Raw genomic sequence first — 70,306 nt, forward strand, 5'->3', positions numbered from 1 at the left:
TGTAAATCCTACACTAGTCTAATATTATTTTTCACCATTTACCACGTACTATAGTGAAAAATATCCAAGAGAAATAATTGTTAAAGAATCCTTACTAAACAAAAGCTTGATGTCTTGTAAAATAAGAGTTGATTTTTTACCAATTAACTCTTCTTGTTTGATATAGAATTCTTGTAAAATAAGTAAGTCAAAGGCTGCCACAAGAGTTTCAAATGGCATTAAGAACTCTTTGTAGTGAATATAATCCTTAACTCTTTAAGGAAACAATATTTTTTCTATTTTCGCACTTTGTTTATAGATTCTAAGCCTAATTTCAAACATGTTGTTCTCTCTTGTCCAGATGAAGTAGCAGTCCTACCATATATAGTTGAAAAGATATAGATGTCTAGTTTACAACCCAATTTGAATCACATCCAAAATCCTTTTGTAGATTCAGATATGACCTAAAAAGTAGATAAAAATCTATATTGGTATATTTGAACCTTTTTAACCCAAGTCTTTTGACTTAACCTATTGAACTCCTCTTGGATCCAATTTGTTTAAAGCCTTCTAATAGATCCAATGGACATTCCTAATAGATTCTTTGATGTCGTAGCTAGTCTCTTCAAAAGGATTCGACCTCAAATCATACATATATCAAACAAGAAAAAAGATATAAAAAAAAAAAAACTTTGAATATAGCACTAGCATTATACTTACTTTATAAATCCATTTTGTAGGAATTAACTCCTTCAATGATTCTAAATGAACCATCTCCTCTAAGCATCAACATTGATTTCATATGTCCAGGAAACCTTTCTTTGCGCATATGCACCAAAACTCAATCTCTTGGTTCAAAAACAACCCTTTTTATCTTTTGTTTGCTAGGAATGCATACTCCTCATTGTTTTTCTCAACAAAGCTACCTATTAATGCACACAATATATCCTTTATCACTATCATTAAATTACTATGTGCAATAGTAAGACTAAATAACATGACTAACCATTCAAACAATCCATATTTAGCTTTAAAATTATTTTCCTCTTCATCTCATTCTTTCATCTTAATTTTATAATAATCAATTTTCAAATCAATCTTACTAAACATATAAGATCCATGCAACTCATTAAAAATATCATCAAGTACAAAGATAGGATGTTTATACTTTTTCATACTATTGTTGATTATCTTTTATCAATGGCAAACCACTATGGATCTCATAAGGAAATGCATAGCAAGATTTGGAAAACAACTTCTATCCTTTTATCAAAAAGTCTTATCAAACTCTGATCGTTCTCAAATTTTAACCCAAGATAAAAAAAAATATTTTTGAAAACTTTTGGTAAAGTTTCAACTTGATCCAAATATCTGATAAAAAAATTATGTTTATTGGCGTTAAGCTATGTAATATGACACATTAAGCTCAAATCCAAATTTAATTGTTCCATATCATCCTCAAAATACTGTAATAAAAATATAGCAACACTAGGAATAAAAGAATCAAGATTGTTAGTATTAAAATATATCTTCTTAAACACAAGTAAAATCATAGGCATGTCAGAAAAATAAGTATTCTTGATCTCGTTATATTTTATTTTGTATAGAAACTCAAGTATTTACCTATATTTTCCTTCACTCGTTTTCTCATCCTTATTTTCTTCTCTCCACTCTTAACTTCAATTGTCTTTTTTTTTCTTCCTAAGCAAAATCTAAATCTTTTCTCTCATCTTTTATTTTTTCTTTGTTCACTCTAAATTCATGACCTCACTATGGTTTATTTGTCTCCTCAACTTTGCTTTCTTTTTTAAGCTTTAGTTGGTCTTATTTAAGCCTTCAAAGCTTTTTTTTTACCTACTTTTGCCTTCATCGACACTGTATGAAAATAGTTGCCGATAATAATTTTAGATAAGAACATTTTACTAACCACTTTCATACATATTTTCAAATAAGATCTATAATGCTTAACAATGTTTAGATTCAATTTCTTAACAAGTATAATACTACTAACATTAGAACAACTTTCACTATCAATAATCATACTACACACCTTATTACTAATGTGACATCTAGTATGGAAAATGTTCTCTCTTTATTGCTTCTTTACCAATTTCATAGCAACTTTCTAATTATCAACTTTTGAAAACTTTTTTTTTTCTTTAGAATTATCACCCACACTCTTATCATTCATTGTAGCCCTAATGGTAGGCATTTTAACTTCCTTTTCTTTATGACTAGGAACTCCTTGTCTACCAATCATCTCATCAAACTTACTCATTAACACTTTTATCATAGCTTCCATTTTAGCATGCCTTTCCTTTATAGTTCTCGTCTTTTTTTGTTCAACATTTTTTAAAGACATTGTTTATACCTGAAATAAAGGTTAATAGCAAATAAAAATAATAATTTTTTCCTCACACAAACCTCACATGTTTACTCTCACAATAAAATCTACTTCTCTTGTGTTTCATGCAATTTTATTAAGCTTTTCACTCTAATAGACTCGCTACGCCTTTTACCACTCTATTGCTATACTTTGATTATTAAAAGTAACTTAACAACTTATCAAACAATTAATCAAATTACACAATGATTTATTTTATGTTTAAAAACTCCAAAATCAAGAATTATTCAAACTTTCAAAACAAAACTTGAGAACAAACTTACAAGCAACAATGTAAACTTATGCAAATATAATGTTGAAAACGAAGACACCAAATAAAAGCAACAATTATTATGAAGAAATAATGAAAAACTACAAAATTAAAGAAATTAAAGAAAATGATGCAAGAAAACAAGAAACTAAAGAAATTGATGCAATATAATCAAGAAACTACATAAATTTGCAAGAAATCAATCAAGAACACCAAGAATTTCCAAGACAAGTTTTGGCTAAACGCTAGTTCTTGCAAAATCCAAAATTTCCAAATTATTTCTTTAAGAATCCTTTCAAGGTTTGTGATTTTGATTCTTTTTTTTATTTAATAGGTGCTGAATTTCTCAAGTTCAAAGATGAACGCAATTTGTTATTTGTATGCGATTTTGTTTCAGCAACTTCAAGATTTTTTTTCTCTTTCCCTATTAAAAATTGATTCTCTTCTTCCTTCTTCCTTTTTTTTTTAAAAAAAAAACCAAAACACCACAAAGATTAATCAAGATTCTTTTTTTTTTTTTTGTAATAGCCAAATCCATAGAGAGATAGAATCCAAGGAAAACAAGAAACAAAACCTGGATATAGCAAGATCTAAAGAAAACCCTTAAAATTACTTATAATAATAAAAATTAAAGATATATAACCTGAAATTAGTCATGCTATGTTACCAATCTGATGCAGAATTGTCTCTTAGATTGATAATTTAAGGTCTGAAGAAAGCTTTAACTTGACCCAACAAAAACCTTACCTTAAAGAACCAAAGTTATATGCAACTAGTCACCCCCACCCTATACTTATAACGAGATGCGAATAAGAAATATAAATTACAACGAAGTTGATCAATCCTTTGAAGAGTTTGTAAGTTAAATTAAAAACTTAGTATGAGAATCACTTAACCACAAAAAGAAAAAAAGGCACACAATATACGACAAACTTAGATAAAAATTCAACAACTAAATAAAAATCCTTACATAAGAGTATTTATATGTAATCCTAAAACTAATGGGTCAGACATACATCTAATTTAAATAAAGCCTAAACTAGTTAAAATAAGGTTTAAAATAATAAAAATAAATAAAACAATAGTCAAAAATTATTTCCACCCGTTGTCGCATATGATAGTGAAAAATACCTAAGAGAAATAATTGTTGAAGAATCCTTATTGAACAAAAGGCTGATGCCTTCTAAAATAAGCATTAATTTTTGTTATATGAAATCCTTATAAAATAAGTGAGTTAAAGCCTGCCACATAAATACCCAATAATATTAAGGACTCGTTGTAGTTAATGGAATCCATAATTTTTAATGAAAAAATATATTTTCTGTTTTTGCACTTTACTGGCATATTCTATATCCAACTTCAAACATGTTGTTTTTTTATATATAGATGAATTAGTGAGCCTACAATATATCGTTTGAAAGGTATAAATATCTAGTTTTCAATTTAAATTGAATCGCATCGAAAACCCTTTTGTAGCGTTGGATATGCTCCAAAAAATAAACAAATATCCAATAGATTTAAGTCTTTATGTTGAATTCACTTCATTTTAGGCTTTAAAATAAACTCAATGAAGCCTTCTAATGGATACTTTGACTTTTGTAGCCATTATCTCATTAGTAGAGAAGTATTAGCTAAGACTTTGAACTCATCAATAAGTTGTGGCCATTGATTTGCTTTTGTCTTGATCCAAGTTGGTATTCGTAGACAAGTATTAATTGTTCTCATCTCAAGAACACATAATACAGTTATATCCTATAAATCTTTTGTGCAAAATCTAACAAAACCATTATTTTATTTCCCATAAAACTTTTCTCTCTCAATGTTCAGTGCCATATTAAGGCACCTCTTTGGTGCGCATGTAGCCCTTCTCTTGCTAGTTATCCTATCCACCCACCATTCTTGCAGTGCTAGAAAGAACATCAATGACTGTGCTCCTTCTTCTTGTGGCAATATCCGTAATATTAGCTACCCTTTTTGATTAAAAACCGATCCCAATGGCTGTGGCAACCAAAATTTTGAACTTGATTGTGAAAACAATGTTCGTCCAACTTTAATCTTGAACAAGGTAAAGTATTATGTTCAGGCAATCAGTTACAGTAACTTCACAATTCAACTTGTGGATGCAGCTATTCAGAAAGATGATTGCTTCTCCTTTCCTCATCAGCTTGTGGATTATCGTCCATATAAGTTTTTTAGCTCAGTCGTCGACTTTCCTAAGTTGATTTTTATTAACTTGTGAAAATCAAATACCGAGTCCTCCAGATTATATTTTGGATACCAGTTCTTGCATAAATGGCAATTCGACTGCATATAATTCTACCTTTTCTAGCAGTGTTTCTTCTCCCAGATCCATCAACATGGAAGGTCATTCCTATGTCATGGTTGGTGCCGACTTGCTGGAAGTGCCGGACTTATGCCTTATAAATTTGATTTATTTTTTGCCTCGATCTCTTCTGCCAGAAAACAAAGCCAGTATGTCGTATCTAGATGTCCATGATATTTTGATGAATGGGTTCGAGCTTTCATGGTTCTCATTCTGCTGTGATTCTGTCAAAGAGCACCGCTGCAGTTATCTTGATGAAGCCACCGCGGACAAGAACAGTTGTGGATATTCATTCTACTGTACGTGTTTTCTTTCTCTCTCTCGGCCAATTAATGTATTTGCTTTATTTTTGTATTGCTTAATAGAAATCTTCTACAAGACAATAAAGAAAGAAAAATTAGTCTCGGAACACAATTTCAAGTTTTCAGCCAATTAATCTCTTAAATCAATTATTTTAATTTGACTTTTGTTTTTATTTCTTTTTAATAAAACAGCCAACATCATGGATGATCCGATCAGAGTTGTAACAGGTAAAAAACTCCTTCGTATCGCTGTTATTTTTTACATATATTATTCATTTTTTAATTAATATTCTATTTAATTAGCTCCAAAGGTAACAAACAGCATACATGGTTGAAAACAGAGTTTTCATAGTCATATACTTTGTCAAGCTCTCTCTCTCTCTCTCTCTCTCTCTCTCTCTCATATATTATAAATATAGACACAGACATTTAGTTAAAAAAAAGAAATATTTTATTATTATTATTAGAAAGGTTGCAAATTACTCCCGTAGTTGGGCTAACTTTTAAACACCCCTTCCCCAATTATATATTAAATATATCTTTTTTTTTATTTCTCTCTCAAATTTAAACCTCTCTCCTACAGCATTATAACTAATTTTAAAAAACATTTCCCATGATCTGTATCATTATTTAAGTTATTATATTTAGTTATTATATTTCTATATTCCCAATAAAGCACATGGCAATTATTTAGTTATTATATTTCTATATTCCCCGGTAAACAGTACAATTATCAAGATCATTTTTTTAAAAAATTTAATAACAATAAGAATAACAATCGTTTGTGTTTCTTGCAGAATTTCTGGCTGATGAGGTACTCACAAAACTTGGTAAGAGCTTTTCTATTACCTATTAAGTATGTCAAATGAGAATTAGGGAAGGTATGAGATAATAAATAAAATAAATAATCATGTCTATCGATATGATTTTCAGGTCCTCAAGGGGTGTAGCGTGGTGACAAAGAGCTTGAGATCTGCTGTTACAGCAGATCTCGAGTTCGAGTCAGGATGTGCATCTCTTGTAAGAGCCTGGGATAGTCGGGGTTTTACTCACTCACCTGGGCCCACAAAATGCGCTTTCCGGGAGGTGAAGTTTCCTCAAATCCAAAAAAAAGATATGATTTTCGGGCATGTGTACCTACTTCATACCCTTCTAATTAATGCCCATTAATTAAAAAGAAAAAGTGGCACAGTAGCCTAATTTCATAAAAGAAAAATTTACACCCCGACTCCATTTGTTTTTTCTAAAACAATGCGGTGCAAAAAACTTCTAATTCTAGAACTTATTTATAAAATAATATTAAAATTAATATATAATTACGATAATTGTTTCTTTTACTTGAAACTCTCTAATTTGAATATTCTCAAAATAAAATAAGATATTGGGCATATTATGTTTCTTTCATGCGTTGATTTATTTAACGTCATTATAAGATTTTTAACACTGTCACTGCTGTTTTTTTAGGGCGAAAAACCTGGTTTTTACAAGGTGAGGACTATTGATGTCTCATTGATTGTGGCTTAATTGGATTGGAGTCCTTGCAATGTATACCATGGCTTGTATTTTATTCATCATCAAGATTTTGCACGCTGACAATAGTTTTCTCTTTTTCTTTTTGAATATAGATATCTGGCTGACATTTGATCACAACAACAAGGGTGAGTTAATTTGCTTCTTTTTTTATTATTAATATTCAACTAATAAAATAATCTGAAAAATGGTTTCATAAATTTACCTTAAGCATTTCATCGGTCATGAATAGTGGTATATGAAATGGAAACATTGACCATTTGACATTGTTTTTTCCAATGCATAAGCTTTGAGCATTTTGTACATATCTTTCCTAAAATCCATTGATATTAAATGTACTTGTTTTCTTTGGTAACAGGAAAACGGTATTTGGAATTCAGCTTGGTCACAAGTAAGGATCAATTTTTTATATACCTTTAACCAAAATTAAAATGTTGCATTCAGCTCTATTAATCTAAATCTTAATCTAGAGATCCTGTTTAACCAGAACCTTGATTTTTATCTTTAACTCAGTCAACCTGAAATCTCAATCTAATGTTTTCTTTTAACTAGAACTAATAGCTTGGTTAACATAAAATTTCAATCTGGCGATCACTTTTAATCATATCCAAAATCTGAAAAACAGCTCGGTTAATTAGAGATCCCAATCTGACGATCCCCTTTGACCATAACAAAAAATGTTAGCTTCAGCTTGGTTAACTTGAAATCGCAATCTAGATATCCCCTTTAACCAGAATGATGGTCTTTGTCTTTACCTTGGTCAAACTAAAACCCCAATCTAGTGATTCCTTTTAATCAGAACTAAAATATTGTCATAGCTTGGTTAACCTAAAATCTCAATCTAGAGACTCTCTTTAACAAAAACATTAGTCTTTGTTTTTAGCTCGATCAACCTAAAATCCTAATCTAGAAATTTTCTTTAACCAGAACAAATAGTTTGGTCGGCTAAAGATCCCAATCTGACAATCCCCTTTAACCAGAACAAAAGGTGTTACCTTTAGCTCGATTAACTTGAAATCTCAATTTAGAGACCCTCTTTAACCATAACCTTAGTCTTTATCTTTAACTTTGTCAACCTAAAATTTCAATCTGACAATTGCTTTTAACCAGAACCAATAGCTCGGTCAACCTGAGATCCTAATCTAATAATCCCTTTAACTAGAACCAAAATTTAAAAAAAAAAAAAAGCTCAGCTAACCTGAAATTTCAATCTGAAGATTCTCTTTAACCAGAACTAAAATAACTCAGTTAACCTGAGATTCCAATTTCACATAACCAAAATTTATGAAATAGCATGACTAACCTGAAATACTCATATGGCAATTTTGACAAGAACAAAAACACCTCGGTCAACTTAAGATCCGAATCTGGTGATCCTTTTAACCATACCCAAATTTTGAGAAACAGTTATACTAACCTAAAATCTCAATCTAGTGAGAAAAAAATATCAAAACATTATTTTTATCCTTTAAAAAAAAAATTGGGTTAACCTGGTTCAAAAGTTATCCCGGGTTGACTCTTCCACCTCGTGACCCGGGCTTTCTTTCAGGTCAGGTTTTAAAACTATAATAATAATCACTTTTATCGTTACATGTCTCAGTTTGATAATTTTGGAATTAACAATTTTTTACAAGAATATTTTATGGATAAAAAACAATAAATATTTTCTCTAGAGACATATTCCTTGTGTATCTTTTATTTTGAAAGTACAAAAATTCACTTAAAAATTGTTATGGGGACATATTTTTTCATGTCATTGTCTTTGTCTCTTTAGCCAAATATGTTTAAGTCCTTAATGTCTCCATTTTTTATATCCTAAGACAATAACTAAAAGCTATCTAAAAGATTGAAAGATCACAAGCAATTTTTCTTGGGCAATTGCTCTAGGATTATTTTAAAAAAAAAAAACAATTCCTTCTGTTAGGGGGAATTAGAAGGAGGATGGATGGGAGGGAAACGGTTAGGATAGAGGGATTGAATGTATACATCCTTTAGAAAGTAGGATAAGGATATTGGGAAGGATTCAATATTAGTTTAAAACCTTTGATCAATTTAGATGGATTATGCCTCTCCTTCGACTCCTTTAGATGGATGAGAGGGAAAGAATGAGGATAATGTTTTCGGTTTGGATGAATTGATTCTCATTCTTTTGCTCTTCCATTAGTCAAATTAATAATTAGGTTAATGATAAGTCATTCATCATTTCTCTTCTTCGTCCTTCTACTTTGTCTAATCCATTATTCCTGTAAAGCACAATCTTAGGTTATGTTTGTGAAGAAAAATGATAAGGAAAGGATGGATTTAGTGACGTTATTAAGAATTGGAGAGTTCTCTCTCATTCATATTTCTCTTTTTCAAGCCTTCAACTCTTAACAAGCAGGATGTTAAGTTGATATATATTTCAATATTTCTTTCTCTAAAGAGTGGACATAACTGTTTGTTGATTTTAGTCTTATTTAATATTTGTTTATGTTTTAAAGGTTTTTTTTCCTTGTGGCCATGTTGTTTTTATTTGGCAGAAAATGGTCATTACATGACGGGCACCATCTCTTCAAATTTACTAAGCATCCTCACAGTTCTACTCATTACGTTACTTCTCCTCATTGGCAAGTATTTTACGTTTCTTTTCTGGACTAATTGTGAAGTATTAAATCTATGCTCATCTTTTGCTTATTTCCATCAGTTTATTTCTTAAAAATAAGTCCTTAAAATTTAAATAGTTCTTATCGATTCCTAACTATTGCATTGTTTTAAATGCAAATCAAAGTTTTAATTATTTTTTACCTCAAATTATTATTTATTAACATTGTTATATATAGTCTTTTCAGTTATAAATCATGATTTCAATGAAATGGAAAGAAAAGCTTTTAATCATACAAATTGGCCGAGTATTTTTAAAATGCTGTATGGTTCATTTTATTATCTCTATCATAGAATTGCTTTAATACTATTATGTTAGCATTTTCAAGAAGTATTTATTAGAGCGTTGAAAAAGTGTTGATATGGAAATCTAACAACAAACAATGTATCTGTTTTTAACATTGATTGGTTTTGTGATGTCTTCACACAGGGATATATCGTGCACTTTTATTCCTTTCTGGGTTTTCGTGTCTCATAATTTTACTGATCTACAAATGGAGAAGAAGACATTTATCAATGTATGACAACATTGAAAAATTCTTGCAAAGCTATGAGAATGATCTCATGCCGATAAGGTACTCTTATTCAGAGATTAAGAAGATAACAACCGGATTTAGAGACAAGTTGGGTGAAGGAGGTTTTGGCTTAGTATATAAAGGAAAGCTTCGTAGTGGTCGTTTTGCAGCAGTTAAATTATTAGGCAAGTCAAAAGCCAATGGACAAGATTTTATCAACGAAGTTGCCACAATCGGAAGAATCCACCATGTCAATGTCGTGCAACTCATAGGCTTCACAGTTGAGGGATCGAAGCGTGCTCTTATATATGAGTTCATGCCTAATGGATCTCTTGAAAAGTATATTTTTTCTAAGCAAGGTAGTGTCCCACTAAGCAATGAGAGAATATATGAGATATCTCTTGGGGTGGCTCGTGGCATTGAATATCTACATCAAGGTTGTGATATGCAGATTTTGCATTTTGATATCAAGCCCCACAACATTTTGCTTGACGAAAAATTTGTTCCAAAAATATCAGATTTTGGACTAGCAAAATTGTACCCAACATCTAATAACACTGTGCCCCTCACTGCCGCTAGAGGAACGATAGGATACATGGCTCCTGAACTATTTTATAAAAATATTGGAGGTGTCTCGTACAAAGCAGATGTCTATAGTTTTGGAATGTTATTGATGGACATGGTAGGAAGAAGGAAGAACCTGAATGAATTGGCAAATCATTCAAGCCAAATTTACTTTCCTTCATGGGTTTATGACCAAGTTAGTGCAGGCAAGGACATAGAAATACAAGAAAATGCGACAGAATATGGGAAGAAAACTACAAAGAAGATAATTATTGTGGCATTGTGGTGTATACAACTGAAACCTAGTGATCGTCCCTCAATGCATAAAGTTGTAGAGATGCTTGAGGCAGATGTTGAATCCTTACAAATGCCTCCTAGGCCTTTTCTCACCCTACAACATATACCAGAAGATAATGATAAGGATAATCCAGCAAAGTTATCAGATCCACCAAATGATTGTATTGACTCTTCATATCAATTTGGTCGTTAATGATGAAAATACAACTATGTATTTATTAATATTGATAATAGGTTCACTTAGGTATTAAACTTTATTGATTGTATCGATTTATTAGATATTGTTATCCATTTAGCTCCAACTATTGGACTTGCTTGCAAGTTTAGTTATAAAATCTTGAATATTCTTTATTAGAGCTTCCACCTTCATCTAATGTAATTTTAGCTAGTTCCTTCCACTTCTCTGAATTCCTTCTAATCCCATTCCCCATCTCTCTTTTCATGACTTTCCTTGTGCACCTTTCTATCTCTTTTTTAGTCGCAATCTCCTTTTCACTTACCTTTACTCTAACTCCTACATGCCAAGCATCAATGATATACTTGGCATTTGTCGATTGATCAGTCCATTGTCGCACTGTCATCATTGGCATTCATCTATAGTTTTTTTTTAAAATCTTTTGGATAGATAAACTTACTTTTTAAGATGAAAATATTTTTTTCAAATAATATTTATGATATATATAACCTTGCATAATTTGTTTTTCTTTTATTTTATCCAAACAATTTAATGTGTGTGTCTTTTTCTATTATAGTTTAATTAAATAAAAAAATATTTGAATAAATAAAATTTAACAAACAGAATAGGATAAATGTCTTGTATAAACACACACGCACTAGTAATGGGTTGAGGCTAAGCTGCGGATTCAAATGTTTTATGTATAAGGTGATACAAGTATAGTTTAAAGAAATAAGAGAAATTAATAACTTATGTTATATCATTGAATGTGATTAATATGTTGGTTTTATTTTAATTAGATAATAACAAACAAATAATGTTTTTTAAAAAATTCACAATACTTATGGAAAAAATCTATAGAGGAACAAAATTGAATAAAAAAAAGGCAAAAAGATTGGCCCAAGTCAATCCGAGATAGTGCAATAGACATGTAACCTATGTAATAAGAGGTAAGCAAACTCAGGTTAACCTGCAAAACTCGTAGTTTAAGTCATGAAACCGAGATAACTTGACAGGCAAAAAAGAAAACCACAAAGGCAATGTAAAAGAAAACAAAAAAAACCATTTGTTGAATAATAAAACCAAAAAAGAAAATAAGTGAAAAAGATTAAATATAAAAAATAATACATTATAAATTGAAATTGAAGGACTAAATTGAAAAGAAACATAACTTCTACATTAAATCAAGGCCAAAAATTAAAAAAAAATAAAAGAAACAAGACCAAAGTAATAGTATTAAAAAAAAACTAATCTGCAATTTATAAAGAAAAAGAGAGAAAGAAAAAAAAATAAAACAAATCACTCAACCACCACCGAACTGGGAGGAAAGGAACCTCACGGTATATCCAATAACATAATGAAATGACATGTTTGACTTTCGAGAGACTCCATAAGTGCACTCTCTTGCTTAAAAAAATAAAAAAAGCTATTGCCTTTTGTTTTGGCATTTGCCGTGAGCCTCTTGGCACTGTTTATTTTTATATTTTAAAAGTATTTTTAAAAATTTTAAATTTTTTTTTTGTTTTAAATTAATATTGTTTAGGTGTTTTTAGATATTTTAATGCGCGGATTTCAAAAATAATTTTTAAAAAGTAAAAAATTATTATTTTAATATATTTCTAAGTAAAAAAAACCAATTATATTTCTAAACAGGCTAGATGATATCACCCTGTGAAGGCAGATATCATGTGCACGTTGTCTAAAGATGATGATCTTGGTGCTTTTCTGGTGTTATGTTGCCCAGCGTAATGACTCTCATGCTGTCTTTAATGCCTTTGAGAATGGCCGCCCCACCTTGTCCTTCTGTCCTCTCTCTAATATATATATATATATATATATATATATATATATATATATATATATATATATATATATATATATATTCTTTAACAACTTTGTTTGATTTTGTATATAAATTAGTTAAAAAATATTAACATAAAAACATATGTGGAGGAGGTGTGTTGGACTGTGGTTTTCTGTGGCAGGAAGCAATTCAAAACTTGTTTTTCACCGACTTTGATGTGAACTTTTTTGCTCCTGTGATGCAAATCACCGACCACTACAGTGTACGTAATAGTAGTCTATTTGTTTCTAATTTTTGTTAAATCCCAAACCATGTGTAATCAGTTTTATTTATTTATTCAAAATATTTTTTAAAAAGTTAATATCGTGAATGTTAAACATTATAAAGAAATTAAATACATGGTGGTTTTATTGTGGCTCAAAATATTATGCAGCCTTTCCCTTTTCACCATGCAATGATTTTTATTATTATTACTAATATAGATGTCCGGATCAGTTTATATGTACCTCGATTAATTTCATGAGCCCTAAAGTTAATAACTATGTAAACCTCCAGTGATTCTAAAAAGACTCAAACTCATGATTATTGGAAAGCAAACCCAAGACCTTACCAGTTAAGTTACCCCTTAGAGTTATGATTATTTTTCATTCTAGATGTTGAGTTTTTTTTTATTTGTGATTTGGTCTTTTTTGATCAAATTATTAAGTAATTGCTTCTAATTTATTAAAAATGACAAGATTTAAAGATAGAAAATATATATATATAAAAAAACAAATGAAAACTAGATGGTAATTTAAAAATTGATGTGAAAAGTAAGCTTTGATTTGTCTACTTTTCAATTGATGTCTTTCGATCCCTAGAATTTTTAAAAATTCACTTTTATTCTAAAACTTTATTTTCTTTACTTTTCAATCCTTGATTTGAGAAAAAAAAGAAAAAAAATTATTATGTTCTGATGTTTTAGATTTGATTTGTATTCCTATGATTTGTTATTTTTTTCCTCAACCCTTTTATAAAAGTTTCATTGTTTTTAATTTTATCTATTAATACAAGTTTATAATGTGTTGTTGTTTTTTTTTTATCATTTAGATTTTTATTCTTTTGTTAATGTTTCTATTTGTTTCAATTTAACTCTCAAATTGAAAATTCATTGTCGCCCTTTAATTTATTTATATTTTTACAATTTTAACCCTTATTCTTTTTATTGTTGTTTTTATTTTGGATATTTTTTGTGTAGCTTTAACCCTTTTATATTTATAGTGTTTCTAGTCTGATAACTCAGGTCACGGTTTAAAAAATTAATAGGAATTAAAAAGGGTTGTTTTATTTTTTTTCAATATTACCATTTAACATTGTTTTTAGTTTCTTTTTTGTCATCTTATATTTTTATTATATTATTAAATTAATCAAGATTTAATCTTGTTATTAAATTTCTTTTATTTTTTTTTAAAAAACATAAGTATCTCCTTAACTCTTTTTGCCCGGTTAAAAAAAATTAGTTCGTCCTGTGACTTCACGCGAGCCACCAATCTAGAATATAAATAAAAGGCATCCTATTGCCCTTTGTTTTGGCACCTTTCATTTCAACCTGCGAAGGCAGATATCAAGTGCACGTTGTCGATGGATTGTACGTTGCCATGAGCATAGACGTGGCAATGACTCTCACTCATCATGCTGTCTTAGACGCCTTTGAAAATGATAGTAATTTTTTATCTAACTGTAACCAATTCATAGTTAAAACCATTGTTTATCCTCTCATCAATAATTGTGAATTAAAATAATAATTTTTAAAAAAAGTAATTTAATTTTCAAGTTTTTTCTTTGCACAACTGAATTCTCTTTTAAAATCTAATTAACATCTAATTGCATGTTTTTTTTTTTTGAAGAGAAGATTGGATTGGAAGATATTGAATCAAAGTGAAAAAAAACAAGTAAAATAGTTGGTAGCTTTGAATTTCATACAAAAAAATTATTTTGATCCCCTATATTTTTTTATTTATAGGTAATCGATTCTTTTAGTTTTTGGAAATTTAATTTTAATATCAAAGTTCATTTTCCTCATTTTTAATCTTTTTTTTTTGTGAGATGAGAGATAAGACCGCCAAATTCGCGTGTAGAGAGAGAAAATAGTTATTAACGATGATTTTGATCACCAAAATAACTAAAATTAATATCAATGAGTTTCAATTCATAAGAAGAGTTTCACTGAGGTTTTGTTCTCCTTCTCCTTTCCTAAAAAGACAGATTTGGCCGCATAAGTGTTTTTGGATTTGGGTTTTATTTTGTTTTTTTGAGCTGTTTTTTAGGGGTTTAATTAGAGATCGAGCTTTCCATTTTATTTTTTTCTAAAATTATCTTTTCAATTCTTGCATGTCAATTTATGTTAATCTAATATATTTTTATTTTAATATTAAATAAAAATATTATTGAATTCATGGTTAAAATCTTCTTTCTTTTTTTTAGACACATTCCCGATATCTATTTTTTTTTTGTTGCGTTAAAATTATTTTTTGCTCCAACTCACGGTTGCTAAAGAAGATGGGGTTTACTTCAGGTGCCATCACGCAAATATTGATCAGTAACAATTCCCATGGCAAGCAGGAAGGTTGAATTTAAATTAGAATATTGTATTGGATTGTTCATATTTTATGCATTTTATTGCATTTAATTAATAAAGTTGATGATGCTAGCTTTTATGGGACTCGACCCCTTCACGTTTTCGAGTGAACATAACTAGTAATGTTTGAAATCTCAACCGTTGATTTTGTATTTAATGACTTAAATTAGATGAGAGAAATAAAATATTAAGAAACTAGATTATTTTAGTTTTTATCATGCACTAAAAATTTGAATTTAATTATTCAAATTCAATGAACATAATGGTCATATTCCTGATTGAAATTCGTTTCAGTAGTATTCCATAACTTATTTTACTGAAATAACGTATGTAAATAATCGATATCATTGGAGGGTTACATCATTGATCAAATAATAGAGTATTTTTTTTTATTAATGTAGGTGTCCAGATCAGTTTGTGTGTATCTTGATTAATCTCGCAGACCCTAAAGTTAACGACTATATAAGACTTCAGTAGCCCTGAAGTTTGTGAGACTCGAATTGGTAACCTTTACGAAGCAAATCTAGAGTCTGATCAGTTAAGTTACACCCATCAAGATTAATAATAGAGTGTTCTTTATTACTATATTAATGGTTATTTTTTAAAGTATTTTTTATTTAAAAATATATTAAAATAATTTTTTATTTTTAATATTAACATATCAAAATAATTTAAAAATAATTTAAAAAAATAATTTAAAACAAGAAAAAATTTAATTTTGTTAAAAATACTGCCCCGACACAGTACAAAATGAGGTCTAATAAGAACATATCAATTAGTGGGCTAACTTTATACGAACTTTAATCCTTAGCCTCGAAAGCTACTTTTGGTTTTAACGAGTGAAATTTTTCCACCAATCCTATCATTTTTCAAGGTAAAATGTCCACACACTTAATAATCTTATCGTCAATGACGACCTCAAGCAAATAAGTTATAAAATATTTTTTTTTAAAAAAAATTTGATACAATTATATTAAAATAATTAAAAAAATATTAATTAAAAATAAAAAAATAAAAAAAATTAATTTTTTTTAAAAATACTTTTGAAACGAAAAAACAAATATAACTAAAATTGTCCTAATTTTATTTGCACGGCTTAAGTAATTGTTGGTGTTTAAAAGTGTGTTAACGAAATTTTTTAAAGCATTTTTTTTAATATATTAAAATAAATTTTTTTAAAAAAAAAAATTATTTTTAATATGGTTATGGTGTGAAAATATAAAAAAATAAAAAATAATAATTTATTTAAAAAAACTTTTAAAATAGAAAAAGAATTAGTCTCCCTCGCCTCATCTTGACATCATTTTCATGCAGAAATCTCACTTTCGAACAACACCCCTCCCTGTCCCTCTCATCTCAATCCTAGGCTAGCTCTGCGTCATCAATGGCCGCCCCACCTTGTCCTTCTCTCTAACATATGTAAAGTCCTCTGTCAACTCATCCACGTGTAGGATTTTGATTTCTTGGCCCTCTTTGGTCATCAAATGGTCGTGTGTTTGTTTGGACGTGGCCCTGTTTTATTTTCAGTATAAAATCTTCACAGGCCTGTGTGAAAAGGAAGGCACACCCGGCTTTGCATACATATGTTTTTTAATGCTTTAATGTTGATGGTACTCTTAGCAACTTTGTTTGATTTTATATATACAAAAATATTAAATATATAAAGAATGTTTTAATTATTTTGAGTTTGGTAATTATATCACATCCAAGCAAATTAAATTTGATAATTAAACTATATCTAAGTATATTAAACATGTCAGATTCAAGCATCTTAATTCAGATAATCACACTAGCTTCAAGTAAATTAGATTTGATGTGGCTGCATCATTCCTCGAAACGTCCAATGATAACGTAGCTAACATGGCAGCACATGTAAGGGAATTTCTTTGCTCTTCTTTTTTTTTTCTCTCATCTTCTTGAAATCAATGCTACTTGAAATCAATGCTACTTAAGCCAAAATTCAAAGTTATCCTTCTATTTATTTTTTTTTATTGTGGTCCTTCTTTTTTTTATTGATCTTTATTTGTTTTGGATTCTTTTTATTGGTCCTTATTTATTTAATTATTATATCGAATATGGTATTCATTTTTTTTATTGCTGTTTTTTTTGCTATTTTTTTAATTTATTTTTTTTTTCAATTTTATCACTTAAAATTTTATTTCATTTATTTTTTTATCAAATTTTGGTCCTTATTATTTTAATTGTTTTTTTATCCTGTACTTTATTTTTTTAATTTTTCCCTCAACATTTTATCTCATTTATTTTTTTTATCCAAATTTAGTCTTCATACTTTTAATTGTTCTTTTTTTTTATCCTTTTTTATTATTTTTTTCAATTTTATCCATTGATATTTTATTTCATTTATTTTTTAAATCCAATTTTAATCATTGTTATTTTAATTGCTTTTTTTCTATCCTTTTCTTATTTCATGAGGTTATTCCAAGCCGCCAGCTAGTAAATTTAACTTTGGTTGTTTCAGAATTTTTTCAATATTTTTTTTCAATTTCATATTTTGATATTAGGCTATTGAATCTTGAGCTTTCTGATTTTTTATGTATTTTCTTTCTATAGAGTTATTTCGTATTGCGGGTTAATCAAGTTAACATAAGGTGACTCAGGGTTTTGTTTTTCAATTATTCATTTATTTATTTAACTTAAATCCTTTTTTCTAGGTTATTTAAAAAAAACAGTAATTTTTTTCATCTCAATCTCATGTCAAAGGTGGCAGGTTAGTAAAGTAAACCCAAGTTAACTTAGGTTTTTTCTTCAATATTTTTTTTAATTTTTTTTTCAGTTTCATACTTTAAAAATAGATTAATGGGTCTTGAGTTTATTGGTTTTTTTTGCTCTTCATTATACGAGTATTCTAATCTCATATCTCATGTATTTATCAAGTTAATTCAAGTTAACTTAGATTAACATCGCTTTAATATTTTTTTTACATTAAAAAAAGTATAATTCAACCTGTGGGTATTGCAGGAAAAAAAAAATCTAGTAATACATGGAGTTGCTCATGTTTTTTGCTCTGGAAAAGTCGTGTTGTCTGCCCTTTAGTATATAAAAACAAGCCTAGCATGTGGATCATGTCTCTTTTTAATGGGTCTAATACGCATGCCCACGCGTTTAATTTTTTTTTTTTTTTAATATTTCCTACGTGTTACATTTCAACCCATTCAAATAAACTATCTGTACTCATTACTTGATTTGTAAATTTGATAAATAGATTAAAAATATTATTAGTTGAATTTTAAATAATATTATTTTAATTATTTTAATAATAAATTAAATTTTAATCATTTTATATTAAATTCCAGCCTAATTTAATTTAAAATTCGAAGAGTTCTAGTTGAGAGATTTCTCAACTTGTTAATGTAAAAAAATTTACTCACAATTGAAAAAAAACTCTTTCTAGTGTGTGTTGCTAATGGCTACACTTTTTTTATTAAATAAAAAGTTTTGATCTGACCCGCCACTTTCTAATATTCTAATATTATCTATATAAGAATTTGTAATATTCACACAAAATAAATATTTTGAGACTAGATTGGTTAAACTCAAACCTGTGATATGTGGTAGTCACCCCCATTCATGGCATTTGAGTATAGTTACCCGGAAATTTCAGACATTTTGTACCTTTTCTTCTAATCCAAGGGAGAAAGCTTGGCATGAACTTGAAACAATTGCGATGATAAGATGTAGACCAAAGAGTTAAGTTTTGGAAATAAATTCAGAAAGAATCCCAAATTAAAGAATCAAACAAACTAGGACCCCATGAACGAAAGTTCTCAAATAAAGTCGATCCGTCACTTGCTTCCCTGAAGTTCTCTTGATTGTGATTTGAACTAGAAATTTATATCATTTGATTCTTAGAGTTTTCATGGGAGGTATTTTGCTTTCAAAATATACTACAAATTGCAACACTTCTCAAATCTCAGCTATGATATCCACTTTGTAATTATAGAGATCTTATTAAAAAACTTAAATTTTTAGGCTGAATTGGTTCTTTTACATGATATTAAAGTCTTGATAACTAAGTGGTCACGAGTTCGAATCTCATTATCTCTTTTAATTTGATAAAAATTAAATATAATGTAATGTATGTCCATTCAAGTTTCAAGTTTCAAGTTTCAAGTTTCAAGTTTAAAGAGTTTTCACTTGAAAAGAGTGTTAAAGAATAATATATATTATATATTCGAATCTCACCTAATAGTTTAGATTTAAATCCGTTCATGACCATGGATCGTTTTCGTTTATGGTATTATCAACAAGCCTTCTTCTTAGTGATAGTCAACTCTTCTTTTTTTAAAAATGTCTCATATAAGATATAGTCAATTTAATTTATATAACTTACTATCATTTTAATTATTACTACTAACCTTCTAACATGGTAGAGTATTATCTATGGAAAAAAAAAAAGTTCCCATTTAATTGCATATCCAAAAGGTGATGTTGTTAGCTATTACTACTAACCCATTAAATTTCTTGTTGAAACTCAATATTCTTGAGCACTCAAAAGCTATTTTTTTTAGTTTTTTAAATTTATACTAGGTTTTAAAAAATATATTTTAGAAGTTTTCCGTGATTTTCATTCACAAGTTTTTCAAATGAAAAAAAAATCAACACTATAATATTTTGTTTTTATATTCAAGCACTTTGTAACAATGTAAAATATTGAAATTTTTATATATTTTCATATTTAGTTACTACATAAATTTATTTATTTATTTATTTTAAATCTAACATGAAAGATTTTTTTAGTCAACAAGTATAATTATGATTATTTTTAATCTGAATAAAATTAAATTAAAATTTTATACTTAAATTATCACAAATAAAAAATATTACAATTACCATTATAAATTATAGTTTTTTTTTTGTGCCAAGGATAGGATTTTGTTTCACAATTGGAATATTTATTTGACCTCTTAGTTATCAAAAAGAGTAACCCTTTCTTTGTTTTTTTTAATTATTTTTATATAACTCTAAGAGATTGGTTTTATGGATGTTCTCTTCTTTAATTTCTTGGATTTAAGTTTTAAAGCCAATATCTAATAGAATTTATTAATTTTTTTTAAGTATTAAAGTCATTCGAAGAAAAGATTTTATCTCAATTTACATAAATTCGAGAATACCGCTTAATTACTGAATTTTTTCCAATTCACCCCTCAAAAAATTGTATGCATTAAATAGAAATCTCTTACATTAAATGAATTGTTTTCGCTAATGAATCCGAGACTTTGGATAAGAGTAGCATTACTCGATACTAAAAGGTATCCATGAGACTTTGGATTTGGACTACCCGTGAAAGGCTAGAAATGGATTTAGATCGGATTATCAACTCATATTCAAGAGGAAAGGGATAATCTTATAAAATTGGATTAGATTTAGTTTACATTTTCAACAATTTCTCCATGTTAAAATTGTTGTCCTAATCATGATGATATCCTTAAATTACATTCAATTGCCAAAAGAGTTTCCAATTTATATATGACTAGATGGATGGCATATACTATGTTATGGTAAGATTAAATTTTTTTTAATATAAAAAAAAACATATAGGTGTTGTTAGTCTTTTTCAGAACAAAAAAATTAAATTATATAAGAATTGATCTGATATAACCTGGTTAACTTGACAGGTCTGAAGGTAATTTGGATAAATAGTAAAAATATAATTTGGCATAAAAAAATTTAAGATGACATTTTTTAAAAAAAAATTATTAAAACAATAACATATTCTATTGACTCAAGTCAACCCAAGTTAACTTGCTACATCTACGAACCAAGTTATGAGATCATAATAACCTAATATAAAGTAAATTGAAATAAATTATGAAACTTAATCCTGAATCGATTCAATGTTAAATGATGAAATTAAAAAAAATCAATTAAAAAAATTAAAAAAAATACTCAAGTTAACCTAAGTTACTAATGAAATTCACGATCCCGTTTATGAGACCAGGATAACCCTAATGAAAGTAAATTGAAATAAACTATGAAACCTAATTCTTATTCAACTCAATATTAATGAATGATAAAATTGAAATAAAAAATTCAATTAAAAAACACACGCACAAAAGAACAACTTGATTCAACTCGAGTTAACCCACCAAACTCATGAACTGGGTTATGAGACTGGGATAACCTCATAAAAAGTAAATTAAAAAATGACTCGAGTCAACCCAGATTAACCCACAACTTGGGTCATGAAAGTGGGATAACCTCATAGAAACCAAATCAAAACAAATTATGAAGTTTAATTCCTAATAAACCCACTTTTGAATGATGAAATTGGAAAAAAAATCAATATAAAAAAAGGACACAATAAAATGACGTAAGTCTATCCGAGTTAACTCACAAAACTCATGATTCAGGTCATAAGATTGGGATAACTTCTTAGAAAGTAAACCAAACCAAAATAAATCATAAAACTTAATTCTTAATTAACCCAATATTGAATGATGAAATTGAAAAAAAAAATACCAATTAAAAACAAAGAAAAAAAATCGAGTTAACTCACTAAACTTACGATATGAGTCATGACACTAAAATAACCACATAGAAAGCAATCCATAAAAAATCATAAAACTTGATTTCAATAAATCAAATATTAAAGGATAAAATTAGGGGTGTTCAAAAAAACCGATAAACCGAGTAAACCGATAAAACCGACAAAAAATTAACTGAAAAAACCGAACCGAAAAATAAAACCGATTAAACCGATTAGATTATGTAGAAAAAACCCCGGTTCGGTTCGGTTTTCGGTTTTGTAGTGCAGAAACCGGGTTAACCGGACCGAACCGGACCGGTTCAAAAAAAAGGTTCGTAGGCTAGGCTAATATAAATAGAAAAAGTTGTGCCACATCCCTCTCTTCTCTCCAGTTTACTCTCCGTCAAATACTTTGTAAACCCTAGCCGCCACCCATGTTTCTTCATCTTCATCTCAACACAGCCCCCATCTTCATCTTCATCTCTCAACCTTTCTCACAACCCCCCCTCCCCAACCAACATCTTCATCTCTCATCTCTCTCAACCTTTCTTTAAGGCTTTAAGCACAACCCCCCCCTCCTCCCCCAAAGTAGGTCTGGTGAACGAACCATCCATATCTCTCATCTCTCCATCTTTTTGTTCTTTTCTTTAAGCATAGCCGACTAAGCTCATGGATTAACAACCAAACAGCAGCTCTGGTGCCCCCCTCTCTTCAATCTTTATCTCTTAATTTTTTTGTTCCTTTTTACTTTTTTTCTGATTTCTGTAGATCTATTATGTATTCATTTCCTATATTTATTTACAAGGTTGTTGATTTGCTATAGTATGCTCATGTTGCGATTACTGTAATGGATGTTGTGAGAATTATTTATTTACAATTTCTCTTCGGTTTTATCTATTTTGGTGGGGTATTCTTCAGTGGCTGGCAATTTATACAAGATGTAATGCTTAACTGGAAGGCAGTTGGGATGGATCTTATACCCAGGTTTGAAAAAATGTCCATCTACGAGCAAGACTCCATGTTAAGTGCTTCTAATGATATTCTTGAAACCTACAACTGTGTTGCTAATCTGTAATAGTTTTGTAATTCTCAAGTTGGCAAGGCATTTTTTCATCATATATGGGCTTCTTCATTACATCAAGTTATGGCAACAATCTGTGAATTCAAAGCTGTAAAAGCTCAATTTAATGTAAGCTTTAAAAAAATCTAAAACAAATGGGATTAGGTTTCCCGGTTTTTTGCCAAAAAAACCGGATTTAACCGAACCGGACCGGTTCGGTTAATATTTTACAAAATTACTGTGATTCGGTTCGGGTGGTTTTTTAAGTCTAAACTGAACCGAACCGAACCGTGAACACCCCTAGATACAATTATACACACACACACACACACACACACACACACACACACACACACACACACACACACTAAAAAGAATAGTATTTTGTCTGAGGTTCACAATAAAATCACCATTTTTTTAATTAATAACGAGAAGGCATGCTCGTGCGCTGCCGCGAGCTTATAAAATAAATATACTTAATAATGTTATAATTGTGAACCAATGCTAGATAAGTAATAAAAATTAAAGGTATGATGGAGCCAATATTTCATGACGGAAAAAAAAGTTGTGTTGGTGATAAAAAAAACTTAGAGACTGAACAAAATAATTTGTAGCAATCCACAGTGTTTTGTGAGAAAAGATACAGTGTTTTTGCCACATGATTTAGGTTTTCTGTTAATAAAAAGCAAAAAAATTTACAAAGTTAAATTCTTTACCAACTTAATATTAAAAAAAAAACAACAAAAATAATTTTGGAAGGAAAAAAACTCGCAAGGAAAAACGTTTTAGCAATTGACAATGTTTTGTGAGGAAAACTATAGTGCTTTCTCCAATAAATTCGACAAATATAATTTTAGAAAAAATCATAAAAAAAAAACCATTTAGAGAAATACTGTAGCAAATTACAGTGTTTTGTGAGAAAAGCTACAACGCTTTCCCCATGTGATTTAGCTTTATTGTAATTATAATTCTTAACCAACTCAATATTCAAAAAACAAATCGACAAAGATAATTTTGGAAAAAATCATAAAAAAATCATGGGAAAACACTGCAACAATTCACAATGTTTTAAAGAAAACAATTACAAAGCTAAATTCTCAATAAGCTCAATATTACAAAAATAAAATTGACAGAGATAATTTTAGAAAAAAAAATACACAAACCATGTTGACAGAGATAAAAACCATGTTGGAAATACTGTAGCAATTCATAGTGTTTTGTGATGAAAGGTACAGTGCTTCCCCCACATGATTTAGCCTTATTTGTAATGACTTGTAATTGTAATTCTCAACCAGCTCAATATTAAAAAAAAATTGACAAAAATAATTTTAAAAAATTATAAGAAAAAAAAACCCGTGTTAAGAGACACTCTAGCAATTCACAGTGTTTTGTGAAGAAAGTTACAATGTTTTCCCCACATGATTAAGTTTTATTACTAAGTTAAATTTTAATCAGCTCAATACTAAAAAAAAATCGACAAAGATAATTTTGGAAAAAAATATTACAAAAAAAGAAAACAAAAAAAAACTGGAAAAAAACCATGTGGAAAAAAACTATGGCAATTCACAGTAATTTGCTAGGAAAGTTACAATGCTTTTTTCACATATTGTAATTGTAATTTTTAACTAGCTCAATATTAAAAAATAAAATCGAAAAAGATAATTTCGGAGAAAATCATTAAAAAAATCATGCGAAGAAACACTGTAGCAATCAATAATGTTTTAAAGAAAAAAATTACAAAATTAAATTCTCAATCAACTCAATATTAAAAAAATAAAATCAACAAATATAATTTTGAAAAATAAAAAAAATAAAATAGAAAAATCATGTGGGAAAACACCGTAACAATCCACAATATTTTAAAGAAAAAAAATTACAAAGTGAAATTTTTAACCAGTTCAATATTAAAAAAGTAAAATCAACAAAGATAATTTTGAAAAAAAAAAAAAGGGAAAGTTGGAAAAAAATGAAAGTAATTTTGGAAAAAAAAAGAAAAAAGGGGAAAGTTGGAAAAAAAAACAAAAAATGAAAAAAAAACACAAAAAAGAGAAGAATACACAGTGGATTACACATTGTATTGGGTATGCATAAATAGTAAATTTGCTTATTGCTTATTACTTATTACTTAATAATTAATTAATGTTAGCTTTTACAAAAGCCAAGCCTAACATCTCCTAACTTTATAGCTTTAATTGTGTGCGTTTAGGATGTTTCATATTTTTCTAGCAATTTTCTCCATTTATTTATTTATTATAACCTTGTTGAGCTATTGCCTATCATATTCTACATAATAAAACCTTTGTTTCCTTCCAGCTAAGTTATTAAAAGGGATGGACTCATGATCCTATTATCATTCAAGTTAAAAGTTGAATGATTTAATATAATAATTTGACTAGAATTAATTTAAAAATCAAGACTAAAAAAAATTAAATTAAGTTTTAATCAAGTAGACCAAATTATAAATTAATCCACTAGATTAACCATATCAAACAAAATTATTTTTATTTTGTTAATTTTTTAAAACTCAATTTTAATCCCAAGTTAGATTAACATGCTATTATATTTCAATAATCAACAAAGCTAGATCGTGTTTAATAACATAGCATCCAAATGCCCTGTACTCCAAATTATGACGTCATAAATTATGGATCTTAGAAGCTAACATATTAAACAATCACTCCCCCCTCTCGATTTGGACTTGCTTGAAATATTCCATATTTCAAAGACATAGTCATCGTGCGTGCGTGTGCGTGCGCCCCACACACACACACACACACGATGACTATATATATATATATATATATATATATATATATTAAAAAAACAGTTATTCCATATATTATCACATTTAATAATGCCAAAATGATAATCTTTCCTCGAATAGCTATCTTAATTAATGAACCTTCCAAAATCTTCAAAATTGCCTGCCTTCTTTCAAAAATAAAAGGACTTATTTGATCCAAAACTAACCTATGTATTTAATTGCATCTCATTAAGATTTCAATTGCATGAATTAATTCTTGAAATGCATTACTTAAAATTGCAATTAACATTCCTCTTAAGCTAATTAAGCTACTTTTAGAAATAGAATAAAGAAAAAGAGATTGAATTTACAAAGAAGCTCAAAAATAAAAATTTTCATAAATATATGAATTTGATCTATTCTTATATTATAACCGATTTATTATATAGTTACTAAACTTAGCTTAATTTAATGAAATTATTTAAAAAAATCATAACATAGAGTTTAATATAGGTTGAGTTTAAAATTAAATCAGAAAAAATATTTATTTAATTAAACCTAATTATTTTAACAAGTTGAATTATGATTCGATGCAGTTAAATCAATATAAATTTAACTAAATCAACATTAAAAATTTAAAAATGGTAATTTTTTATAAAAAAATAATTTATCCTAGATTGATGGGGAACTCTTGGTTTAATAATTTTTTTTTTGCTTTATAATAAAATAACTTATCATGATATGAAAAATTTGCTGAAAGATATCTGATAATAAAATCAAAAGTAAAATATTTTCTTTTCTTACAAAAAAAATAAAACCTCAAAGCCTGTCCAAATTCCTCAATAAAGAAGAAATTAGCACACCATTTGTGCCTCTCGTTATAGGAACACGTCTCTTCTATGCTCTCTGCTTTATTCCTCCCACTCCTCTTCTTTCTGCGCCACCACAGTAGCCCTTTTTAACTCTCTCTCCCTCTATCTCGCTCTGAGCTCAGTATAGTATAAGAACTTGCTTCTTATAACTAATTTCATTCCTTTCATCCCCACATGATCAAGAAGTTATCTTCCTCATTTGTCTGACTTTTTTCTGTGAAAAAAAATACTGGGTTTGTAAGTTTTTGTTGAATCATTTGGCTGGAGGATTAAACCTTTGAAGAAAAAGTACTTATAAAGATTGAGTTCGGATTGTGGCCTGAATTTTTTTTGGCAGGTACTTTTGTGATACAGTGATAGCGTATATACAAGTTGTATAGTGTATTTCAGACAAATCTTCCACTTTTTTGGAGAAGATTTGCTGTTTCATTAAAGGTATGACACTGGTAACGTTTTTTTTTGTTCTGTTTGGTTGCTGAGAAAATTCCAGGAAAAGAAAATGAAGAAACAATTCTAGAAGACTCAGATGTTCATTTCTTATTGTTGTTATGATATTTTTTTTCTTTTTTTTCTTTTTGATGATAATGTTTGAATTTTCTGTTTAGCTTTTTTTTTTAATTTATTTTCTTTTGTGTATGAGAAAGTGCAATTTTTAGTTTACTTTTTTTCTTTTTTTCAGCTGTTTGTGAGAGCTGAAGTGCATAAAGCTAGGATTTTTGGATCTGGGTTTTGTTCTTTTTGAACAATTTTTGGTGGATATGCTTTGTGTTTGCTTATGGAGAGTTGAATGGATATTGAAAAAGTTTAGACTTTTTATTAAACGAATTATTTTATTTTAATCATATTTAGTCCATGATGCTTTCTTTATTCTTTTTACCTTTATTTTATAATCATGTTTAGACCTGTTATTCTTTATTCTATTATTTTCTTTTCTACTTAGATGACCAAATGCTTTTCGATTCTTTCTTGTTTATACTGAATATAGAAAAGTAAAAAGATTTTGCATGTTTTGTGTCTTTAATCTATGTGGAAGTTTATGGGACCTTACAGTTATTATGTTCTTGATTATTGATGAAGATTTCTGAGAATAGATTGTAATAAAAAACGAGAAAACTTCTCAACTACAAGCAAAGAATTTCTGATTTTACATCTCAAGAAACTTTGTGAATGGTCTACAAGTCCTTAGGAAGGATTTCTGCAACGATTCTTTTCCTTTTCGCTAATACCTTAAACTTAAGGTTTGTATGTTGTTTAGTTTGGCATTCCTTGTGAAGTAATCTTGACCTATTGTTAGATGTATGACAATATCCTGAAACAACACTTGGCCGGTTTATAAATTTGGATATATTTGGATTAGTTTCATACACAACCATCATAGAATTAATATTTATTGTAAATGCTGAATAAACCCCCCGCCCCCCTTTTTTTTTCTTTTTTTGGTTCTGATGAACCCTTTCTACGTTTCATTTAAATTGTTTTTGGTGTTCACCTGCAATATACACTTACCTTGTTTGTTTCTTTATTTTCTTGCAGATCTTCTAGCAAGACTTTATTTTCACTCAGCAGAAACCATAAATAACTTATGGCTTCACCAGATGTCGATTCTCCTTGGCTCTGTGCTGCTAATGAATCTTTTGGTGGATGTTTCAATATGCAAATAGAGGAGATCAAATCAGCCAATGTTTTAAATGTGCTGGAAGCTCCCTCATCTTCTATGTCTGATACCTGTAATATCCCCAAGCCACCACCTTATCCTAATAAAACATCTAAAGCAGCCAACAATTGTAAAAGGATTTTAGAGACTTGCTCTGTGCCACGGGAAATTAAAGATACATGGGACAGGCTATTCAAGGAAGCATATGGTGTAGATGTCTACATTATCACTGATAGCAAATCATATATTCCAGCTCATTGCAATGTTCTGGTAAGTTAATTAGACTTCCCGAACATATCTGCTTGCTTGGAAGTATCATTGTTTGCATCAAAGATAACTGCTTGAGCCAAGGAATTTTGTTTGTTTCTCTAAATATAAAAGATAAAATGGGTGATTGCTTTCAAAAGGTTTCTTTCTTTAAATCTGATGCATCCATTGGGGTGTTTCAATATTGGTGCCTCCCGAATATAAAATGATGTGCCGTTGCAAGTTTTCTTTTCTAAATTGAGACGAAGAAAGGGCAGTACAAATAACAACATTCATAATCTTTTTCATGAATAAAGACCTGAAGTTGAATTATTATCATTAAAAAATTTAGGGCCAATGGGGTGGCTGAAAGTTTACAGCTGTAACTTTTCCTTTTTCAGAGTATTTCATCACCTGTGCTAGGGAATATCCTGCAGCGTTCGAAAGTTAAAGATGGTATTAGATACATCAAAATTCTTGGTGTACCTTGTGAAGCCGTCTACATGTTCATCCGGTTTTTGTACTCATCCTGGTATATTTGAGTATCCTTTACCGTGTATTCATCATCATTAATTTTCTTTGGTACTGTATCACAGGTGCAATAGAAAATGTTGTGTATTCTTTTTAAATGCTTCTTGTTACTTTTTGTTTGGAGCGGATGACTATGAAAATGTTTCCCTTTCAGTTTTCTGTATAATTGTTTCATTATTCCAAGGTGGTCAGATTTAACTAAAGATATTCATTCTTGACATCCTAGTGCAGCTATGAAGAGGATGAGATGAAGAAGTTCGTTCTCCATCTGATGGTTTTATCACACTCATACTCAATCCCATCACTGAAAAGAGTTTGTATAGACTTTCTGGAGCAGGATTATCTGACCAAGGAAAATGTGATAGACGTGCTTCAGTTAGCAAGGTGCTGCAATGCACCACGACTCTCCTTCATTTGTGTTCGTATGGTTGTTAAGGACTTGAAAACTATATCATCAACTGAAGGTTGGAAAGTTATGAAGCGTGCTAACCCTGCCCTTGAACAAGAGCTTGTAGAATCTGTTGTTGAAGCAGATTCGGTAAGTCAGTTCCTGATCTTTGTTGCAAACAATGAATAGAATGTGCAGCTAGTCATTTAAAGGCTGTTGAGAATTACATGCAATCAGAGTTATTTTCACATGTTTAGACTTTAGATGACAGGCTATAAAGCAAGCACATGCAAGGTTCTTGTTTCTTTTATTTTTATACTCCCACGTCAAGGTGAGGAAGTAGCAACTAGTGAATCTTCATATGCATAATTTAAGCATTAAAATTGGAATCCTGTAAATTTAGCTTTTTGGGAAACATTAACACTAACCACTGGTACATGATGGATGGCCCTTTGAGAACAAGTTGTCTAAGACACAAAAATTGCTTCTCAGTGGAATGCCTTCTGGTGCCAATCAGGAAAAGGTTCTTCATCCTAGTCTGTAGTGATGGTTTAGTTGAGTTTCATGTTTCTCAGTGGAATATCTACTTGGTTATGGTTGAATCTAGTAACATGTTTCCTCAGTGGAATGACTACTTGGTTATCTTGACTAAGGTCTCCCACTCTTGTATTTTTTAAGCCTTAAATCCTATTATGCGTGAGAATCCTGTTATTCTAGATGGTCAAATGAATGTTTGTAAACCAATTGCCTTTTGATTTGGAAAGGAAGCTTTCCAAATGATACTTGCTATCATGGATTTACTGTAGCAATTGGTTGGTCTTGCTGTTACTGTTGACTTCTGGACCCTTATTTCTTCAATTTCTTTTCCTCAAGTCAATATTCATATCCAGAGTTATGATTTTTAGAATATGATTCAATGTTACATTATCTGGTACAAGCTGTAGTCTTTTCCTTGGTTCAATTTCACATAATGGGATCTGAGATTCACTTCTTTTCAGAGAAAACAAGAGAGGTTGAGGAAAATAGAAGAGAGAAAAGTGTACTTGCAACTGTATGAAGCAATGGAGGCTCTCCTTCACATATGCAGGGACGGGTGTAGGACAATTGGACCTAGTGACAAAGTGCTTAAAGGAAGCCAAGTTCCCTGCAACTTTCCTGCTTGCAAAGGACTTGAGTCCTTGGTTCGTCATTTCTCTAATTGTAAGACTCGGGTTCCCAGGGGCTGTGTTCACTGCAAACGCATGTGGCAGCTTCTTGAACTGCATTCTCGCATGTGCAACGACCCAGATTACTGCAAGGTCCCGCTTTGTAGGTGAGAATGGAACTTCCATGTATTATCTTGCCTCTATGCCTATATTTTCAGGGTTTCAAAATCCATTTAAGTGAATATGAAACTTGAACAAAAGGGAAAATTAGAAACTAAAAGAGGACAAATAAAGAGTTCAAAAACCATTTATACTTGCCACAATGCTATCTCATTTATTATGGAATTTGAGTGGCCAAATATGTCCTCCAATGTGTTATTACACAAGAAATTGTTTCAAGGCATGGAAATATATGAGATTGAGCTGGATTAGTCCGAGTTTCTGCATTGTAGTTGTGAAACAGTACCATGGACTAGGAGTTGAATCAATCCCATCAGTCTCATTTGTTCTGTGTTTTTAGTTTTATCAATATACTGAAGGTTAGATTATATATCCTTCTTGCTTGATTTAAGCCACAGCCTTGAGCTGATATGTTCTTTTAGACTTTTGTCAGTAATTAAGGTAAACAAGTTTAAAGCATATGATGCAGTATCATAATGATGTGCTCTTTGCTTGTTGATAGGCATTTCAAGGAGAAAATGCAGCAGCAAACGAAGAAAGACGAAGCTAAGTGGAAACTGCTGGTCAGCAAAGTAATAGCAGCAAAGAACGCATTGGGGCCGTTCTCAGCTCGCCCTGTAGATTTATTCTGACCCCATTACTTCTATCAAACCTTGTATCCTCATCACAATATGCCATTCAACAAACCCATGCCATTGTTTAAAGTTTTAGAATTGCAATGGAGGCTTTGTAAAAGTTTTATTTCAGCTCGTGTATCTTTCAAAAAATTATTTCAGTCCCTATATTTAGTTTTTATTTACAAAGTGGTCCCCTTTTTTTATTTGTATATCCATCATGCTTTGCATCCCCTGAGCGGGTTTTTTTACCAATAGAAAGAATGTTATGGTCTATGATGTAACGCAAGCCCATAAATTTAGTTTAAACTAATGCTACGTTTAGCAACAAGAAAGTAATCTTCCATCATCACTAAACGATTTTTAGGATATTTCAAATCAACTTAGTTTTTGGTTAGGAAGCATCATCACCACAAAAAAGACAGCAGCAGCATATCTAGTTAATGGTTTTAGTTTAGAACAGAGATTTAGGTTGGAGATGGATAATTTGTAGTCTGAATAATTTGTTTACAGACAACAAAAATTTCAACGGTTTAATTATGAGTATGTTTGGAAATGTGGTTTAACCCGTGTTTTTAAAAAATTTAAATTTTAGATTATTTTGATGTGCTGATATCAAAAATAATTTTTTAAAAATAAAAAAAATATCATCAGCATACATTTTAACACGAAAAATTATTTAAAAAGCACCCGTAATTACATTGCTAAACAAGCTCTATCTTGGTGCATCTATGTGTGTTCAGCAAAAAAAAAAACAAGTAATGGTACGCGTAAACTGGACCGAACACCCCATGTAAATCAAAAAAAAAAAAAAAGTCATGCTTGTTTTTGCTTAACTTGTGGTTGCAACACAGAAATTGTGGGTTCCATAAATTGAAAAACATGGTTCATGACTAACCAAACAATTTTAATTTGTGGTTTCAACTGAGTGTGAAAGTTACCATGTAAATACTCTATTTGGTCAAAATTGTGTTTTGCTCTAATCCAATCACTTTATAATTTTGTAGGAGTGTTAATGAAAATTAGCGTGAAACTTAGGTAATTTAGTGAGATGTAGTTAAAATTGAGTTTTACTCTAATCCAATCACTTTATGATTTTGTAGGGGTCTCATCACAAATTTTCTTGTTAAACTTTGATTATAAAAAACTATAATTTATATATATTTTTTAATTTTATCTTTTTAAATTATAATCTTAAAAATTATTATATTACCAAACATACTTTTATATTTCTATCAAAAAGCGATAAGGTATATTGAGAACGTAGTTATCAAATCTAATTTTAGATTTAATTTGAAAATAAATTCAAGTAATCATGTTTTTTAAAAGGATATTATTATAGTTGTTTTTTTAAAAAATTAATTTGGTAGAATTTAAACAGTGTAGTGTTTAGTTAGGTAAATTAATTCATTTAGATTATTTTCAAAACCTGAAAAAAATTAAAGCTCAATTAAGTTCAAATTAAAAATGAATTAAGATTAAGGTTATGTTTGTTTTACATAAAGTAGTTTTCTAAAAATTACTTTACAAACTTTTATGTTTATTTGTTATTAAAAAAACTAGTCAACAGAAAATATTTTTCAGGCAAAGAAAAATTTAGTTTGGTTTTCAGGAAAGTGTTTTCTTTTTATTTTGGACGAAAAATACTTTCAAGAAATTATAAAAAATTTAGAAATATCATATTATTTATTGATTATATCAAATTTGATCTTCAAACTTTTAATTGTTATATATTTTGTTTTGAATTTTTTGTTTTCAATTATATCCCTTAGAATTTGATTTAATTTATTTTTATATTAACTTTGGTTCTTGTTTTTATAATTGTTATTTATTTTTCTCTTATTATTTTTTAATTAAAATTTTTTATCTATCAAATTTAGTCCTCATTCTTTTGATTGTTACTTATTTTATTTGAAATAATTTATGATATTATAATTATAATTTTTTTAATTTCATCATCTTTCAATTTTTTTTATCTATTAGATTTGATCTTCATTATTTTAATTATTATTTATTTTATTTGAGATAATTTATGCAATTAAATTTTTTTTAATTTTATTTTCATCAAACTTTTTAATTTGTAAAATTTATTTCTCATTATTTTAATAACTTAAAAAAAATATTAAAAATATTTTTCAATTTATTTTTTATAATATTATCAGATATTAAAAAATAATTTATTTTAAAAAAATATAGTTTTTTTTTTAATATTTACCAGCCAAAAAAAAAACGAACGGCATTATAATTGAATAGATTATTTGCCGAGTAAATTTATCGAACAGGATTAATAATTGATACTAATACAAGGACAAAGGGTTGTCCACGGACTGCTCTTAAGAGATTCCAGCTGAATATTTAGAAATATTCTCCAAGAAATTCCCCTGGTGAATCATCTGGTCAAACTCCCAGCACTCAGATAATCCAGTCAGCTGCTGAGTACAAGCAGCCATCTATATGGTTCCTTAATTCACTCCAAATTAAGAATCCAAAACCTTCTGCTCAATCTTGAATCATGAGACCACTGAGAAAATCACTCCTTGAACCTAACCCTAAATCATCATCACTCCACAAAGCCCTTTCTTCACAGTTCACTTACTGTCTTGATCGGCCTCCAGCACCAAAACCCCACTTCAATGAGACCACCAATACCCACTTTCCATTTTCAAGAAACCAACAAAAACATCACTCCAACAATGGACAAACCAATACCCTCTTGTTCAATTCACCACACAAACTAAAACCCACTTCAAGTACTTTGTTGTCTAGCCAAACGAGGTTGTTTTCATGTTCAAGTTCCTTTTTTTCGCTTTCAAGATCTCATTTTGGCAAAGAACCCGTCTTTAAAGTTATATTTCATGATCCAATCTCTAGTAAATTCATTCAAAGAAGGGCCTTTTCAAGTGAAAATCCAAACCCGGAAAATGCTGTGTCAGGGGAGAACTCACAGCCGATTGATGCAGGGTCTTCTTTGAGAAAACCAATTAGTTTGTGGCCTGGAATGTACCATTCTCCTGTGTCTAATGCCTTATGGGAAGCAAGATCAAGGATTTTTGAGGAGCCCAATGATTCTGGGACTTCCGAGACTGAATTGGTTGCGAAAAGTCCATCAAAGAGCAGGACTAGCATTTGTTATAAGTTTTCTTCTGATTTTATACTTAGAGAGCAGTATAGGAATCCATGGAATAAGATTAGAATGGGGAAGTTGGTTGAAGATCTTGATGCTCTTGCTGGAACCATTTCCTATAAGGTACATAGGATTTTGATTTTGTGTTTGCTTAAAGTTTGATAGGTAATGTTTGAGATAGGTTTGAACCATTCCCAGTAGCTGATATGATCTAGAGTTTCATTTCTTTTTGCCTATTGAGTTTATATTTGGTTTTCTGTTTTGACCAATATTTCACTTGTGGACCAGCATTGCTGCAATGATGATGGCTCAACTAGGCCTTTGCTATTGGTCACTGCTTCTGTTGATAGGATAGTTTTGAAAAAACCAATCCTTGTTGATGCTGATTTGACTATAGTTGGTGCTGTTACATGGGTTGGGAGGTCATCCATGGAGATTCAGATGGAAGTGATTCAGCCCACTGAAGGTACTCTAGTAATAAATGGTGTTTCTTTTGTTCTTTCCTCTACAATCTCGGCTGTGATTTGATTGTAGATTACTAGATCTCATGTATAATTTATTGTGTGCATGTCCCTGCTCTTCATACTTCACTTCATTTCGATACGAGTGTTTATCAGCAGAGAAGATGGAACTAGAAATGAGTTACAATCCTAGCATGAAAGGTATATTTTGTGGAGGAACTTGTGGGAGCTGAATGTACCCATTCTGCTGATGAAAGCTTTGCAGCGGGAAATAACTGGTGTTCTTTCATATTGCTTTTTGAGGTCCATGCATTAAGGTCCAAATTATAGGCTATCAATGCAATGTTCTGCTGGCAAAGAGAGTTTACTGCAAGTCGAATCAGCTTAAAAGTGGTCGTAGGTTTTGCTTGTTAATATTGAATTCATATAGTCCAAAGTACTTGTCCACACTTTCAAAAGCAGTTCTTCTGCAGAATTTTTTACTGAGTTGATTCTTTCCCCTTTTTTTCCTAACCCTGTGTTGCAAAGGTTGATTTTTGTTTGGGGAACTTTATGTGAAGGGACCCTAGATTTTCTTGTTTGTTGGCTTTGAAAAATATCCTCTTTATTGAAGCCTTTTTCCTTTCCCATGCACTTTTAGGATGGAAAAGCAGCTTGCCCTTTTTATTTTAGATTATGGCATTTTTCATTTCTGTAAAACAAGTGTGCTCTTCCCAGTACTTCTATGTAAGCATTAAATATGTTGCTTTGCGCCTAATAATATTCTCAGAAAAATCTCATCCTTGCCAGTAAGCACAAATCAACGTCTAGTTAATTTGCATTTAATCTCATACGAACATTGTTGGCCTTCCAATAATAGCATCTTTTAGTGATGTACTGCTATCACAGGCTGCTTTTCAAGTTCAATCCACTTGATGTTTTCTTACTCGTATCTTTTTCAAAAAGTTCTGAGTACAATTCTTGGAAGTGATTTTTAATGGGAACTTGTTTATCAGGGGCCACCAATCCATCAGATGCTTTTGCTCTTGTAGCAAATTTCACATTTGTCGCTCGTGATGCAAAGACAGGAAAATCAGCTCTTGTTAACCAGATCTCACCTGAAACTGATAAAGAGAAATTGCTTTGGGAAGAAGCAGACGAAAGAAACAAGATGAGGAAAAAGAAGAAAGCGGAAAAGAAAAGGGATTCTGAGAATGAGGATATGGAAAGGCTCAATGCATTGTTGTCTGAAGGGAGGGTTTTCATTGACATGCCAGCATTGGCAGACAGAGATAGCATTCTTATACAAGATACTCGTCATGAGAACACCTTTATTTGTCAGCCACAGCAAAGGAACATTCATGGTCGTATTTTTGGAGGGTTTTTGATGCGCAAGGCATTTGAACTGGCCTTCTCGAATGCTTATGCATTTGCTGGTGCAGCACCACTCTTTGTTGAAGTTGATCATGTTGATTTCTTCAGACCTGTAAGTACCAACCCCTCTGCTTAGTTATATCTTTCACACAATGTGGAACAACTATTTACAACCACCTTTTGGAACAGATTTAGAACTCAATTTCCTGGATCTTTGGAGGGCATTTCACTTTCTTTGATTTCTTACAGCTATCTTTGGGACATGGCATTGTAGGAGAACATTATCAGCGTTTGCGGTGTTTATAAGTGCTGATGAAGTTAGATTTAGGAGCTCCTAAAATAGGAAGATATTTCAACAAAAAAAACTGCTTCAGTATACCTCTTTCAGCTTTTCATGTCCATGAAGATTGAATAGTTGGACAAGCAATTCTGTGAACTTTATATTTTAAGCTTATGGGATTCCATAATTCCTTTCGCTGATGCAGGTGGATGTTGGAAATTTCCTTCGCTTGAAGTCTTGCATTTTGTACACAGAAGTCGAGAACCCAGCTGAACCTCTGATTAACGTGGAAGTTGTTGCTCATGTTACAAGGCCTGAGCTAAGGTCTAGCGAGGTGAGTATCTGAATTCCTCACGTTTCTTTGTTATAGTTCCGCAGTTCGCTCCTCCCCACAGTGTGACCAAAAATAAAAGAAACTTGAGAGTGTTTTGCTATTTGTTGTAAAAAAACATTTTGCTGTTAGATAAAAAGGGAACACTCAATTTTGGTGTTAACAAATGGAAGTCAGCAATGATGAAAGAACTTGTATGGGTGCAAGAGGAACCCTCGCTAAATGTTTTTTTAGTGGTGTAAACCTATCGAAAACAGTCATTTACTGCTCACAATCGCAAACATATAACTGAATGGATGGTTTAGTACATAATATGTAATTCCAACTCCTTTTCATTTTCTATTCTGAGCTAAAATGGCTAGAATACATATTAATTTATCATTTTTTTCCTTGTATGCCACATGATTTGAACAGGTATCAAACAAATTCTGCTTTACATTCACTGTCCTTCATGAGGCCATTAAAGATGGATTGAGGATTCGGAATGTTGTTCCAGCTACGGAAGAAGAAGCACGTCGAGTTCTTGAACGCATGGATTCTGAAAACTCCCAGATTGCAAAATCGTGAAATAAATCTCTGTTGTCTGGAAAAGAAGCAGAGGGGGTGAAAATGGCGGCAGTCTTCCTCTTTTTTTGGTAGGCTTGGATAGCTTGAGCGTAAATAAGCAATGATGTTTGGATTCATTAGCATCTTAATAAACCACATGTACTAAGCAATGATGTTTGGATTCATTAGCATCTTAATAAACCACATGTACAATTTCTTTGTACAGATAATAAACCACACAAGGTTGGACTTCACCATCTGAACATAAATTCTTAAGGGTCCTGGCTACGCACTCAGGCAATTTGATGCTGTCTGAACATGCATTGCGAATGATGCTTTGTTACTTAACCCTATTGGAAGTAATCTTCATCCCATACCTGACTTAAACGTCTCCTCGACTCAAAAAACAAAATTTAGCCTTGACAAGATGTGAAAAATTTGACCATGCTTTCAGCTTCTAATTTACATGATAGATCCGACTATTCTGACTTCACTACATTATTACCTGACATAATCCCTTCGGTATGTTACATACAAAGTAGACAAATCCAAAATCTTGTAAAGCATATGTTTAGATACAAAACATGTGGCCAACCTAAAAAAGGGTAATGGCTAGATGCAGAAACTCAATTCAAACAGCCTGCTGCCAGCACCACCAATTTCAGGTAAGCATCCCCGTTAGATTCCACAGAATCACCAGGAGTTAAACTTATCAAGATGATGGAGTTTCATCGTCAGAAGAACCATCGTGAAGCCTTCCAACAAGTCCTGGAAAAACTGGTGCAAGTGTTGGATTTAAAGGCATGGGACGGACTGAACTGTATATGGTTCTTTCATTGATCTTTCCAACCTCTTTGCATACATGATCGAGAATGGAAATAAAATCCCTCACCACCATAAAAATCCAGAATGGGCGAGCTTCTACCTTAGCCGAGTTCCCATGGAAATACTCAGTTATTTCCTTCACCAGAGAGAGAGCAGCCTTTTCCTGTGCTTGAAGCCTTACAATTTCTTCCTCTGCCTTCTTCATGAACCCATTCATCGACTCTGAGAACTTCCAGTTACTCTCCTTCAACACAATTTCTTCATTTAGTTTCAGAACTTCTGTAATTTTTGTCATTCCAGCGGCAAGTTTTGCAACTTCACTGCAAAGCACATCTGAATCCATTGCAGCGGATTTCTTTACATTGGTAAGCTCTCCACTCAAACCTGAAACCACTTGCAAACCAAGCTTCCTAAACTGAACTTCATCTTGGAATGCTGATTGTTGAGTTTTCTGAGCTGTTTGATCCTGGTTTGTACCACAAAGCCGAGAACCTTCCGACCTGATGATTTCCTGAACAACAAAATGCAAGAGTGTGGTTTTCCCATCAGTGCCTTTAATATCAACAAGCTTCAGGAGTGTGTCAAGCTTGAAGGCTTGGGCATCGCCGCGATTGGTGCCAACATTCATGCGGTTCCCAGTCTTGAGCACTGCTTCTAGAAGTTTCAAGAACATTCTGCTGTTCTTCAATTCCTCACAAGCTGCCTGTAGAAAAAGAAAAATGAGAAGCAGCTGGAAGATTGCTGCAACAGGAAATGATGAACGGAAAAAATGTGCTCTAGCATTTTTGGCAGATCTAGTGATGGAGCCCTTTTGATCACCACAATACATGATTAGAAGTGAATAAAAAATTTATTTTGACATGTACAAGGGTAAGAAGGTTTATAACAACCATGAAACAGAACAGTGTACCTGCTTTTCAATATCAGCTATATTACCTTGTGTTAATATAAATCAAAGAACATAAAAATTTACAAGCCGAATGAAGATTTACCTCCAGTGTTTCAAAAGACCTTCGCAGGTACTCAATTTCTGAATCAAAACTCGCAATATAAAGCATTGCATCAACCCTCTTGAATGCAAAAGGAACATCAAGCACTTCCTTGAGAAATTTCTCAGCAGGGCCTAGCTTGAACGGTGATTCATCCTTGAAGTCTTTTAGTTTGCATTCTTCTTCTTTAGTCGGAGCCATCTTTGATAGACTTTCAAGAAGTTCTGTTCCCAGAGTATCTGAATTGCCTGTTCATAGCAGAGAATGGTTCAGTAACCGCATAGCTCTCTCTCATCAATAATGTACACGCGGGCGCACTCCATATTGTTCTTAGTGTTCTTCGGAAAGCAAAGGGAGGCATTAACATGCAGCTTTTTTACCTATCTTCAACAAAGATTAGCTTTTTGGCCTAAGATGGGAAATGCTGTGATGGGAAAAGATAAGATATCTCTATGAATAGAGGCAGTACATTTGCACTACGAAACACCAAGTCATAAAAAGAGACTATTCTTTCTCAACTTTTGATAATCCATATAGCACTGTAGGGACCAAATAGAATTATAATTAACCATCCAATAAAACAATGTTCATTAGCTAAAAGCATTCAACATTTAAATTGCATTGTGGCAGGCATAAGCTTTGTCTAAAACGCGTCCCTTAACTACCTTGATTTAAGAATCTTTCATAAAGAAGCACCACCGCTACCAAAGGCTTGTCACTGTTTTCTGGTCAAAGAGAAGTGATACATCACCACGTTCGATCCCAAAAAAAAAAAACCCTTAATATGTGGCAACCTCAAGCCTAGAGATTTTGAAATTTTAACACAGGTAGGAATTTGCAGCCAAAGATAAGAAAACTGTAGGAACCAAACATGGTTAAAGATAGTGAAGCAGGTATTTTAAACTTAGATCGACTCCAATAATGCAGGCAGCTATTACATTACCAATTTCCATGCATTTTTGTGGACAATCCTTAAGAATTGAAAGCAAGATTGTCTACGTCAGATTTTACCTTCCAAAAGGGCTTCACAGACTTCTTCAATGGTCACATTAAGAGCCCTCAACAATATTGCAATATTCTGGGACTTCTTTGGATCAAGTACTGTATTCTCCTGGTTCAGCAATGGAAGCGATAGCCGCCTTCCATTGTGATCCTTCACGTTAAAATTTGAATTATTCACCATAAAAAGTGTCTCAATCATTTCCTCATTCAACCTGCAACAGAAACCACATTCTACAAACTTACAAAACCATTCAACTTAACCAAACAAATAAGAAAGTAACTCCTTGCAAAATCAAGAAACTTCAAAAATAAACAAAAAGCTGAAAACGTTTTTAAGTATCTCACTGAAAAGAGCTAGATTTTATCTGATCCCACACCATAGCCCGATCCGAGCTTGCTCTAACTTTATCCCAATGTAAAGGCTTCAACTTTGGTTTCATACTCTCCTCATTCCTCTCAACACTACCTTTGCTTTGCATTTGCTCATTGGCAAAAACTGGCATTGCATGATTTTGAACTAAAACAGACCTTGTAGGCGTAACGAGAACGGGAGGCCCTGAACTCCCCAAATTCATTTCCCGAGTCACTCTAACCCCCATTGGCATCTCCCAAAACCGTGGTGGTGGAGGTGGTGGAGGCGGTGGTGGCAGTTTTACTGGCACAAATTGTTTACTAGCACTCTCTATCCTCACTGGAACCTGCTCATTCTGTCCCGAAAAATCCAGATTTCGCTCCAAAGAACTCTGCATCTCCCCTGAATCTCTACCTGATGATGATGAAGAAATGGGTGGCGAGGATCGCTTAATGGACTGAACCGGAGCAGGAAAACTAATAATAGTTTCAGGAGACTTAGATTCTCCGCTTCTAAGGCTAGAATTCGATACTGGAGACACACTGCTGGACACAGATTTTGATGGAGAACAAAAGTTTGATTCTGGATATGAAGCAGTCCTTGAATTAAAACTTCTAGACCCAAAAACCTCTCCTTGAATCTCTCTTCTAGAACTTGAATCAACACGAACTGGACTCTCATGACTAGTCTCTTTCCTTCCAGAAGACCCTCTTGGTGAAAAGAACTCTTCTTCCTCGTCAGTATCTCTATCAACTTCATCTTCTTCTTTACTAGAACTAACAAGAACTTCACCACTTCTATAAGTTGGTGTGTAATTATGTCTAGGCAATGGAGGCAACGGTCTCAGCTCAGGAGACCCAAGTTTTTGATACTGTGAAGAAGATGACGAGGAAACACCAATCTTAAGACCAGTATTGTTGGATGAAGTTAGCTTGTCTGGATCATCAATGCCAGCTCGAGAGTTCACTAATGTGCCCAAGTAAAGGAACTCTGAGCTTGTGCTTACAACACCAGGACGGTGTGGGAGCTTCGGAGGTTTAGGAGAACCATCTGAAGGGATAGTGTTCTGAGGATAAAGGCGGAGATTTTCTGATCTTGAACCCTTTTGAGGGCTAAAAGGCTGGGTTTTTCTGCGAGAATAGATGAAGAAGGCTGAAAATAAGGCTAAGAGGGCAGCGAAAAGGAGGGAGAGGGAGATGGAAATTGCAATAATGAGGTTGTGGTGAGGAGAGGAGGATTGGTGGGGGAGAAGGAGGGAGGAGATGTTAGCAGGGAAAGTTGATAGGGTGGGATTGGAAGGAGGAGGTGGTGGAGGTGAAGGGAGGGTAGGGAAGAAGGGCTTTTGTGGGTTACTGTGGTTGCTGTTGTTGTTGTTGCTGGGGGTGGCGGTGAAAGGATATTTGGGTTGGGGTTGAGGAGACGAGGAGGGAGGCTGTGTTGGTGTAATGGAGGGGGTTAATGGGATAAAGGGTTGGTGGAGGAGGTGTCGGTGGTGAGTGGTGGAGGTTGTGGTAGTGAAGTGAAGATGGAGGAGGAGGTGGAGGAGGATAATATTTATTGTAACACTAGCACTAGTAGTAGTGGCCATCAATGTATGTTTTTGAAGGTAATTAAACATAAAGTAACATACGATGTTATGTCTCTCTCTCTCTCTCTAAAACCAGAGATGTAGCAAGATTAAGAAAGAAACGAAGTTAATGTGGTGGGGGTCGTGGGCCAATGAGAGAGGGAGAGGGAAGGCTTGAAATTGTAGAGAGAACAAGAAACAAAGCATTAACCTTGAGGTATTGTTGTGGGAGACAGTGAAGAAAGTTCAGTTCTTGGATTGGAATTCCCCACACAGAAGAGCAGGCAGGCAGGCAGGTAGAAAGATTGAAGAAGACTGAGAGCACAGTGCTTCTTGATAGACAGAAACAGCTTGTGGCTCAAGAAGCTAGATAGGCGGGCAAGTTCTTGAACTTGAGATTGGAATACTGTTGCAGAAACGAGACGCCCACACAGTTCAGAAAACGTGAGGTCCAAGAAGAGAATGTCCTAACTCACTGTGTGGGAGAATCAAGGAGAGGAAGAGCGCGAGAGAGGGTACTTCTACTACATGGTGGGGGACGGAGGGAGCAGTAGGAGGAAATTGGAATGGTAGTTTGGAACTTCAAGACAAAACAGCAGCACAAACCCCATTATAGCCTTTTCATTTTCACTTTTTTTTTTTGTTTTTGCATCTCTAGATCGAGAAGAAGATGACAGTAGCAAGGTGGGAATCCAGGTGGAGTTGAGGAGGAGATACCCCTAGAGGTTAAAATGACTGCCACTTTGATATTTTGTAAATTATGTATCATTATTGTAGGGATTTTGTTTGCAAGCTTCGTATTTTGGTCATGTGGATGTAAGATCTCTGACAGAACTATCATCTCATCAGTAGAATTATTTTCTTAAGAAAATTAACATAGTTTAAAAAATTAATGAACTAATAAGTTTGATATATATCCCAATTAAAAAACATTAAAAATTAAAATACTATTTAAAATATTATATTTGTGTGTCAAGTTATTTTATTTGTGTTTTTTTTATCAATATTACTTTTTGAAATAGTATTAATAAGTGAAGATACCCATATGTCAAAGAGTATATTTGGAAGTGTAGTAAATATTGTTTTTTATTTTTTTCACTTGAAAATGTATCAAAATATTTTTTAAATTTATTAAAATTTATTTTTTAACATCAAAATTTTTTAAAAATATTTAAAAATTAATTTAAAGCTAAAAATATATTTAAAAAGTATAATTGGACCACAATACTAAACATAACCAAAGTATTTGTTTTTATAGTTTATCCTGGTTTTGAAATCATTTTCTAAATTATTTTTTACATAATAAAATATCAAATTAATATTCTTTAAGAGTTTTTTAGTGTATTTTTAATTAAAAATAGCATGCATCATATAATCAAACACGCACAAGCAAGTGAAAAATAGTTTTTTAAAAAAACTTATCACAATAAATTAAAAAAATATATCAGAATAAATTAAAAAAATATATCAGAATAACACCCTTTTAAAAAATTAATAAAATAATATATTTTTATTTTATCATATTTTTAAAAGATGGTATCTATTAAATGTTATTTTTTACAAGTATAATAAAAAAAATAATATTTACACTTTCTTTTAGAAAAAAAAGCTAACTCTACTCACAATAAGTTTCTCCCTAAATAAATAAAAAAGAAGAAGAAGCTGGAATATCATTTTCGAACCATTAATATGAAACGTGGCCAAATTTTATTAGGTAAATCAGATCAAACAAGTGAGATACAGATGATGTGACCTGTTCATGATCATGCAAAACCTGACAAGCTCCATTATGCGGCTCAACCCCTCTTATTTCCTGCACACACGACGACGTTTAGACAATAACGTATAGGCGTACCGATTGCCGTACAGTGAAAGTGAATGCGTTTAAAAGTGGAGTAACAGTTTTTTTAAGGTGTTTTTTATTTAAAATATATTAAAATAATATTTTTTTATTTTTAATATTAAAATAATTTGAAAATATAAAAAATATTAATTTAAAAAAATAAAAATATTTAAATTTTTTTAAAAGACATTTCAAAAATACAGTGCCCTAAGAAGGAAGGGAATCATGAGAAAGCAGAGCTCTCTTTCACACTCTTTGTGGGGGAAAAGGTTTTGCTTTCGGCCTTGATTCTTTTTACAGAGGGTACGACTGGGGAGGGAACACTGGAATCCAGCTGGATATTTTTTGGATTCTTTCCACGCCATGTGGTTTACTGTGCACTTGCTGGATTAATCTTCCCTCGGTGCAGATTCATTGTTCTTTCACGAGATTATTTTTTATTTTTTATTTTTTAATATTTATTTAGATTGTTTTTGTTGTATTATTGTTAGAAATAATTTATAAAAAATAAAAATATATTTTCAAGAAAAATACTATTATTATATTTTCTAACACCCTGAATAAATGAAATGTCAAAGAATGTTTGGAATTATAGTACATTTATGTTTTTTTAATTAATTTTTTTAATATGGTTATATCAAAATTAAATTAAAAAATAAAAAATATTTTATTTTAAAATAATATAAAAAAATATTTTATTATTCGAATTATAGCCGACATGGTTTCTATGACATTTACGTAAATCACCATGAGTTGAGGCACACTGGTGGCGAGTACATTTTTGTTTGCGCCTTGTATCTCTCTTGTGTCTAATTATTAACTACTTTATTGTTATTGATACATCATTAACTCACAGTCATTATTCATTAATTAAGACATTTTTAAAATTCTTTTGGATTAGGGTTCATTAATTTTATATATATATATATATATATATATGTATAAACAGAGACAAAGAGATTTGGACATGAACTTGTCTTATTTACCAGCACAAAAAAAAAAAAACAAATAGGGCTGTCGGGATTAGTTATATAAACCCTTGTCATCATGTTTTTTTTAAATACTTTTTTTATTTAAAGAAATATTTAATTAATAATCCTCGATCATTTTGATATTTTAAATGCCTTGTGAAAATATTAAATTATATATAGAGAGAGAATGAGGAAAGCGGATCAATCCAAAACTCTTGGCATGGAATGCTATTCGAATAGCAAGATTTTCTATACTTCAAGTAGAAATGTAGCGAGAATACATTCATTTTCTATTAAAAAAATTTTCACTTGGCTTATTTTATGATTTGCCCGAAACTAGAGACAACAATTAAATATAAAATATAAAAATTTAATAAGCAAAAAGGGTTGAGATATTAACTACAAACTCATATTTATTCCCTTTTAAAAAAATAATATTGATTAAATCTTTCTTCTTAGAAGGTTTATAAGAATTTAATTAAGCCAGTAACCCTATCTCAACTAAAAAACAAAATAAAAAAAAATCATAAAATCCAGAACAATGCGTGAAATCTGGGAAAAAAAACAAAATTAGCCCAAATCAAGATTCTAGTATAAGAGTTTTTATATCTCAAGATTTAATAGTATGTGAAGCGCCAAAGATGCTATACATGTATTTAATTAAATAAATAAAGAATTATGTGTCGACAAATACAAAAAAAAGTGTTTGTGCGTCTATTCTACTTTCTTCACAACGGGTCGTATATATTTTTTTTCTAATGCAAAAGGATGAATGTGTTGGTATTGCTAATGTATTTTTTGACATTGAGAAAATTATAATTGTAAATCAAAAAATCAATACTTATATATAATAAAATAAATGAGAATAGTGCATGCAGTTAACACAAAAGTGCGTGATTCATAAATTAACTTTTAACGTAGTAGAAAAATAAGACAATATTATGAGTATATTTAACTATATCATGATTTTTTTAACGAAGATAGCATTTAATATTGTGGTAGTGATTACTTTTTAAAATGATTTGAGATCGAAAATATATTAAAATAATATTTTATAAAAAAAACATTGTTTTGAAAACAATATGGCAACAACAGAAATAAACACAACTTAAGACACTATTCATGCTCAACAAATAAATCTTAAAATTTATAAATTAATAAACTAAGAAAGAGTTGCCGTGACAATAAATATCTATCAAATTCAGGCTCAATTATTATTCCTAAATATAATAGTAGGATGACAGTTACCTAAAGCGACACAAAAAGGTGACATATGACCGGACACCTAATTAGTTTAGTTTTTTTTTTAAAAAAAAAACTAAATAGTAGAACTCGTTTTAAAAATCAATACACACACTAATTCGAAAATGCTCTTAATATTAAATAAAAAAAATAAAAGACGGATAAACAACGGACCCATCCATTTTTTCTTTTCAAGTGACCCATCCAAGTCATCTTGCTAGTTTTCATTGAAAATCACTTTTTAACGACTTTTATTTTTTAAAATATTTATTTTCAAACATTTTAAATGGAAGATATTATAAATAATTGAAAAATATATAAATTATCAATGGTTTGAGAGAAATATTTATTAAATTATTTTAAACATATCAGGTAAATGTGGGGGTGAGCCCTTAGAATTATTTTAAAAAATTTAATTGGAGTAATATATAAACTATTTGAAAATATTTTTTATCATATAAAAAAATTTAATATTTTCAAGTTGAATATTTAAAATGTTTAGGATAATAATAGCGGTTATTAAATATTTCTATCTCCTGTCTTAAAAGCAGAAAATAAAATAAAATAAATGTTAAATATATTAGAAGCCTTCATGACATGGATCATATCGTCTATGCCTATTGAATTTTGACCTACAATTACCATTTATTTCCTGGAGTTGTAGGGTTTGTCAAAACTGGAAATGATCACAGAAGAATTTAAATGTCAAGATTGCAGTCTTTAGTCATCGTCAACTTCACAGGGCATGGGGAAGGAGCTGGCACTGCATACAGTTATTTTTTATTTAAAAATATATTAAAATAATATATATTTTTTATTTTTTTAAAATTATTTTTAATATTAACACGTCAAAATTATTTAAAATATCAAAAAAATATTAATTTAAAGCAAAAAAATTTTAAATTTTTTTAAAAACACTTTTAAATCACAAAAATAATCAGAACCGCTCTTAAAAAGACAAGAAAAACAATACCTATACGCCATAATATCAATAGGATTTTATGGTTTTTTTGTAATATGTATTTTATTTAAAAATATATTAAAATAATATTTTTTATTTAAAAAAATTATTTTTGATATAATTATATTAAAATCATTAAAAAACCTAAAAAATATAATTTTAAATAAAAAATATTTAAATTTTGCTCAAATCTTGTATGAAACGTAATATTAAACGGGCTAATTATCTCCACAAACCTCGGTTTTGGACGTTGCATCCAGATCTTCTGAAAATCAAAATCTTGATTTTTTCTTCATCCAATCCTCCAAAAACATCCAAAATTATTCCTCCATAGCCTAGGAAAATGGTTCCAAAATTATTTTAATTGAGAATCTAACTTAAGATCGTTCTAATTTCCGTGGAATTATGAGTTTATAGAGTGACCGATTGATGTGATTTATTTTTTTTTTAAAAAGGTATTTTGATATTAAACATGGCTGGTCCCAAAGAACAATAATCACACTTCTTCTTCTTTTGGACATTATAAGTAGAACTGCAAGCAATTAATTAATCACACAGATACAGCAGAGGAAGACAAAAGCACAGCTACCATGTACATATGATTTAATATTCTACCCATAATTCCAAGCTTCATGCATATTCTCGCTGATGATCTTAATGCGCTAACTGCCATGACAACAGCTGCTTGCTTGCTTGCTTAATGTCTTGTTTTTGCAGGATTCTTGGGTCCCAAGGCAATCCATTGGTGAAAAAACACTTCATGTCATGGAATGAATCGAGATCTAATTAATTTCCTAGCAGGAAGGTTATAATTAAAACATTTTTTTTTTGTTATGATTTAGAACTCGAATTCCAGATATTCTTGGGGTAAAAGGGCAATATATTTTTAAAAAACTACTCTGTGCAATTAAAGGGTAAAAGGCTGTATTGATTTGGAATGTATACGAGTGTTAAGATTTAAAACGATGTAGTTTCATCGTCGGTGAAGTATGGAAATTGACGTCCGTACGAGTTCTGGTCATGAAACGAAGCCTTGCGTAGAGAGAATGACAAGTGACATGAGCGGCATAAACCAGTGATTCACGCAGACCTCAGAGACTGACAGGACGACACCTGTCCACTTTTAGGGGCTCGTGCCACTCTGTTCCACCGCCTGTTATCAATCACCATCAGAGCCACAGTGAGCACAGAATAATTCTTGAGCAAGCGAACCCTTCCATGTCATGTAGATGTGGTATATTCTTTCCTTTGATAAATTTACTTTTTTATCCCTGCCATAGTTTTTTCTAGGAAAAAAGGGCAACCTTTCACAAAAAATAAAGAAAAAGAGGGTTTGATGATTTATACAGTATGTTTTTGAAATGTCTAAAGTTAAAGAGGTCTAAGATTTTATGCTCGATCTTTTCATGAAGGGTGAAGTCTTGAATTTTTTTCTTTTTTCTTTTTTTTTTCTTTTTTTTTTGCTAAAAAGAGGAGAAAGGTGGCTTTTTTAAAATAAAAATAAAAAATAAATAAAAATGGAGAGTCAAGGATGTTGTGCAAAAGTAAAGGCAACACCAAGCAAGTGGTGCCATTTTTGTTTTGGAACTTGTATTTGGTTATTCAAAGTTTGATTGATTTGTGGGTCCTAATTTACCAAGTGAAATAAACAAGGGGACAGCAAACCTATGGCATCTTTCCATCTTTCTTGCTTTCAAGTTTTGTCACCATTTGATTATGGTGTAGTTTTTGTTTTTTCAATCATAAAATTTATTTGGTTAATTGAATATTTTTTAATTTTTATATTGAATTTTATATGTCATTGTGTTTTAAATTTATAAAGATATGTTTTTATTTATTTTATAAACAAAAATCTATTTCACAACAATTTTAACTAAACATATATATATATATATATATATATATTAAAATTTACCCTTTTAAAATTAGAACTCAAAGTATTTAAAAACTTATTTTTTTTAAAAAATAACACTTTATGACATGTTTTCTACTTGTTATAGCAAAGCATGAGTGATCCTCCATTTTAGCTGCATGATTCTTGATTTTAATTATGAATTGTTGAGATGGATGGATCTAATATCACTTGGCTAGAAGTATGAAAAAAATATAAATATCCTATTATTAAATTCATATGAAAGAGGAACTAAACGGAGAAGTTTTTGTTTAAAATGTTTAAATGCAAAATCGTTTGGTTTATTTGATATATATTTGATTATTTGTGCTAAACAAAGAAAGAATTCCATGTTGTCGAATTTCATTTACGATGCGTAATGCATAAAAAAGAGAGAGAAAAATGCATTCATTTACTTATTATAAACAATTGGATAGCTGTCAACATCAAAATAACTTAGTAATTAATTCTCAAAATTAATAATCTCATCATTTCTTTTAGTTAATAACTTGTAATTAATAGATCAATATAACTTATACATAGTAGCCGTAAGAGATTCATTTTAATATATACAGGGACTTTCAGATATTTATGTAAATATATTTTAAAGAGAAAAAATAAAATAATATTTTAAAGAGATATGCTTTGAAAATATATTTGTAATAAAAAATACAGATTGTGAATCTTTATTTTAAAGGATTTATGATATATTTATAGTATATGAATCTTGTCGTATTGTAAAGAGGAGGAGTTGTAGTGTAATTTTACATTTATGATATTTTAAGTTGTATTCCATTTGTTTTATACAACAAAAAGATAAAAACATTGTAGACCATGAAATATTTTAATACACCTAATGATGTTGGTGGAGTGTAGACTTGTTTAATTAATTATATTTGTTGAGAAATAATTTATCTAAGATTTGATATAAAAATCTATAAAATCGACGAGTTTAGATTAATGTATTATATTTGAATTCATGGGTGTAGTGAATCTAGTTATACCTAGGGTGCGGTGACAAAAAATTCTCGGACTCGAGACCTTCGGGAGTTGCATGCTGGGCCCAACTTGCTGGACTTGGGAGTTGCTGCCCGTTGCGCTTTTATTAAGGTGCGTTTGGTGCTGGCACGTGCCAGCTCAACACATCTAAGAATTTAATAAAATTATACTCATATATTTCTTGATCTGATAATTTTTAAAAAATATATAAAATTATATTGGTAAAATCTCAATCCATAACTCACAATGCAGATGGAGCATACAACTAAATTTCTTATATAGATCTTCTACTATTATAGGCAATCTTGGCCAACAATTTTGCTATTCAATGTAGACAACAGTAGAAATTTGTTTGCCCCTATTTTAACATATCTGAGTTCAAGTTGTATAAAAAAACAGTAAAATGTTATTTAAATAGCCAAAAAAGTAAAGTTTAAATTTAAACTATAAAATAGACAGCAAACACTTACTATATGTTCACGAGAGATATTAACTATTATATGCGAGTAAAATCAATCACAGACATACAGTGAACATTCATTCCATAATGATACTTAGGATTGGAATCACTAAGACTTTTTTGTTTGTTTTTTATTACATCAATAAATAAGTTTAATGATAATAAATTGTAAATCAACTCACATTAATATCTATTCCTTTTTATTTTATTTTATTTTAATTTTAAATCTCAATCTAGACCTCTTAATTCTAAAAATATATTTTGTATAGTGATATATAAAATTAATTTAATATATTTTTAAGTAAAACAAACTTTAAAACATGCCTAAAAATATAAGCTACCAAACAATCACCAATATTAGAGGGTGTTTGAAAACGCATGCGTTGATATAAAAAATATTTTATAAAAAAATAATAAAAAATATTATTTTAATACATTTTAGCATAAAAAACATTTTAAAAAACAACCACAAATATACTCCCATATACCAATTACATACTACTATAGCAAGTTGCAGGGCAAGCACAAAGGTGATCCATTGTAAAAAAAGCAAAAGGTTAATAAGATAATTCACAAGAAGACTATCACAATCACTCAAGCTGTACAGGCATAAAAATATGCAGCATATGCTCCTCGAACAAGAACATAAAAACATGTCCGCGTGTGGAACAGAGACCCTGCGTGCAAGCCATAGATTCAAATTCATTGCTTTCACATTCACTCGCATTTTCTGGCAAACCTTCTGAGACTACTCCATTGTTTTTTTGAAACTATCGAGAAGAGTAGAAACCAGGATTCTTCACGGCTATTATCTATGTTTTTCTTCTCTGTTCAAGTCTCACATGTTTCTGCATTTTTTTATTGCTGTAGAGTTTCGTGATACAAAAATACTGTGCCCTGCCGTGAATTTTCTGTGAAAGTGAGGTCATTGTCTTGTTCTGTTCCCACGGAGAGACAACATAATTCTCATATTTTTCAAATTGAACAGATTATGTTAGTCTACGAGTATTTTTTTTTGAAGTGTGGTTATGGTTATTTTTTAAAATATTTTTTATTTGAAATATATTAAAATAATTTTATTTTTATTTTTAAAAATTATTTTTAATATTAGTGTATTAAAATGATCTAAAAACACCAAAAAATTTGAAATAAATTAGTTTAAAGTAAAGGAAAAATTAAAAAAATTTCAACTATTTTTAAAAATACTTTTAAAATGAAAAATCAAACAACATCTACACACCACCATATTCTTTAGATAATAACCCGCTTGAAAGGAGTTAGTTTTTGAATCTTGGAGTGATTTTTTTAAAATATATTTATTTGAAAAAATATTAAATTAATGTTTTTTATTATTTTAATGTATTGATATAAAAATAAAAAATAAAAATAAAAATAAAAAAAAATATTTTAATATTTTTTAAAGTAAAAATTATTTTAAAAAAAATCATCACACTTAATATTTATTGAGAGGGAGTAGATAGAGAAGAATGATAAAGAATGGGATCGAGAAGGAGGGATCTGTTTAGTGGTAATGAAATTATTCCTACAATAATTTCTTATTTATAATATTTTCAATCCATTAATTCATCATTGTTCTCCCACATCTTTTCATCGTTTCCTAATTTTCTATCCTTTTTTTTTCTTATCCATTTTTTATGTTGAATACTTGAGATGTAAAACTCAGAAGAACACTGATATGCTTGCTGTGATAAAGATTACTGGAAATAGTGAATGCTCGAGAAAATGTCTTATCTGATTAGAAAAGTTTCTGGGCTATAAATAGCCTTACAAATGGAACAGAGGAATGTAAATTGAAACAGAATTACGAAAAACTTGCAGCTCACGTTCTTTAATTATAGAGACGTGGTGCATGACTAAGTCAGTAGCTTATCTACTGATTATTCCTAAAGACTCGTTCTAGCTGCGATAATCAAGCTTATGCAGCTGGAAACAATGACACTTAAGCAATAAACAATAACACTTAAATAATAAATCTTAACATTTTATAACCTTGATATTCTTTTGTTCTTGTCTATATCAAGAAGTTCTTTAAAAATAAAATAACATTTTTAAATGTTAAAAAATAATTTGTTTTCCATGTGTCAATGAGGCTTTGAATTCTCTTGTACGACACAATGACCGTCGATGAATCCGTGTCTGCTTCATATTGGGGCTAACTTTTTTTTTTAAAGTTTAATGTGTATGTTCGAGATAATTTGCGCGCATCTTAACTAATCTTACGAGCTCTAAAGTTAATGATCATATAAGTCTCCAGTAGTTATCATATAAGTAATTACATGATTCAAATCTTTTAATTTCAAACTCTAATCACTAGAGTATCACCTAGATGGTTATATCTAACTTTTGCCCAAGACTTCAGCTCGCTTATGCATGGACTGAACGTTTTTCCCCATGAAAAAAATAAGAGAGGTGAGCCGAGTAGATCGATAATGACTTCGTAATGAAATCACTTATTTACAAAATAATCATAACATAAACATCAACTTTCCAACGAAAATTATTGTAAATTAAACCCTTCAGTATATGCAAATTATTGCATTCTAATTGACAAATGGCCCAAGCTCCTCAAATGATTTAATGAAATCATGTTGGCCATTGACATAATGTGACTTGGGGCCCCAAATTCAGACAAAGATCCTTAAAAAAGTTGAACAAAATTCAAAAGAGAATGTGTATCTTGACATAATCCCAACTCAATGATGTATTGGACGAACTTTTTGAGTGCCCAACATCAGCATGGAATCCTGCAATATTCCCACTAATTAGGCATTCAAAATGAATTCAAACCTCATAAGCTATAATCGGGCTAAAGGGATCCATGAGAGGGGTTACCATTGCTAATTAGCATTCAAAATGAATTCAAATCTCATAATTAAGCTAGATAAATTTCTATTGCATCCCCAAGTATTGTTTTACACAAATTAGCCAAAAAATAACCTTAACTATGTGTAGTGCACGATGCAACACTGGTATTTGTACCCTAATTGCTCCCTCACCTTTTCACTATACCACACAAATTTCATGCCAACATATACTCTGGAATTTGTACTTTACTCTAAGCCAAGATTACAGCTCTAATGACACCAAACACATCTGCAGATGCTCTTAAAAAACACTATGCAACACTGTTGTGCCTGCAAAAACACCCTTGTGTCCTTTCTTTATCAGTTGCAGAGCAAGATAAGCTTTTATTTTTAATTTCAATGAAAGACTGAGATCTATTCTCCAACATCAAAGATTGAGATCCCATTAACACATAAGCCCTAAAACATCCTCATTTCCTCTATAAAAATCCAACAAAACCCTAACTCAAAGGAGAGGGAGCTGTAAAATAAAAATGATCTTCATTTTAGTCAAAATACATCATCCCTTTGTTCCTCCCTTTTTTTTTTTTTTTTTAAGATGCAAGGCTAAGTTCTCCAGGTCAAATCCATGAATGGATGTTACATTTCCTGGATTCTTTATCAAAAGCCAAAGGAAGCACACATACGAAACATCAAATAACTCTCTATTTTCTCTATTGAGCAAACCAACCCACTTCATCTTCTCTGTTTATATATACGAGGAAAAATGAGAGAAAAGTAATATTATATATATATATATATATATATATATATATTGTATTAAATTTCTTGTTTTGTTTACAGAAAAAAAAGAAGCAACTTCTATATATAAAAATATTTCCAGCAATCAAGAGCTTTTTTCTATTTTAATTTTTTTATAGAAAAAAGCAAGCCATCCTGTTGCCATAAAATATGTTGAGAGCTTGTTGCCAAGCTTTTCTAACACATATCCCACCTTGAACAATATTAAATTCTTTATTTTTATAGCAAGGAGATTGATTTTCAAGCTTTTTTTTCCCTTTTAATGAGTATTCATTAGAAATTAATTTTTTGTTCTTTTCACCTTATACAAATACAGAAAGGAAAATCAAAAGAGAGACATGAAAAGCTCACTTAATCCAGTTTAGCATTCAACCATAGCAAGTTCGAGCTAACCTTCTGCCTTGTAAAGCAAGCCCTTTCTATCCTTTTGACTCTTATCAATTTCCGAATTCTTTTAGAATGGAGGTGGAAATCCTATCTAGAAAACTGATAGCTCCATCATCTCCAAGGCCACTCCACCTTCAAAAATCACCAATATCATTCTCAGATACAGCTTGCTTCATCATTTTATGTGCCCCGTATCTTCTTCTACCCAGCCGAAGCTGATCAAGAGCATGGCCATGTTGACATTAATGAAGAAAGAAGCATGCAGTTGCAAAAATCATTTCCCGAATAAACATAACCCTGTTCTATCCACTAGGAGGCAGATACATAAAAGTTGATGCTTCAGTTCATTGTCACGATAAGGGATCAGAATATATGAAAGTCCAGTAAACAGCTGCCTCTCTGAAGCCCTCGAGAGAGTACATGAGCACGAAATCGAGCTGCTAAATCAACTAGTCTGTCTTCCGTCCGAGCCAGCCAGGTGGTTTCGGCAGCTGTCGTTGATCTTGAACTCCGCAAGTGTTCCTTTTGGCTTACTTCTTTTCTGATCTGAGGTTTTGTATTTATGATTTGGTTGCTGCATGTTTCAACCTTCGCCGTGCCATTAATTTGCTGCTTTTATGCAGATGTTTTGTTTTAAATTTTAAGAAACCTGTTTCCTTCTTCTTTAATAAAATCCACCCCCAATCATCCATGATAATCAATGCTGGAAGGTATTCATTAATATGTTCCTAGGCATCATGCCCAGGCACTCATTATCAACCTTACTTGAATATGGATTGGATGGTCCATCCAACTTTTTTTCACTAAAATGATGTGGTTTTTTTAACTCAAAGATGAACCCAGTGGCAGAAACAACGAAACTAAGAAACAATAACATTGAGACAAACAAGCTAAACGAAGAGTAGAAGGAGAAATTTGCAATTGCTTGCATCACCCTTTAGAATTTATTGAGAAGCGCTCCAGGAAGCTCAATAGGATTAGACATAAAAGCCCAAAGAGAAGATGTGTTTAGTCCAAAGAAGGATTAAAGAACCAAGCCCAAAAAGCTTCACTCATCTCAAAAGGCATCTTAAAAGAAGAAGTTTGCTATGGCCTTCAAGGGTTTAGCTTCGGTGTTTTTGGTCTTAAAAGAAGAAGTTAGGCCTTTTAGAGTGATTGTTTATGTGGTTCTTCTGTTTTTAAAACAAATCATAAAAAATAAGTGTTTGATAATTAAAAAAATATGATTTACTATTTATGGATCTTAGCACAATTTGCGTTTAAAACGCAGGGAAGCGAAAAACAGCTTGAAGCTGCTTCTTCCTGTTGTGCAGAGTAAATTTTCACTATGCACCGTTTATTTTTGTGATTTTTGTGAAGTGAATTAATTTATTATGCATATAAAGGTGAACAGTAAAAAAAATTTATTTTTTTATTTTTAATTCTAGTTTTATTTAAAAATTTAGTGTTTAACATTATTCAATGACAATACATAAATTAAAATGAGATCGCATGATTATGTAGCATTTGCAGAATTTGATCGTAATCCCAATTTTGTTCATGATGATATTTTACCTGATTTTGTTGCACGCTAAAAAAACCATGAAAACTGCAGTTCTTGTCGGATGAATTTCGTACGTGATGAAATTGTAGATAGTTTAATGGAACAATAAAAAATATTTTATACAAAGTATTATTTATTTCATGATGTAATAACAGTAGTTAAATCTATAATATTTAAATTAAAAATCATTAATATTAATATATATAATTTTTAGTTATTTTATAACCTCAATTTGAAAAGCATTTTTAACCAAACACATTAAACTATTTTTTGTTCAATCTCAATTTCAATCACAGTTTTAACCAAACATGTATAAATACAAAACCAACATCAACCAAAAATACTTTTTATAAAATAATTTTTTTTAAATTATAACCATAAAAATTACTAAATACCAAATATAATTGGATTTTTAACCCTTCTTTGAACTACTTGTTTCTAGTCTTTACGGGCTCCGCAGAGCTAGGCCACTCTAAACTTTTCAATAGACATCTAACATGCTATCAGTGTCTGATCCTTTCCTTGTCATAATTTTCGCTCCTTCAACTCCATGCTTCGCGTGAGGGGATGTTAGAATCGCTTCCCAAGCCAGGAAATTCTAGGCTTTTCAATAAAATCTAACACACTCACTAACTTAATGTGAACGATACCAACTTGACACCCAAGCACTACTTCCCTAGGATCACCATAGCTAGCCAAGGAAGACAAGCCAGTTGCTGTTTTTCCCAGTTTTCAAGTGCCTTGTATATCTACCTTCTCTGATTCGCTCATTTCTTTTTCACTTTTTATAAATTAATTATGTAACATACTTCATTTTGAGCAAGATCCAGACACTATAGTAAATTTCCTGTCCAAGAAAAACACCTCTCTGTTGACTCTTGACTGGACATGATACATATTTGGTTTTTGCCAGACAGTTTCGGATGTTGTCGTTGATTTAGCCTTCAAGTTTCTGATCCGAGGTTATGTTTAGCAGACATGGTTTTGTTGCTGCAAATTTCATGTTCTGATGAGAACCAGGATGGAAGAGGAAAAAGGCAGCAGCAGACATTTCCAGCAAAGTCAGGGAAGCAGAAACATCAGCAAGCACGACAGAATTTCCAGCAGAGTCAGCAGAAGAGTGCTGGTGGGTTTGAGTTTTCCAGCACCTATAAGTCGGTAACCAGAGAGAGTTTTCCAGCAGGAATTCGACCGGAAGAAAGAGGAACAATCCTACAAGAAAGATGATAAGAGAAGTCAAGAAATAAGAGGCATTCTATGCGGCGGAATCACTCCCTAAGTCAGCAACTCAACTAGCCAGCTTTAGGTTCCTGAGTTGAGCCCGGAGTTCTAATTTGTATTAACTAGCTTAGACTAGATTATAATTAGTTATTCTTCAGTAAGTAGAATCTTTATTAAGTTAGGATAAAAGTCCCAATCTATCCACACACATGCAACGGAAGCCCATAATTAAGCATGCAAAGAATAATAGCATTAAGAAAATCTAGGGCTAACAGACAAACACAATATATATATATATATATATATATATATATATATATATATATATATATATATATTTTAAAATTTGACAAAAATATCTAATACTTAATTTTAATCATCATTGGAGAAAATATACATACTATTTGATCTAGTTAGTTTTAATCATCGCCATCATCAGGGAAAATAGACGTCTAAGAAATATGAAGGTCAAGATTTTCATCATTCCACTCGGGAGAGGGCGGGAGGATGAAGAAAGGGAGCCAGCAGATGTCATCCCACTCTGGAGAGGGAGAGGGTTGGATGAACAAGGAGGGTTCAAGCTAGAGACTTGAATGAATCCTGTAATGGTGAATTTACTCTTTTTTTTGGTTTTTCTAATTATATTGTGTTAATAGTTCTATAATTTTAATAGATTATCTCATAATAACAAAATAATTATTATCTTTCTTGATTTTTAAATTTAAATTTTAGAGTCAACGTTTAAAAAATATTATTTAATAAATTCTTAAACCTTGAAACATAAATTGTTTCAAAGATTTCCTTTATTATGAAAAATATTAATTATTATTTTATTATAAATTACCCAAATTTATTGTTAACAATATCATTTCAGTTTATTTTAATGTTTTAAAATTATTTTTATAAAAATTATTTTTTTAAAATTTTTGTAAATTATTTTAATGTGTTAATATTAAAAATAAATTTTAATATATTTTAAAAAATAATAACTTATATGTTTTCCTATTTATTGAATCTACAACTCTTTAAATAATTTAGGGCTTTGATAAAGACAACACCTACACAGCCATCTTTTAACTTCAACTTAATCACCTTCACATTCTCTTTCTCTCTCTCCCTCATGGTTTTTGGACCGTTAATAATACCCTAATCAAATCTCTCTCGAAAATTTCTCTTGATTCTCTTCCCGGGTCACGATATTTCTAAAAAATTCAAACTTTCCTGCAATTCCCCTTGTTTTCTCTTCTGAGTTTCTCTCAGATTTCTCAAAATGGGCAAAAATCAAGCTTACAAAGCTATGCAAAGATCCAGGCTTGGCTCCAGCTCTGCTGGTCCTGAAGAGATCGAAGATGGGATGGTTTGTACCTTTTCATACTGTTCTTTAAATTCTCATGTTCAATTTCCACTCTTTTATTACCCTTTTTCTTCTAGTTTTATGTTTTTCTTCTTTGTATTGATTTTTATTGCTGTGGCTTAACGTGACGTTTGTGGTTCTATGTTTATTGTTTATCGAATCTTTTTTGCCAATGGATTGACAGTATTGTTTCTATTGTTGAATTTTTGGTATGGATTTGAGAACATGGTTATTGAAATTAATAAGATGCTACCGAAAAGTTGGATGCTTTGGGGCAGCTAATAATCTGAGTTTTCTAAGCTTCTAGGTTAATTTATTTGTTGTATGTTCCTTTTGGGTTTTGATTTGGTCGTGAATTTATGTGGTCATCACAAATGGTGGGCTCCTTTAACTGTTTTATCCTCTTGGTGGGTTGTTAAGGTTAAAAGTGTGTTTTCGCCATTTTACTTGGAATGGTGTTTGACGGTGATGGATGCTTATCTTGCTGCTGCTGTATAGTTGAGCTTCTTTGATGCAATGCTATACACGTTGCCCTTTGCCTGTTGAACAGTGGTTCCAAGTGCTTCATAAACATTTTTGTTTCCTTCTTATTGTAAAATCTTTTGTCTTTGCTACTGTTTTATTGCTGTATCGATGAATTTCTTTGGTTTCATTGTTTTTAAGACTTTTTCAAAGATGATCATTAGACTTTGATTTCATTAGACAATAGACATTGGCTATAACTGTTGGAATACGCTTATATGTTGAAGAAAAAAGAATAACTGAGACATGACAGCACAACTAAGCATTTTTTTTTCTTTTGTATCTTTTGCAGCATGAATGCTTATAGTATTAAGTGCAAAATATTTCTCCTTTTGTTTTTGGGCGCTGTAATTGTGCGTGTAAAGAAATATAGAGATATAGATGTAAAGTTAAGTTTAGTTTTTGTATTTTGAATGCTTCATTTTTATTATTTTTATTTTCATGGAACATTTCTGATGAGGCGAGTCGCAGGTGGATGGTTCTTTTCATTCACCAGAGTGGCATGCTGCTCGTTTGGCCAGCCTTAATAAATCTCACACAGTAACCTGGGAAGAGTTCAAGAAAAAGCAGAAGGTAATCTGTGGATATGCTACTTTCTTTCATAACTGTCTTGCTGTTTGTGCAGCTATTAGTTGTGCACATATTTGTTTGTATAACGATTTGATAATTCTAGATTCTATATGAATGCTGAATTTTTGTTCTGCATTTGATGTACTAGGAGGATGAAATGAGAAAGGGGGAACTAGAAGCAGATAAGGACAGAATGATGCGGGAGTACCGAGCTCAATTGGATGCTGAAAGGGCACACAAACTTGCTCATGGACGGAATCACTCTGGTAGCAAATCTAGTCATAAAAAGGGTATGTATATGGATATCTTGTCTTTGTGTAACCATCCTCTTTTGCACATCTGAATTTGAGATGTGCTCTTGCAGATAGAAAGGACAGGGATTTAAAGAAACGCAGAAGTAAAAAAAGAAAGGTGCCTGAATTTTCTAATAGCTTACTTTTAATTGAATTGCATTGTCTAGAATATTAAATTTTCTGTCACTCAGAACTACAGTGCTAAATTTGATGTTACCAATATTTTCTTATTGACAAGGAAATCCATGCAACTTCTTTTGGCTAGTTTTTCTTAATGAAACTAAAGATACCATGAAGAATATCCTTGTGAAAAAATAGTTGGTCCTCGTGCTTTGATGACCAGAGTAGATAGCTTCATTTTATCTGGTCTAGGTAAATGACTCATGGTAGATTAATTATCATTAAGGGATTTTGAATGTTCTTCACCTGGAAAGAAGTAGCAATATGAAGCTATCTCATTTCAAAGGAAGTTGCAAGAGAGCTTAGCTCCTGTTTATCTGTGCTTGTTCTTTTAACCAGTGAAAAAAGGCCACTAAGAAATTGTCATGGTCCTGCTATAGGAGGCTTTTGATAAATTAATCTGGAAATTGTGCCTTTGCTTCTGTCTGAACTCAAATCCTTTACAATTGTATTCCATAAGAACTTGCCCGAGGGGACAAGGGTTAGAAAAGAAAAAGGCATCTTACTTGAAGAGAAGTTAGGGGGCAAGGGTTAGAGAACTTGGGGGGACAAACTCTTGGTATTTTGTGGTTTCACAGGGTGTTTTCTGTAGGGGAGTTATACACCATCTTATGTCTTGTGTTCTCCAAATGAAAACACGGGTTCCACAGGTAATTCTTAAAGTAACAGTTACTCTTGATAGATTTGCAGAAATAAAGTGAGCATTTTGGGTTGTTGATGCAAGCAACATTAACCGCTTTTATTGGAAAATACCCTTTGTGATAGTGAAGCTAGTGAAAGAAATACTGAAATGGCTCATCTTTTGAAGCTCATAAGATGGTTTGTTTTTCAAGTGGGTTATCTGGGATAGATTTTAGGTGGGTCTCCAGGAGCTCTTACATGTGATTTTGCGATTCTGATGCTATTTGATGTCCACTTTGTAGATCTTGGTTCATAACCCATTTTGTCCCTGTTTTCTTCTGTTTAAGATTCAATTTCTTTTGTTTTTTTTTTTCTTTGAAGTTTTTTGGCATTAGATATGCTGGGTTCTTAGAAATGTATGTCTTATTCATTTGATTGTATGAAAGTTTGATGAAAATGAAGGGTAAATTTGGGTTCCAAAAAGGTTCAAGTTCACCTAGATTTCTCCAAAAAGAACTAGTTATAGTTTGGTCCTTAAAGTTGCAATTCCATGCAATTTAGTCCTTATGGTTAAAGATAAAAAGCAACTAGTTTGAACATGTTTTCTGATTTTCTAATTTGTAAAACTAATTTTCTGAAGGAGAATGAAAATCTGAAAGGAGTAGAAAATTGGAGATAGAAAATGGAAAACCTTTTCTATTTCCGAACAGGCCCATAGTTTCTTCTGTAGTTGTTTTGGATTATACCTCGTTTCTATTCTGTATGCATAAGCCTCGATTAATATGTTTTAGAATCTTTGAGAATTGCTGTTTTAAATTTCATGTGAATGCATTTGAAAGCCGTGGGGGTTCACGTCTATACAAAATACAATGCCTCTTGAATGACACCAAGTGCAATATTGAAGTTTTAAAATCTATGCTAAAGGTGGGGTAATCACAAACTTGCATTGCTCATTTATCAAGTGTCTCCTATATAGTCTTCTCGATTGATAATCACCATCCTTTTTCTTTCCATCTCCATTGCTATGAATACCTCATTCCTTTGGAATATAAAACCGAAACAAATCCTGATCTTGCATTACCTTGCAGCATTCCAGGCGGAGATCTGATGATTCTAGCTCCTCCAGTTCATCTTCAGATTCTTCAAGTAGTGAAGACGAGAGAGAATTGAAAAGATCAAAGTCCAAGTCTAGAAAAACAAAGGAAAAGAAGCACAAGTCAAGAACCAAATACTCCAGTAGTGATGATGAAGAGGCTGGTGGTCCTGTGCCACTTTCTAGATTTTTTGGAAGCTTGAAGAACTAATGGCGCAGTCGAAGATGATGCTAGAATGCTTGGCAGATGTCTCTTATTATAAGAGGATATCAATAGCCTTGGTTCTTTCTTGCAATTTTTTCCAGAAATTTGCTGAGCAAATATGTATCCAATTGCACCTTCCTTTGCATGTCACTGAGCTTGTGATGTTATTAGTTTGATTCCAAATTTTCGCTTAAAAATACAGTTCCATTGTTTTTTCAGAATATTATGGTACACTATTTGGCAAGTATGTGAGCTGTATCATATTAGTTGGAGCAGCGACGCAATAAATCTGAACCAAGAAATTGAGTTTATGCTATATTTATTTTTCCTTTATATGTTTGGACTAATGCATTTCACATGAGTTTGACCAGAAAATATACCAGGCAAGTGAATGATTGTACCATGCGGAGGCCGCCATAGGGCATCATCCAGGAATCGTAAGATAAGAGGGATGATTTGAAGCTTGCACACTCACCACTGACGCATATTTCATATTTGGAAGTTGCTGAACGGAAAAACGTTGGCTCAATTCAATAGAAAGAACACTACATTGACGCCGATACAAACACCATTTCAATTGTTTTGTTCCCCTGAATTCTGTCCAAAATAAATATTTCAGTTCAGGAACCACCCGGTTTTGGATGGAACATATTTACACCAAGAAAGAAATCGTAAACATATAAATCAAAGAAGCCACGCTGGTCGACTCATTGTCACAGGTTCTGGTATTCGGGGTTGAATGCAAGAGCTTCCCGATAAATAAGCTCCTTCATCTGTTCTTCAGTCAGTGCATGCTGCTCAAAGTCAAAGCTGAATGGGGTCATGCAGACTGGTTCGTCACTGATGTCGTGAAGCGAAGTTAGGTATGGATGAGCAAGTGCATCCTCAACTGAAACAAATTACGAGGAATAAAGATTATCTAGAGTGAACAATTTTACGAGGAATTGGAGAAATAATATGCAGGATATCAAAATAGTGAAACAGAACATTTAACAAATGTCTGGCTATACATATTTATCACATCATGTTGGATATTCTGTCAAGGGAAAAGCTAACAGCTGCGTTTACAGCACTCGTTAAGATGGTAGTTATTGATGGTTATATGTTATTATAATTAAACATCTTTAATTTTTCTTCTGCTATCATTATCTACAAATGAATTATAGGCCAATGAATCTTTGATTCAACAACCATAAACAAGATATTTGCTTAGATATAACTAGATATTCTCTAGTTAATACAATACATTAACTATTAATAACGAATCTCATTACAGGTGCCCTAGTGCACCCGCTAGCCAGACCCTTCTATTAAAGTCAAGTTTAAATTAGGGGCAAGTTCAAGCTAGTATGGATGATCAATCCAAGTCATATCTATATTATTGCATATATACCTCATCATCAGAAGAATCTCTTATTCACATGAAAAAAAATGTATCTCTTGTTCACTTAACCTTAAGATCATGGGACTACTGTTATATGTTTCACTTAACCACAGTTAATTTTTTTCTTTTCTAGTGAGTTGGAATAAACGGTGGGGTTCACTTAACCTTACATGTTTCACTTAAGCACAGCGTGAGTTGAAAGCTGCACAGAAGACTTGGACTTGCATTGCATAGTGGACCATGATAGAAAACAAAAGGTAAGTCGACCATGATAGAAAACAAAAGGTAAGTCAACGCAATTGGTATTCGTTCCCTAGACAGGACTTGAAATCCGCAATGAAAACAAAAACTGTACAGCAATTTGAGGTTCGATAAATATTTTCTGCTTCCAATTTAATTGCATGCCACATAAACGATCTCTGCTCTCACAAATGCAGTACAGTAATGCACATAAATTTAATATTCACAGTTTTTGACAGATAATAGTGCAATGATGTTTTCTCCTCCCCACCTTGAAGTCCTACACCCATTTACACGACTCAATAGCTTTGATCTGTCACTTATCTAACTGAGATGAACCATGGATGAAGAGCAACAAAGGTGCAGGGGGAGGGAGGCTTCACCAATTGGTACCAAAACCATTGCAGGCTGGAGTTCCATTGAATACCATGTATCAATGAGTTTTATAGTCAAAACAAAGAAAACTTAAATTACCAAGTGTGTAGTGGATGCAGGACTGTATTTCTCAATACTTATAATTAAAACGAAGCAAAGGATAAAATGTAAAACTAGGGATTTTAATTCTCAAAGTCACACATGACCATTAATTGCTAAATAAGCAGTCAGTGTCTAAACAATCAAAGCGCCGCATGATCCCATTTCCAATCTCATAATAGAAAACATAGCAACTAAGCAATGTGAAGCATTTACACCACCGCATGTAAGAGAAAAGACAATGAAAACAAGTAATTCAAATTGCGTTGACACTCTGAAGGTCAAGGAAACAAACTCACCAGTAATCCTCTGTCTGGGATCAAAAGTTAACATCTTTTCAACAAGATCAATAGCTGCTGGGTGGACAGTTGGAAACTTTTCAAGGAATGACTGACGACGATGAAGTGGGAGTTGTCGAATGTATCTCTTTGCGTTTTCATTCAAAAACTCCAACTCAGCCTCTGATGGGGTGCCAATCAGCTGCAAGGATTAGAAATGATTAATCATAAATTGAAAAAGTTTGTGCTCAGAAGAGGACACTTTGATACAACATATCCATATGCCTATTTGAAGACATGCAATACTAGTAGCTGCACACATTTGACTAAATTTTTAATAGCATATAATTTTTAAGAACTGAAAAGATATAACCAAAGGACACAATAAGTTGTCTATCTAAGAAATGCAGCCAAAATAACTTAATTTCAGGTCAAGATTACATTTGGTTTGCACTGCAAATTCTTTTCATGAATGCGACAAAAAATGAAAAGAGAATGCCCCCATTGTTTCCAAAAAAAGGATAAAAGGTAAGAGATTTGAAGGATTATCAATAAACTCAATTCAGATGTGATCCTAAAACATTTTCAGCGGATAGGAAAATACCAACAGAAATTTAACAATTAATTTACCTCCATAAGCAAACGAAGCTGATGCACATGATCTCTGCCAGGAAATAGGGGCTTTCGATCCATCAACTCCATGAATATACAACCCACAGACCATACATCAATAGCTGTAGTGTAATCTGAGGAGTTCAAGAGCAGCTCTGGTGCTCGATACCATCTTGTAACAACATATTCTGTCATGAAATCAGTTTCTGAGGTAACACGAGCCAGACCAAAATCACATATCTTCAAGTCACAATTAGCATTCAGGAGGAGATTGCTAGGCTTTAAATCTCTATGCAGGACGTTTGCAGAATGTATATATTTCAATCCACGGAGTATCTGATACAGGAAATACTGCAGAGAACAAAAATAGAAGAATGTTTGGTTCGTAGCTCTTCAATTTAGTTTGAATAAGTAAAAATTGAAATAGCTCTTCAACTTAGTTTGATGAAAGTAAAAAATTGAACAAAGATTAAAATACAGAGCCAAAGGAAATATACGGATGTTATCAAAGTAAGAAGCAGAAAGTTGTTTTCAGTTGAGCTTGCCAAATTATGTTTGACAGCAAACTAACCAGCAAACAAGTTATTGTTCTCGGCATTTATCATTCAAGGCTCAAGGAAAATTCAACGCTCGCTAGACATCCCAAAACTCAGGTCAGCTCTCATATTAACAAAATGCCAAAGAATATGAAAAGTCCATGTTGACCACAGAAAACATTTATTTTGAAAAAGTGTATTGAGTGAAAGAAAAATGCACAATGGGCTCTCAATCATCCATATGGAGGACCCAAAGGGAGCCATATTAAGACCAATAAGATGAGAAAATTCAAATAACTAGTGTAGAGCTTTGGGTTGTTTGCTTCCAGTTCTTATCTCTAAACAAAGTAAATATTTAATACTAACCTGACAGTGCTCTTCTGATAATACTTGATTGGAGCGAATGATCTGATGCAGGTCAGTGTCCATCAGCTCATATGCAATGTAAACATCATTAAATGGCACCCTTTGGGGTGGAGGAATTATATCCCTAATTGCCACAACCTGCATGACAAATACAACGGATGTAAGGAACACATAAATGTCAGAATATTCACAGCATCAACTTGTTTCTCCCATGAAATTTTCGCTTTTTAGTTATATTTTTCAAATTCAAGTAACGAGCAAGGATTTTTATTCGAGGTAAATGTTATACAGAAAGGATGGAGACAGTTTAAAACCCTTTGTCTTAGAGTAACCAATGGTCAAATGACGCTAACTCAGTTTGTTTTAAATTACATCTATGTTAATTGCTTAAGAAAATCGTTACCAGCTTCAACCTGAGTCATGGTCTTAACTTCAATTTCAATAACCTGGTTAAGAATATCTAGCGTGCTTTGTCATTGGAGTATCAATGAGATGGGAAAGTTAAAAAAGGAAAAAAAGAAAGAAAGAAGAATGCCATGAATGAGCTACCGGCTATGACTAATTGTGATTCAACAATCATGGTAACTTTCATTCAACATCCTCCCATTCGAAATGGAATTTCTACTGTCTAAATGCCATCTAGACTAATCATATCCACTCTTGCTTCATATCTACCAAATGCAATATAATTGAATCATCCCCATTTGGATACTTTTATTGATGGGTCACCGTATTTGCCAAATTCCCACTCTCATCATTTCATCAAAAACCCTGAAACTACAACACATTGACACGAAACAGAACGAATAGCAATAAAATTAATCAATTACTCACTGACGTTTTCATGATCCATGTGGCGAAGCAACTTGATCTCACGAAGTGTCCTCTTCGCATCAATCTTATTATCAAACGCATTTGCTATCTTCTTTATTGCCACATGCTCAGTCGTCTCAGAATTCAAAGCCGAACTAACAAACAACAACACAAAATCAATAAAAGCTCCAATTCATTCCCTTAGACCCCCCTTCTCCCACACACAGAATCAACCCTTAAACAAACAACATCTCCAATTTATCCATAAACAAAAACTAAAAACCCTAAATTCATCACAAACACAATTTTTGCATAAAGAGTCAAACTTTCCCTCAAAACACTCCAAAAAAACACGACTTTTATGAACAAAAAAGGTGGATTTCAACTCTAAAACCAAACAAAAATATAAATGAAGAAACAAAGTGGGTTTTCTTCCAAGAGAAAGATAGTTACCAGACGATGCCATAAGCCCCTTTACCAATAGGCATAATAGGAGGTTTATACTTAGCAGTAACTTCAAATATATTTCCAAATATATTATATTGTATAAACCTCCCTCCATGACTCAACGTTGCCGGTATATTCTCCATCCCTCCTCCTCCTCCTCCCATAAATGGTGGCTGTTGCTGCAGCTGCTGCTGTTGTGGGGCATCAGCCATCTCTGTATCCGCCTGACTTCCACCTTCCATGCCTGGAATTTTGCTGAAAGTACCTGTCTTTTGGGTTTTTGTTACAGTCAAAATAAAAAACAGATCTAATGAAAGTATTTTTTATTGTTATGAAAAAAAAAATTAGACAGAAAGAAAATGGAAATCTGTGCTCTGTGCTCTATTTATTTATTTATTAATTTTTTTGTTGCTGTTAATGTTATCCTTGTCCTTGCTTTTGTTTTTCTGTTATTTTTAATGTTGTTGTCTTGGCTAACAGAAAATCTACACGTGGCGACTAGATTTCTTTTACTTTCCTTTTTCTTTTTTTTTTTCCTTTCTTTCTATTTTGGTGTTGTCTTAAAATGAAAATAATTCAAAACTAAGTTATATATTCGATCATTTAACATATGAGTGTATTTTGTAGCGTTTTTTTTCATGCATGTCAAACCTTATTATAAGTGCGATAAGTGAATACAGATTGAATTATATATATTGATTCAAAACAACATTGTTATTATTTTTAATATCAATCTAAATTTTACTTGAATTTTAATCAGAACTGTTAAGTTTAAAAGGATCAACTCGGTTCAACTTTAACAGACCATAACAATAATTTTGGTAATGTTTTAGATATTTTTTTGATTGGTGCTAATTTTTTTCCAAATAAAAAATAAATTAAATCACATGTATAAAAAAAAATTCCTTATTCTACTTATTTTTATCCCGAGCTTAAGTGGGAACATAGAGAGCAAATGAACTTACCATCTAATGTTAATTTTGATAAAAATATTTCCAATATAATGCTAAATTTAATGAAAAATTTCCAAATTATGATTGTTAGATTTGTGAAATCCATTTATGGGATTTACTTCATGGATTATATTTTTTGAAAAATATCTCTAGAAAAATTAACATAATTTTGTGGATGATGTAACTTGTATATGCTTACATATAATGTTTAGATTAACCAAATAAATTCGTAGAATAAGTTTTTTCAAGTTCTAATTGAAGACAATATGAAAAGGAAAATATTAATGCTGATGAAGTTTTAAGAACATTTCACAAAGAAAATGTTGATCTTTCCATGGTCTCTGTTATGAATTTTAGGCATGTGAGCTGGGAGTTCCTGAAAAAATAAGTTTTTAATGAGCGATTTTCTGATACTTAAGTTAGTATTTATGATGAGGAAGAAAATGATGTATAGTAGAAGAAAAGTAAAAGTAAGTCGTGTGAATATTTGGGTTTAGCCTTTTTCTAGCTATGTTCAAAGTTGGTTTTTGTTCAGTGAGACTAGATGTATAAATTTACCTGACTTAAAATTTCTTCATAGAGAAGGAAATCTTGTTTTTGGTCAATCAAGGTGGCTTAGCAGTCGGTGCAAGCTGCCACGGGTTATGTACCTAGTATATGATTGGAGGAGAAGTTGGTGTGCTAGAGTGTATTTATTTTTATTGGCTTTTCATATGGCTAGTGGTGTAGTAGAAAGGTAACTATTGGTGATAAAATACGACGCTTGTCATACAATAATCTTATGTGTGCGAGATAAAAAAAAGTGTATGTTACACATAAAATTGTTAGATAATTCACAAAATAATATATAGAGGTGTGTTACATGTAGCTTTATTTGTTAAAAAAAAGAGAAAAAAAATTTAGAGAAAGAAAGGAAAGTGAGTTTGTCATAAGCCCATGACTTATGGGCCTAGTTGCCCAAAAAAGGTGACCACACTAGTCGCCTAAAAAGGGCGATCATTTGGTAGTCCAAATAGGTGACCTTATTGATTGCCTAAATGGGCGACAAGCAAGGCTGGTCACCTATGCATGGCCCAATGCAGCTAACAAGTTTGGTTGCATGAGTTGGTTAGCTGGGCTTGGCCCTAGCGACTAGTCGGGCCCAAACAACTTTTTTAAAAAAAGCTTTGGTCGATCATTTTCTACCAAGTCTTTTAAATAATGTGTTTGAAAGACTTAACTTAGTTGGGAAAAAAACTTACAATTGTTATATGTATATTTGCATAACAACACTACTGTGGCTAGGTCTGTGTAAGAGATGAATGCCTGTGCTTTCATGGTTATATTTGCATTTTCGTGTATAGATTTTCTTCGTGTAAATTTTTTCAACACTTTTGAAGAAGGATCCTCAATCCTTTTAGAGACAATTGGTCACGATACCTGTAGGTAAGTGGCTATGGGAACCTGGATACATGCATAAAGATTTAATGTAGATTTTATCATGAAGATGTATTTGGAGTCATGGAGACCAAGTGGGAAACAAAATAGATTTCATGGAGAAAGAATACTATTTTATTGAAAAACACAATACATGGAGATACAAATCTTTAGAGATACTCCAGGGATTATTTGATCTCGGGTAGCTCATCATGTGTAAGTGCATAAGTTTCTTTCCCTAGCTCTGATTGCTTTTTTTTTTTCACAAACTAGTGGAAGTAACCTCTAATGATTAATCATTTTTTTTAAGTGCATGCCACTTCTTAGTATCATGCCCATTGTCATAGTGAAATAGACAAAACTTATTAGAATTCTTTATGTTTGTGTTGCTTTTCATAAGAGGAAGATATTGCACAAATTCTTTCCATTTTATAACGGCTAGCACCTCAATTTGTGTGATGGTTAGAGGTATAATCATGAGCTCAATAAATGCAAGGCGATCACGGATATACCTATTGGTGCTTTTTTTGGATGCTCTTATTAGAGATTAATGGTATGGTGAAGACTCTACTTGTGTGTAAGAATATGGGTGACCTTATCTGGTAAAGATAACTTTTTCTACCATGACATAATTTTCTATTATATGTTTGATTCT

General features: G+C 31.4%; 7 protein-coding genes across 13 annotated transcripts; 5 read left to right on the forward strand and 2 right to left on the reverse strand.

Annotated features, from left to right (window-relative positions):
- The first annotated feature begins 4,353 nt into the window (after positions 1-4,353).
- LOC133671088 (uncharacterized) lies at positions 4,354-9,545 on the forward strand. Of its 2 annotated transcripts, XM_062091719.1 has the most exons (7): positions 4,354-5,255; positions 5,451-5,486; positions 6,056-6,088; positions 6,723-6,746; positions 6,884-6,916; positions 7,147-7,179; positions 9,308-9,545. In XM_062091719.1, the coding sequence occupies exons 1-7, from the start codon at positions 4,991-4,993 to the stop codon at positions 9,481-9,483; spliced, it is 600 nt and encodes a 199-aa protein (XP_061947703.1). In that variant the 5' UTR covers positions 4,354-4,990; the 3' UTR covers positions 9,484-9,545. The 2 variants fall into 2 exon arrangements, with proteins under 2 accessions (XP_061947703.1, XP_061947704.1); XM_062091720.1 differs by lacking the exon at positions 6,723-6,746.
- An 80-nt stretch (positions 9,546-9,625) lies between these two features.
- On the forward strand, positions 9,626-11,026 carry LOC133671087 (rust resistance kinase Lr10-like). The gene has a single exon (XM_062091718.1). The coding sequence runs from the start codon at positions 9,945-9,947 to the stop codon at positions 10,995-10,997; it is 1,053 nt and encodes a 350-aa protein (XP_061947702.1). The 5' UTR covers positions 9,626-9,944; the 3' UTR covers positions 10,998-11,026.
- Positions 11,027-26,552: 15,526 nt separating this feature from the next.
- Positions 26,553-31,509, forward strand: LOC133670592 (BTB/POZ and TAZ domain-containing protein 3-like). Of its 3 annotated transcripts, XM_062091116.1 has the most exons (7): positions 26,553-26,799; positions 26,900-26,997; positions 28,096-28,486; positions 28,864-28,994; positions 29,225-29,531; positions 30,380-30,693; positions 31,209-31,509. In XM_062091116.1, the coding sequence occupies exons 3-7, from the start codon at positions 28,145-28,147 to the stop codon at positions 31,336-31,338; spliced, it is 1,224 nt and encodes a 407-aa protein (XP_061947100.1). In that variant the 5' UTR covers positions 26,553-26,799; positions 26,900-26,997; positions 28,096-28,144; the 3' UTR covers positions 31,339-31,509. The 3 variants fall into 3 exon arrangements, with proteins under 3 accessions (XP_061947100.1, XP_061947099.1, XP_061947101.1); XM_062091115.1 differs by having other exon boundaries at positions 26,553-26,997; XM_062091117.1 differs by lacking the exon at positions 26,900-26,997 and having other exon boundaries at positions 26,553-26,899.
- Positions 31,510-33,641: 2,132 nt separating this feature from the next.
- On the forward strand, positions 33,642-37,669 carry LOC133670590 (acyl-coenzyme A thioesterase 2, chloroplastic-like). Of its 2 annotated transcripts, XM_062091113.1 has the most exons (6): positions 33,642-34,567; positions 34,733-34,910; positions 35,062-35,106; positions 35,901-36,370; positions 36,744-36,872; positions 37,284-37,669. In XM_062091113.1, the coding sequence occupies exons 1-6, from the start codon at positions 33,833-33,835 to the stop codon at positions 37,434-37,436; spliced, it is 1,710 nt and encodes a 569-aa protein (XP_061947097.1). In that variant the 5' UTR covers positions 33,642-33,832; the 3' UTR covers positions 37,437-37,669. The 2 variants fall into 2 exon arrangements, with proteins under 2 accessions (XP_061947097.1, XP_061947098.1); XM_062091114.1 differs by lacking the exon at positions 35,062-35,106 and having other exon boundaries at positions 33,644-34,567.
- Positions 37,670-37,843: 174 nt separating this feature from the next.
- LOC133670589 (formin-like protein 2) lies at positions 37,844-42,788 on the reverse strand. 2 transcript variants are annotated; one of them, XM_062091111.1, is made up of 5 exons: positions 40,577-42,788; positions 40,241-40,443; positions 39,895-39,954; positions 39,233-39,477; positions 37,844-38,943 (listed from the first exon to the last, which is right to left on the reverse strand). In XM_062091111.1, the coding sequence occupies exons 1-5, from the start codon at positions 42,199-42,201 to the stop codon at positions 38,128-38,130; spliced, it is 2,949 nt and encodes a 982-aa protein (XP_061947095.1). In that variant the 5' UTR covers positions 42,202-42,788; the 3' UTR covers positions 37,844-38,127. The 2 variants fall into 2 exon arrangements, with proteins under 2 accessions (XP_061947095.1, XP_061947096.1); XM_062091112.1 differs by lacking the exon at positions 39,895-39,954 and having other exon boundaries at positions 40,577-42,785.
- A 15,556-nt stretch (positions 42,789-58,344) lies between these two features.
- On the forward strand, positions 58,345-62,448 carry LOC133671266 (uncharacterized). Its single transcript, XM_062091985.1, has 5 exons — positions 58,345-58,651; positions 59,642-59,743; positions 59,889-60,030; positions 60,105-60,151; positions 61,923-62,448. Exons 1-5 carry the CDS (start codon positions 58,565-58,567, stop codon positions 62,136-62,138), a joined length of 594 nt encoding a protein of 197 aa, XP_061947969.1. The 5' UTR covers positions 58,345-58,564; the 3' UTR covers positions 62,139-62,448.
- A 190-nt stretch (positions 62,449-62,638) lies between these two features.
- LOC133671265 (mitogen-activated protein kinase homolog NTF4-like) lies at positions 62,639-67,688 on the reverse strand. 2 transcript variants are annotated; one of them, XM_062091983.1, is made up of 6 exons: positions 67,289-67,685; positions 66,861-66,990; positions 66,023-66,160; positions 65,139-65,471; positions 64,530-64,710; positions 62,639-63,021 (listed from the first exon to the last, which is right to left on the reverse strand). In XM_062091983.1, exons 1-6 carry the CDS (start codon positions 67,522-67,524, stop codon positions 62,846-62,848), a joined length of 1,194 nt encoding a protein of 397 aa, XP_061947967.1. In that variant the 5' UTR covers positions 67,525-67,685; the 3' UTR covers positions 62,639-62,845. The 2 variants fall into 2 exon arrangements, with proteins under 2 accessions (XP_061947967.1, XP_061947968.1); XM_062091984.1 differs by lacking the exon at positions 62,639-63,021 and adding an exon at positions 63,822-64,164 and having other exon boundaries at positions 67,289-67,688.
- Positions 67,689-70,306: the final 2,618 nt, after the last annotated feature.

This window comes from Populus nigra, chromosome 13 (assembly GCF_951802175.1).
Source record: "Populus nigra chromosome 13, ddPopNigr1.1, whole genome shotgun sequence".
Taxonomy (NCBI): Eukaryota; Viridiplantae; Streptophyta; class Magnoliopsida; order Malpighiales; family Salicaceae; genus Populus; species Populus nigra.

Bases quoted from the DNA above. Each gene is read 5' to 3' on its own strand.
- LOC133671088 (XM_062091719.1), top strand. From the start codon at position 4,991: ATGGAAGGTCATTCCTATGTCATGGTTGGTGCCGACTTGCTGGAAGTG. The intron at 6,089-6,722 runs GTAAGAGCTTTT...CTGTTTTTTTAG, and splicing joins TGAGGTACTCACAAAACTTG to GGCGAAAAACCTGGTTTTTA. The intron at 6,917-7,146 runs GTGAGTTAATTT...CTTTGGTAACAG, and splicing joins ATTTGATCACAACAACAAGG to GAAAACGGTATTTGGAATTC.
- LOC133671087 (XM_062091718.1), top strand. From the start codon at position 9,945: ATGTATGACAACATTGAAAAATTCTTGCAAAGCTATGAGAATGATCTC.
- LOC133670592 (XM_062091115.1), top strand. From the start codon at position 28,145: ATGGCTTCACCAGATGTCGATTCTCCTTGGCTCTGTGCTGCTAATGAA. The intron at 28,995-29,224 runs GTATATTTGAGT...ATCCTAGTGCAG, and splicing joins CGGTTTTTGTACTCATCCTG to CTATGAAGAGGATGAGATGA. The intron at 30,694-31,208 runs GTGAGAATGGAA...GCTTGTTGATAG, and splicing joins TGCAAGGTCCCGCTTTGTAG to GCATTTCAAGGAGAAAATGC.
- LOC133670590 (XM_062091113.1), top strand. From the start codon at position 33,833: ATGAGACCACTGAGAAAATCACTCCTTGAACCTAACCCTAAATCATCA. The intron at 35,107-35,900 runs GTATATTTTGTG...CTTGTTTATCAG, and splicing joins TTACAATCCTAGCATGAAAG to GGGCCACCAATCCATCAGAT. The intron at 36,873-37,283 runs GTGAGTATCTGA...TGATTTGAACAG, and splicing joins CTGAGCTAAGGTCTAGCGAG to GTATCAAACAAATTCTGCTT.
- LOC133670589 (XM_062091111.1), bottom strand. From the start codon at position 42,201: ATGTTTAATTACCTTCAAAAACATACATTGATGGCCACTACTACTAGT. The intron at 40,444-40,576 runs GTGAGATACTTA...TTTCTGTTGCAG, and splicing joins ATAAAATCTAGCTCTTTTCA to GTTGAATGAGGAAATGATTG. The intron at 38,944-39,232 runs GTAAATCTTCAT...CTTTTTCTACAG, and splicing joins GGTCTTTTGAAACACTGGAG to GCAGCTTGTGAGGAATTGAA.
- LOC133671266 (XM_062091985.1), top strand. From the start codon at position 58,565: ATGGGCAAAAATCAAGCTTACAAAGCTATGCAAAGATCCAGGCTTGGC. The intron at 59,744-59,888 runs GTAATCTGTGGA...TTGATGTACTAG, and splicing joins AGTTCAAGAAAAAGCAGAAG to GAGGATGAAATGAGAAAGGG. The intron at 60,152-61,922 runs GTGCCTGAATTT...ATTACCTTGCAG, and splicing joins GCAGAAGTAAAAAAAGAAAG to CATTCCAGGCGGAGATCTGA.
- LOC133671265 (XM_062091983.1), bottom strand. From the start codon at position 67,524: ATGGAAGGTGGAAGTCAGGCGGATACAGAGATGGCTGATGCCCCACAA. The intron at 65,472-66,022 runs GTTAGTATTAAA...TGTTCTCTGCAG, and splicing joins TATCAGAAGAGCACTGTCAG to TATTTCCTGTATCAGATACT. The intron at 64,711-65,138 runs GTAAATTAATTG...TAATCCTTGCAG, and splicing joins AGCTTCGTTTGCTTATGGAG to CTGATTGGCACCCCATCAGA.